Source organism: Fringilla coelebs, assembly GCF_963513975.1.
Source record: "Fringilla coelebs genome assembly, chromosome: 3".
NCBI lineage: Eukaryota > Metazoa > Chordata > Aves > Passeriformes > Fringillidae > Fringilla > Fringilla coelebs.
In genome coordinates this window covers 70,042,011-70,114,099 of record NC_140030.1, presented here as the reverse complement: position 1 = coordinate 70,114,099, position 72,089 = coordinate 70,042,011, and the positions used below count along the sequence as shown (strand labels likewise).

Here is a 72,089-nt window from a genome sequence, read left to right as displayed (position 1 = left end):
GACAAGTGAATTCTCTAAATGAGCATCTGCTGGTTTTAAATAAAAGAAAAATGCTGCCACTCAGTAATAAGGCAGGATGCTTGAGGAGATGACAGGAATAAGCAGACCTGTCTTGCTAAGCACAAGAAGGGCACTGGTACTGGTGCAAGGAGCAAAAACTGGGTGAAGTTAGTTCCAACCAAAAAAAGGACAGCACACAAGAGATGCTAAGAGGATTAAACACTGTGTTTAGAAGTTATCCCTTGTTGAGCTTGACTCCTGCTTCCTATGTCTGGTAGTTTATTTCTGTCTCCAGATTCTATTCAGTGAGGGTTGAAGACTTGGTGTTGCAGGTTTCACAGCTGGTAAACTGCAGCTATAGAAAAGCAGAAGCTGAGGGCTCCAGGAGCTTTTTCCCTGGCAGAGGTCTCTTACCTGTAAAGCCAACCAGTAAAGATTCAAGCATATGCTATTCAACTCTAGTGGGATACAGTGCAGGACACTTTAATTACTGCGTACTTTACAGCCTCTAAAAGGTGACTTTTCAACGCTGGCATCAGGGTTGCTTGTGAATAGCCAAGAATCTACAGTATCACAGGGGAAGTGAAAATTCCCCACAAAGGATGCACTATGCAGCCAAAGCCTGGAGGAGACTGAGTGGAAATCTCATTGTGGTCTTCAACATTCTCATGAGGGAAAGAGGAGGGGCAGGGACCAATCTCTTCACTGGTGATCAGTGACAGCACCCAAGGAAACAGGATGAAGCTGAGTCAGGGAAGGTTAGGTTACATATCAGGAAAAACTTTTTCACCCAAAGGGTGTTTGGGCATTGGAAAAGGCTCCCAAGGGAAGTGGTCACAGCACCAGCCTGACACAGTTCAAGAAGCATTTGAGCAATGCTCTCGGGAACATGATGTGATTATTGGGATTTCCTGTGCAGGGCCAGGAGTTGGACTTTATGATCCTGATAGGTTCCTTTCAACTCAGCATGTTCTATGATTGTATGGTAAAGGATGTAAACCTCTGTTGTGCAGTTCCACAAAGATGCTTCAAAATAGAAACAGGCAAACTGAACTCCCTGCCCATGACAGACTGAGTGCAGTGGCTGTGTCTGCCAGCGTGTCAAGCCTTACACTTTGAAAGTGAGACACATCACAGCCTACCCCCCAGCCTTTGGAGCACTCTCTGCAGGCTCCTTCTCTAAGGAGGCTGTTCCACTCATGCTCCCAACCTCCTTCGGTCAGAGACGGTGCTCACTATCACTCACCATTAACCATTTCACAGATTTTCGGGGCTGTGGCGGGTGGCAGCTCGCATGGGCTGTGCTGGGAGGGAGCCGCAGGACCCCGCGCTGGCACACGGTACTCCAGCACAATGCTGCCCTCGGGTTTGTATTTTTTTTCCAGCGTGCTCGGGTGCAGAACAGTAACAGCAGCACCCTCCGCTGGCTGATCGGAGCTGCTATTAGACCTGTTATGGTAAATCCAGAGAAACACACCTTTTTACTACACTTATTAATAGGTCATGACCTCTGTAAGCGGCCCCCTGCTGCCTCCAGTCACTAGGCACACACATGATGTAAAAGCAAGGTCAGGGACTGTAAACCTTATGCACAGAAAAAGCACTTAACTTTAGTGTTAATTACAAGATTCATAAACAATGTTATAATATATGAAAATATGTATTCCCCAAACAGAATAATCTCCATTAGAACTTTAGTTAAATTACCAATATTATTTTGAAGCTTGTAATTAAAAGTTAATCTCTTTAAATTTTATTTGGTTTTATTTAATTATTAAAATTATTATAAATTATTGCCATTTATTTTCCTCCAAGATTTCTGGACATTGCATATGTGCAAAATTCAATCAAAAAAAAAAATAAAGGCACAACCCAAGCCAGTGCACCTCAGGAAGGCCTGGTGTCTGTGTGCATGGAAGCTTGCAAAAATATCTTTTAGAAGTAGCGCCTGATTAAGCACATACAACATATTATAACTTGCTTTCTTTTTCCTTGAAGATCACCTGTGTTACCACATTAGTGATTTAAAAACTTTTATTCTCTGTAGTTACAGAAACTCTACTTATATCGAGGTGTCCAATAATAAAACCATAAAGGTCCATGTTGAAAATAATGGTCTACCTAAATCAGTTCATAATCTGGTGACAGAATTATTTGAGGGGGTGGGAGGAATGTTTGCTTTCTGTTTAGCATATGTGCATTCATGCAGAGTAGCAGTGGTTCCAAGAGCTGGCTGATATGGATATTTGAATCTGATTACTCTTACACAATTGTGTAACCAAAACCACCTAGACTGAAACTGGGAAAGGTCATTAGTATTTCCTTACTGTAACTACATGGATGTGGATATTTATATGGAATTTAAAAGGATAGAGAACATTTGAAATACCCTCTCCAAGTTCATGTGAGTAGCTAGGTACTGAACACATCTGCAGTGACTGGAGTAATTCTTAGCACAAATTCCTGGACACCCTAACCATGTGTAAGAATTCTCATTGGATTAGATCTTCACCCAGTATATCATAGAAACCGGAGTGAGATGAGTATTTAAAGTGACTTCAACAAAGAAAGGAGTCATATTTTCCAAGACAGAAATATGTCTTTAAGTGGGGGGATAAAATCAACATTAAGTGTCTCTGCCCAAAAACACAAGTGGCACTGTTAGTAAAGTTACTTACTCCAATTCTGGTAATGTTCAAGCTTTTTTTTAACAAATTGTCAGCATGTGGGTTCCTAGGAGTTTAAAAATGTACTGATCTAGTATTAGCAAGGCAAATTTTTAAAAAATGCTCATAAAATTTCCTAAATATAAAAAGTTAAATATTACGTTGATGGTAATAAGAGCAAAGAATATATAATGAAAGCTAACACACTCAGACTGCTAAGTTTATATCAGCGAAATCCCTCAGAAAGAATAGAATTTGTTACTACTGAGTGTTCAGGATTTTCAATTACTTTGCATATATAGCTATCTATCTCAAAATTTCATAGAAACATTTAGATGTCCTTAGTAATCTCAGGTTTTATGGTGAATTTAAAATGGCTGCTATTTTTCCATGGTCTCTTTTTTGCAGGAGAAAGCAGAGAAAGCACAGAAAGCACATTTTGGTTTTTTTCCAAAATATACATCATGCCTTCTACCATTAAAATAATTTTTGATATACTGCTATAAGGCTTTTATGAAGACGATGCAGTGTGCAAATTAGCTTCATGTTTTCATTTTGCTTTAAATAGAAATGACTTTTTAAAATAAAGTTCTGTAAACTTAATAGATAAAAACAATTTAGATTTAGTCTGTCTTCTAAAAATACTTGAAAGACTGAATTTTTCTTGTGCCACTCACTTACAGAGCTCTGTGGGGGAAACTGACCTACTGTCCTCTGACAACCTCCCTACTGTCTTCTGACAACCAAATTACACTCTTTTTAAATGCAAACATTCTCTGACATTACTTTTTTGCTACCCTTGATTAAAAGTTATTGATAAACATAATAAAACAGATAGGTCATTAGAACAGATTTGGTAAGATTGTAACCAAATTATAACCAAAGCTGCCTGCTGAGAGACAGAGGCTTGCATAGCCTACCTTTGAAGATGCAGTCCTGGAAATGAACTAACCCTCCTTTCTTTCTATTCCTGTCTCTTTCTCCCTTTATTTCTCTTTCTCTCTTTCTCTCCTTCATGTCTTTAAAATTTTTTTAGCACAGGACAATAGGACACACAGTGATGTAAAATAAATGGCCAAGTGCCATATACCTTGAAGGACTACAATTTTATACCTGCAGTTCTCAAAACCCCCAATACTTAGCAGGATATATGCTGGGATAAGCAGTCCCAAGAAGAACTGCCAATTACTTAAAATCGCTTTTGATTTTAGCTGTCATCGATGCTGTTGGCTGAGGCCTCTTTAGTAAATCTCTTGCATTTAAGCCTATAAATTAGGTTATGCAAATCTAAAGACCTTTCATACCAGTTAGCAGCTGCTCAGTTTCTTTCATTAAGGTAGATTGAAATTCTGTATATTTTTTCTATTCATTAATCACATGGCTGTACCACCTTCCCTTAGCTGAGATTGAGATAGTTATTACTTCTTAAAAAAATATGGGTCAACAAAATGTGAAAAATAGCCCAAAAGCCAGCAGTTTCTGATGAAACATTCTCTGCAATGACACAGTTAAGATGAAGCAAATACAGCTGCACACAGGAACACACCTCTTCAAACATTTTAACAGGAAACACGATAGAAGTCATTTTACTGCAAAGTTGTCCATTCTATAAAAGGACTGGAAATTTGCCATTGGGCTATTCTGTATTTTACTCAAAAATAAACTACAGTCAGCACAGCTGGAGGTGATAGAAGTATGTCCAGGCCAAATACTTACTCCCTGCTCTCCATCCCAGCTGTTTAATCCTTCTATTCCTTTCCCTTTCACAGCATGTACCACTGGATAGTTTCTAACCTCTCCTCTCTGCAGAATTCCTCAGCTCTCCCTGAAAGAGCTGATATGATTTGATGCAAACCCTCATTTTACCAAACCTCAGCTCACATATATGTTAAACCTTACAACTAACCATATCACATTTTAACAACTCTGGCTCCTCCTAAAACATTTGCTGCATTACTATTTTGTCCTCCTAAGTAAGGACTCTGCAGGAAAAACTTTCACTAAGGTAAAACTACAAAACATTTGCAATGGTGTCCAAAAACTCACAACAACAACAACCTTAATTCCATCATGCCCTAATATTTAAATAGTTAATATCTTGTTACTTAATGCTAAGACATTCTAAATTATTACCCAATTATAATTTAAATATACTTAGCAATATATCAAGGATAATAATAATATAGCTAAATAATGTCTTTTTCTTTTATAGTCATGATTTATTATAAATGTATTGTCAAATATTATTATGAAGAAATTATAATTGTAGTTGTGCTGGTTTTGGCTGGGATGGAGTAAATTTTCTTCTCAGCTGATTGAGTGCTGTGTTTTGGATTTAGTACAATATGCTGATTAGTTGTTTGCTGGGGTTAAGCAACAATAATGGCCAAGATGCTTATTTAATATAATAAACTTACATAGACACGGTTTTACGAAAAGAAATGAAATAGACAGTTTTTGCTATCCACATGATGGTATCATCAAACAACTTGCTTGTGAGAATTTTACAAAAAGCCCCAAAGGTTACAACATGTCACTTACTGTCTCCAAGATTTTCTCTTTAATGTTGTTCCTGTAAAAACATCTGCAACTCTGTTTCTTCAAACGTTCTTCTTTCTCTTTTTTTTTTTTTTTTTACTTTTCATTATTTTCTCTTTTTTACACTTTTACCGCTCTTCTCCACCCACTAAGGCAATTTTTTCAGCTGCGCCATTTGAAGTCTAACGCACCTAATGTTCTGCACGATAAAACAAACACAAATAGCTGGCATGATTATTGCACTCGTGAAAAGATCATCTTTTATTTTACTGTGTTTGAAGCAAATGCAGTTCCGTTTATGGACATACAATACAACCTTGGCACTTTTCCCCCAATAAAACCAACATTTTGTTAAGCCAGCTACTATTATTTTTCATATAAATGTGTTTTAATGATGTTAAAGAGGAGATAAAGCTCAGTCGATTTCTGCCACTGAGGCACAGCTCACAAGCAAGGAAAACCCTGCAGAATAAATCAGGACCATCCTGGTTACTGCTTTGCAACAGGGGTAAATACAGAAAAGCTGCCGGTCGGGACAAGAAACCGCCTGGCTAAAGGCAGCCGGCTGGGGACATGAACCTGTGTAACAACGCTGTTCCTCTTCCAGGGCAGCTTTATGGAGAAAACAGGCGGGCCCTGCGGAAAAGCCCTCAGCACACACTGAGCTGGAGGGGAGAGCAGGCCGCTGCAATCCCTGTGCCATCTCAGGTGGACAGAAGAAAAAGAAGCAGAAGGGAAAACAAAAAGAAATAAACAAACAAACTAAACAAAAACCCGAACCAAAAAGCCCCACCCTAACAAAGCCGGAATTCAAGCCCATCGCCGAGCAGCCGATGAAGCTGTTCCCGTCTCTCCTTACCCGCGAGGGGGCGCGGTGGCGCCGGGCGGGCCCGGGCGGCGATGGCTGCGCCCGCCCCGCCGTGAGGGAAGGGGCCGCAGGAGCCGCCCCGCCGCTGCCCGCATTCCTTGTCCTGCTCCTGGCGCAGGGAATGCCCTCCTGCCGCCACCTCTGTCCCTGTCCCCGCGGCCCCGGGCCACACGGGGCGGCTTCCAGAGTGGGGGGCTCTGAGCCCTCCGTGTCCCTTCCTGTTGGCAGACGGGGACAGCGGGACAGCGGCTTGAGGCGAGAGACTCCTCGCAGTGTCCTCAGCTCCTCTCCGCTGACAGAGATGTCCCTCGGAGCGGGCGGGGACGCAGCACGATCTGGGGGGCAGCAGATGGCAGCCTCTGGCAGATTCGGTGCCAGCTCTGTCTCGTTCCTCTGATCGGAGCTGGAGGTGCTACCGGAGCGCTCTGCCCTCAGGTGTGCGCTGACAGCTTGGACAAGTCCCCTGCCAGCGGGGAAGTCGCAGCACAAACACACGAGGGTGGCACATGGGATACAGCATCCAAGGGGTCCATGTGCAGGGCTAGGAAAGGCACTGTCGGCTCAGTCTGACTTGTCAAACGTTGAATGCAAATTTGCTTGCAAAAGGTTTGTTTACTACTTGGTTTTAGCCCAGGAAATACAAATGTATCTCAGGTCTTTCCAGATATGCTTAAGTACAGATTCACTAGTGATCAAAGAAAGCTCATCTTGTAGGAATGCATCTCTGACCTGTGAGCTGGACACCTATCTCAGGAAATCTGCTCTTCGGCTCATTTACATCACCTTGCAGTGGCAGCAAGATCCTATGCTTCCAGCTACAGTAGCTATCCCTCTCCCCACTGTTTTTATATCCCAGAAAGGCTAGACTGGAGTCCTGCACCAACAAAACTGTCTTCATCAATACTCCAAGGACAGCCCTGTAGCTGACAAGTTTCTGCAGTGGCCACATTCAGAGCACAGCCGTGGCAGCGCAGTTTCAGAAACTGAAGGAGCACCAAGCTGCTCAGGCCTGTCTGTGAGCACACTTCCCAACATAACCCTCATCTTCCTCTGAGACAGCCTGGGTGTCAGCACTAACTGGCATAGATTTAGGAAACTGGAGTTAAAAACCCTCTTGAGGCTTCAAACTGAGAAGGCGTAATCAAGATTCTGGACTTTTGCTTCCACAGCTGAATTCTCAGCTGCTTGAATGAACAGATAATCAGAGCTGAATCAGGTGATTTCTAACATGAAGGGGTTTGTTAGCTGTGAGCCAGAGGCTTCATACTGTTTAAGTATCAGAAGCCAAGGGAAGAAAATTAACTCACTCTCCTGGATGTGGCTAAAATTATCCCTTTTTGAATGGACTTTTGTTATTTACCTGTCAAGATTTTTGTGAAAAGAAGACATGTTCCCTGCTAGGAAATGTCACAGGTAGTATAAAATGCCCAGACACTGGGCCAAGTAACGTTTGGCACTCAAATCCCCCTTCCTCTGTTATCAGTACACAACTAATCCACATCTTTTTTCCAGCCAGCTCATACACAGCTGACGGATCTGTCTAAGGGAATCCCCACTGAAGGGAAATGCCCAAGTGCTTGAGTTCCCTTTTGATGGGTTTTTCCAGTGGAGGCTGGGGATGGGTGCAAAGGAGTAAGTACAGTGTAAACTGTGAGTCAAAGAAAGCAGAGAAGGCTAGCAAAGGAGAGGATATATTCTGCTTAAAGTAGCAAGGATTCAAAGTGTCTTTCTGGGTTATGGAGACTTCCAGGAAACTGAAAGCTGCAAAGAATGATTTAAACAGTGAAAAGCAGCAAATCATTTTTGATTTGTTTTAATCTTAGATCTCAGTTTGCTGAGTCTTGCTTTAAATCCCAAGGAACATGCAACACAGACAGAAATTTCAGGGTGTCCAGGACTTTCTTACCTATCTAGAATCTAAACTACAACTCCAAGCTTCACACTGCTCCTATTGCATAATGGAGAAGTCTGCAGGACAGGCTGAAATCAACATTTAACCAGCCTAAAAGACACGAGGTTGAAAATGAAACAAAGGCACTCGTGTTCAGATGCTTCTGTTTCCAGAATTTGTCTCTTTCAATCTTCTATTCACTGAGTTACATATTTTGGAAAATTTTTTTTTGGTCAAGTATGGGCTGAAATTATGAAACCACGCTTTTCTTGCTTTAAAGGTATTTGCATTACTCTGATTAGTTTGTGTGGTGAGCTCCTGCCCTCAAAGCGTAAGTATTACTTTATGTGAAGCCAATGGAAGCTTTGGCTGCCTTAAGGATTATGGGTTAAGGCCCTGAATTTGTACTGTTTTACGCCACTGTATGACCTAAATGAGATTAGAAAAATAAATCCTGATTTTTTATGAGCATTTTATTTAGACATGTTTTGAGTATGAGGTCTGTGTCAGGATTAATAGTGAAATGTAACATGCCCAGGCACAGAGAAAGCCCAGCAATGAAAGGACATTTTTTTCCCTTGAGAAAACTGGTTCCCAGCCCTCTGTTTGGCTTTTAACAGAGTTGCTAAATGTTGAATGGGAGAGACGCTGGATCCCAAAGACGGTGACGTAGACCATGACTTGGAGATGAGCCCATTCCAAATGAAGGACAGAAGTATCCCATCAGCAGTATTTTGCAAGCCTAACTGCGTATGCTCTGCAATGCAGTAGCATTCAAAAAGCTTCCAACAGGGTTCTCAGAAACCAAAGACAAACGAGAAATTACAGGTTCAGGATTTATTAGCTAATTCATCCATCATGTTGAGCAGGCACTGGTTTAGGTGCTTGCCCTGTAGTTAAATCAGATTGCTGAACCCGTTCAAAGAAAATGTCCATTTTTTTCAGCATCCTGGCCACCATGTCTCATCAAGAAATGGGACATCTTGTCATGTAATGCACCTCATTGCATTGGCCTAAGTGTTAGATGCAGAAGGTGTGTGCTTAACCACATAGTTAAATTTCTCTATTCTCATGGTCACATTGCACAAGGCTTCAGAGGAATTTGTCTGTTCAAAAGATTATTTCAAGTATGAAATGAGTGGAGTGCACGGAATTGAGCTCATACTTTTGTGGGACACAAAATGAAAAAGGAGGAGGTGTAAGTGTTGTGACAAACTTGGGAGAATTAAATAATCATGAATTCCATGGTATCTCTACCCTTTGCCTAATTCAGAGTATTAAAACTCCCACTCCACACCAGATACTTGGCAGTTCTTATTCAGCATCAGATTTCTGTCCCACTTGGGTTTTGTTGTTGGTTTTGGTTTTTTTTTTGGTGTAGAAATAGGAAGAATTATTTACTTCAAAATGTTGTTGTTGAGTTTTGTAATCATAGGCCTCATGGGGTGCAGAGCAAAAGAAAATACCAGAATACCAATTTATTTTTGTTTGATTTGGCAAGAGGCCTCTCTATCTGACAACCTCTGCTGGTATGTCTCAGCTGGGGTGGAACTGAATAAAGTCCTCACAATTTTGCAGATAACTTTGGGAGAAATCAACTTTTGAAGAAGGACAGACTTTAAGGTCCAGCCATGATACTTTCTTTAGTACTTCAGGTTTGAACCATGAGAGCCTGGTAGTTATAAGAAACACAAACCTTCCAAGAAGTCATGAAGCCTCAAAAGAATTTAAAAACTTGCCCATGTAACTAAGGACAAGTTTTCTGGACTACCATAGTATAAAATCAAATATTAAGATGGTTTTGTATCTAAAAATCTTAAATTACTTTATTTTCTTCCCTTCTCAGAAGTGCATTTTTCTGCAAAACCCTTTCTAAAAGATTTTTAGAACTACACACTATGAAAGTCCATAGTTGCAGAGTGCTATCTTAACAGCAAATTCATTAACTGCAAGTGACATCAAAGGTGAGAACTCAGACCTCTTTGCACGGGAGCAGGGGCAGCAGTTCAACTTGCAGAACATGGACAATTTATGTTAATTACTTTTGTTCATTTCAAGTCAAATAGCAGTGGGACGGCCTAGATAAGCAACTTTTTGCACACTGGCGGTTCAGTGAAGTTTCTTTCTTTGACCAATGGCCCTTAGAAAGAAAATAATAACACAAACAGATCATTTGGAATTGCCCAACATCCCTGCTGAAGACCAAGAAGTGGCTGAATTTCCTAAGCACTGAAGAGCTGCATGGGAAGATGAGTCTATTGGGAAGTTTCTTATAGTGCTGCGATGCAGAGTTGCACAACCAGCCTTTGCTCACCTATGTCAAGGACACTTGTCTGGGACACAATCTGTGTGACCACCGTTTTTGCTGTCCCTTGGCAACACCTGACTGAGGCAGCAGCTTTTTCTTTAGCTGTTTGCAACACACAAAGTGTGAGCTGGCAATCACATCCAAAGGGCGCTAAACCAGCAGATTGTTGAGTGGAAATGGATTCCTGCTCCTCTGTACATTTTGTGCATGCATGTGGCATGTGGCAGTGTTAAAATCCTGGTGGCTCTTGCTGAAGGAATGCAATGGAAGCCTTTACCCCATGTAGCAGGTTAAAGTCCTACAGCACAAGCTGTGAAGAGCTGTTATAGGTCACTGATAAAAAGCAGTAGAGTGCTTATGGCCACTGTAGGTAAATGATGGCCACAAGCACAACCAGAAAGTTTGTGTTGAGAGCAGAGAGGTGGTGTATAACCCACTTAATTTGTAATTGCTGTACTCTGGCCTCTTGATAGTGTATGTGAGCACTGGGGTTGTGAGGACTGACAGACATACAAGGCTGGCCTGCTAGTGGAACTGAAGAAGGCTAGGAAGTTGTTTTCCTTGTCTGCTAGGAGGAAGTATGTTTCAATATATGGGAGATATTTTCCTGATCTGGGAGATGGAGTATTCTGTAGTATGTATCGAAATATAATTTATTGTATCTTATTTGTTATAAATATTTTACATATTTTCTAAACTCCTGTTCAGGCCCTTTACCTCTGCCATCTATTCCTAATGAACATTACAGCCTGAGTACAGATGGCTTCTCTGAAAAACTTGCTTCAGCAACTGCTCGGTTTTCTGTGTCCTACCCTGGTATTGAGTAAATTTTACTCTTTTTTTTCTTTCCTTTTGGTTTTTTTTTTTTTTTTTTTCCCCAGGAATTATGCAGGATCTAGGAGCATGTGCTAGTTCAAAACTAAGTCCAAGATAATTTGCACTGAAGCCATTAAATTCTTTTTTTTGCAAGTTCTAACATACCTCTGTACATGCACAAGATTTTTAGTGCCTAGGCATTTCTTAGCCTCTCTCATCTCTGTATGTAGTCAAATCGACCATCACCCAGTGCTGTGTATCACCCTGCTTCTGTAAGCTGTTTATCTGGGATTTTCAAGGCTGCCTGCTCCTGGTAAGAGTCTTAAAATAATATCTAGAAACTTTTATCAATGACCAGATTTACATAAGCATTGAGAACCTACAAACCCTTTTGTAGTCAGTGAGACCTGAGTTTACTCAGCACCTTGAAAATCAAACTGCTGAAGTTTCAGTACCTAATCTTGGATTTTGGAACAGAGCTTTAAGGGTTCAGAGTGGATATTCCTGGGGCAAAATGGGGTTCGCTTTGAGATATTTTTAAATAGATACACAAATTTTTATATCTTTTATTTATATTAATAAGCACAACATTAGAATTGTCTTTTTCAACAAAATAGTAGTTTTGAACTCCTCTTAGTGCAAGGCATTAGTAATGGAAATCACTATTTTTGTTGATAGAGTCAATTTCTGCATATCATGTACCCTGTGTTTCTTTATTACATGGACCCTTCTACTACAGGAATTTTTTTCATTGCTCACCAGACATATGGGGTCTTCCCTGGGGATTGGTCCAGGTAATAAGCACTTCTTGCAATCAGCTTACTATAAGTGATAGAGAAAAACACGGCAGTGCTCCAGCCATGACCAAAGTAGCTTTTAAAATCATGTTGCTGTACGGTACATGGGGCTATACATGACCTAGAGATATATGAAGCATTTTGACCACACTACAAATGTCTAAACCACTCAGTTTCAGTTCTCAGTTCTCACCCCCATGAGTCAAACCCATCAGCCTGCCATAGCACCTATTAATGTATAGATTTCATCCCAAGGGCATATCTGCAGACTTGTGAGAAGGTGTGGCCGATCAGCTGTTTCCAGAGTGATGGCACAAAAGCAACCAAGAAGAAAAGAACCTGTAGCTGCATGTATGCTTTGGTGAATTTAGATCTTTAGGAGGTTTTATTTTGTTCCTATATATGCTAGGTTCGGAAGTCCTGATGTACCTTTTCTCCTACTCTAAAGAAGCATCTTATAAGAAAAAGAAGAAATTGAATATATTAGATTTGCTGTGCCAATTGTGTAACTCTTTATAAACACAAAGCTTTCTGCAATAACAAGCTGAGCTACTGCAGCTTAATACAGCATTTTGAGTTTCAGGAGTACTTGAAGGTGTTTAAAATGAATTCTAACAAAATGCAGCTAAATGAAGTACTTGTTAAGCAGGAAACAAGAAAAAAAAATCCTACGAAGATATTATGTGTCTGCCACTGGGAAAGTGTCAGGTACTTGCTTCTTGTAAAAAATAGAACAGTACTTAACTAATTTAAAATTCAGATAATTTTCCTTAGGAAAAAAATTAGCAGTAAACCGTTCAGGGGCTGGTGGATTTCTTTGTTTCTTAAGGATGGTAAAGATTTGTGCAGAGACATCAGCAAAGAGCAGCTTTCTGAGCTGTTCCCTGCCAATTGCTGACAAAGGCAGTCCTAATGAATCATTCTGAATTGTGATCATGTGCTACCAGCCCACAGTGAGCTGCCAAAGAGGAAGTGCAGCTTGTTTTCTTTCATTTTCTTGATTCCTATGCTGTAGGAAGATGAAAGGAGAAGGAGGAGGAGGCAACAGCGGCAGCCAAACTTAAATAATTCTGACGATTCCCGATATCAAATGGAGGCCCCTGAGTGGGACCCACTGAAAAATGACACCCTTCCGCCGACCCTGACGCCAGCTGTCCCTCCGTATGTGAAGCTGGGCCTGACCATTGTATATACTGTTTTTTATTCACTGCTTTTTGTGTTCATCTACGTCCAGCTCTGGCTGGTCCTTCACTACAGGCACAAGAGGTTCAGTTACCAAACTGTCTTTCTGTTTCTGTGCCTATTTTGGGCCTCTCTTAGGACAGTGCTCTTTTCATTTTACTTCAAAGACTTTGTCACAGCAAATTCTCTCAGCCCCTTCATCTTCTGGCTTCTTTATTGCTTCCCAGTCTGCCTCCAGTTTTTCACCCTGACCCTGATGAATCTTTACTTCACACAGGTAAGCAACAGATATTTAGTTGATTAAATCTAGCTGAATGGTAAAGCCTTATTATGCGAACATCATGAGAAAAATGTAATTTACAAATGTACCTTGGCAATGCACAAAGCAAATTTCAGTTGTTTATTTGGGTACTTTAACTTCTGGTCTATATGCCAGTGATCAGTGTTACAATGAAACCAGAGCCTGAAGTGATCACTGCGAGACTGTCAATTAACATGTCTATAAAAATAATTCAGAGATTGGAGAAAAAATGTATAGGAGAGCTTGGAATTTGGACACCCAAAATGTCATTTTATTATTATGCCCTATTATTGTTATTAGACTTTAAAAACCTCCTGTCTTACCAGACTTGATCTCTCTGTGCAGTCAGAATTGTAATGTCTGATTTTGCCAGCAACAAACCCCCAGTCCCAGTTTTTTTAATAAGTTGGCTGACATTTCTCAGTGAGGTTTCTATTATGTGTATAACAATCGAAACTGTTGAGGGAATCCTACTGTGGGTCCAAATTCCTGTAAGAATCTGTATTACAAACAGCTTTGACTCTGTTCAATAACTGCTAAGTGTTGTGCACAGATACACCCTCTGTGTCAAGGACTCTCTGATGTAAAGGTAAATTCACTGTATATTGGAGTAAAGGAAAAAGTTTCTCCATTTCAGGAAGAGGTCTTTAGAGTGTATCTGTCCATGGACATCTAAGAAGTCAGATGAGTTAAACTGCATAGGGCTCCAGGTTGCTGCAGCTAGAATTGCTTGGAAATATTTATGGTGAGCATGGTGATCTTGCACTTGGCTGAAGGACGGGATATTGGCATGCTGAGACAAAGAAAGGCTGCTGGGCTTGCCTAAGATCTCACAGGAAACTTGCAGGAGGGCAGAGACTGGATTCTTTACCTCCTCAATCCCACTGCAGTGCCTGGAGCAGGATACCAAGCCTGCACTCATACTGCCCTGATCAAAGTCCACTTTCCCAGTGCAGGAGCAGCTGGTCAGGAGAGCATCAGCCAGCCCTGGAGCACACCAGGCAGTGCTCAGGATGCTTTGGGTGTTGCTGTGTGCCCCACTTGGAACCAGCTTGGTGCCTGGGGCTGGTGCTTCTGTAGTCCCCATGGTGTTTAACCATGCTCTGTAGTGATGCCAGGCCTTATCAATTCTGAACAGCCTGACTGGAGACATCGGGCTGCACGCAAGGGCTGCTATCCCAGAGCTGCAAAAGCAGCAATGGTAAGCGTGACAGCTGTAAGAAGATCACTTGAGTTGTAGAGGGTATTAAATACTTAGAACCACATACCCAGTTTTGTGCTTAGGTTTGCTTTCATGGCTTCAGTGTCTGAAATGCCTGCTAACTCACCCTGCTCCACTCCCTGGTACTTGAGATATATTAAGGGATTACAGGAACCTTTCATCTGCATACTACTCAAATCCAGCTCAGGCATATGGTTACCTGTGCTTTATCCCATAGCTATTGTGAGAGTCATTTGATAACTGTGCAGCTTCCCAGGGTCAAATGTCCATCAGCACACAATCCACCCCATCACAGTGCTGGGGCTAAGTCACAGCCTGGGGTCAGACTCTTCCCTCAGACACACGTGTGGGGCTGCTGTGGAAACCTGGAGGCAGAGTGCAGTATCCTGGCTCTTGGCCAAGAGAAGCTGGAGCGAGCACAGGGGGGGCACAGCAGTCTGTGCAGTAGTGTCAGCACTCAGGAGGCTTAACGCTGCAAGTAACATTCCTTTTGTCTGAGGAATATCTGAAAAGACAGCACACAGAATGCACACATATGTCCTTTTCACTTATTTTTAGCATTGTTGTCTGATAGCGTGCAGGAAGTACAAGTCAGTGGTTGGAAACAGAAAAAAAGCTAAGGCTGTTGGTTCTGCCTTTGAGACAGAATTCCTGCTTTGTCATCCTGAGTTCTCCTGATCTTCCTCTGAGCCCCTCTGAGAAAGAATGGAATAGTTACCTGTCTTGAAGAGCTGCTGTGAGGCTTTTGAAACAATATTTGCAAGGGACTTTCAGAGTTTGTGATGTGCGTCATAATCTTTAAATACCTTGGACCGCTGTAGACAGACTTAAGAATAGTATTGTCATTTGCTCTAGAGCTAGTTGCAGTCAGTGAAATTTAATCTCAAATATCTCCCCAGCTGAAGCAAAGTTTAAGAAATACAAGCACAGCCATTCTACAAATGCATGACAGAATAAGTGCATATATTTTTAATTCACTGTTATTAATTCTTTCCTTCTAACCATTAAAAGGTGGTTTGGCTTGAAATTCAGCATCTTGTATATAATGTACATCTAGCTTTCCACAGTAGACAAGCAAGAACTAGTGTGAAAGGGGTGGAGAGAGAAAATTTTGTTTTCAGTAATGGCTTAAAACTTCACAGACCTGTTTAGAAACAGCTTTTATCCTTTTATTCTCTAGAAGACAGGCAAGAAGGGTCTGCAGCTGTGTCTCACTGCATGAAACCCCTGCTATTTCACTGGTGCTTAGCTAGAGGGAAAGAAGTGATCTGTGTCTAGTATAGGTACAGAGCACTGGAAGAGATCCCACGGGTTTCTGGAATTCATAGGTTTTTGTTATTTTATCTGCTGTACAGTACTCACCATTCCTAAATGTGGCACTTCAAGGAAAACCTATAAATGTAGATGTGAGAGGAATAAAAAGGGATTAAAAAATAGTGCAAATCCTCCTGGCCAAACAAAAAACTCATTTGGCAAGTGCTTGAGGGTGTTTTTTGAATAACAAGCACCTTTGAACTTGATGGAAAGTTAGCCACAACCATTCTCTTTTTTAATAGGTATCCCAAAGCCATAGGGAATTTCAGATGTGTTTTATGTGTAGCAGGACAAGTGAGCCCTGATGACATCAGCACAGCAGAGTTTTGTCCCCAGACTTGAGCATCAGCAGCTGCAGCAGAAGAACCTCTAGTGTGTTGGAGCAGGTTGCTAAAGCAGGGGAACTATGAACAAAAGAGAAGTTAGAATCAAAATAGTTTTGACTCAAAATGTGATCTTTGGGTTAAGAGCCAAGTTCAGGGTCCTTTGATGCAGTTGTAAGGCCCTACTTAGGGTATATGGAAAGGGTGCTGCAAATAAGGCTTATAGAATATTGGTCACTCTCAGAGATCCCATACTGGAGAGAATGAATATGATTTTTAATTGAATAAGTAAATGCGTTAGAATTTATTAATCCTGTGCCTGTATTAATTTCCTTCTAAAGAAAAATAGTAGTATGATCTACCCTCTCAGGAGGGGAGGCCCTCTGCCTACTTGGAAATCATTAAATAAATCTCAAATGAAGATGAGATCCAGTAGCACTTTTGTAAAACAGGAGCACAACACCAGCAAGTAACAGCACTGTACCAAGACAGAGCAGCCCCCTGATCCTGATCCCCCACATAGGGAGCCAAGGTGCATTTCCACCTCCAGAGACCAAAAATCTCATTGAGATATTTGCCTCATACATGCAGCTTCCAATGTTTTATTTTCTGATAATAACATATTTTCCACTTTAAAGGGAAAGAAGTGGAGGATCCCACAGTGAGGCATCCCAGGCTAATGAAAAATGTGAGGATTTCAGGACTTGGATACTCCTTTATTTATGTCCTCAAATCTTCCCTGTCCCTGACAAGGGGACACTGAGATGAGTCCTCAGGCTCTACAGTTAGTGCTGTGAGTAAAAGGGTAAAGAGGCTCTGGGAAAAAAAATAAGTTGCCTTTTCTGGTGCATGTGAGGGGTGGGCAGAGAAGGACTTGCTTCACTTTGTCCTGTTTGCTTAGGCTTTGCATTTCCCTGGGGAACAGAAAACAAATGAAGCAGGAGAGAGGCTAGGATGGAGGGTTACAGGCTCAAAGAACAAGGTCAGGGCCAAAGACCATGAGCTATAAATTTCCCTGAAAATCCCAGGCCTCCCTTGTGGCCAGGCACAGAAAACAGTTGGGTGGTCTCTAGGTTTTGTCATCAGGTTGGGAACTTCTCCAGGGTGGAGGGAAAGTAGTGCTGAGCTAAAGAGCTGTGAGACAGTATGGGTGGAGAAGGCTGGTAGGCAGATTTTACCTCTCCTTCCTCCTCCCTAACCATCTTCCCTTTTCTTTGGCATCTGGATTGAGAAACTTACCCTGCCTCCCAGGCAGTACTGATATAATCAGGGACTTTCAAATGAAGAGAAGTTGTACAGAGTAAGACAGTTCTGAGGGGAGCTGGCCATGCCTGGCAGGGTGAGGTAAAAACAGCACAAGGCTTTCAGAAAGTTTCGTGTATTTCAGTGGAACCAGAGTAAATGGTAGCTCCGGGAAGAGAATTAAGAAAATTTATCATTCTCTAATTACTGAGGATAACATTTCAAAAGTTCTCACCAGTGACAGAACAGAGAGGGCTTTTTATTTTGGAGAACTTTTTTAGCAGAAATTAATAAATCATATATTATAAAGCTTATTATTTATTTAAAAGAATATTTGGATGTATATAGAATTACACAGGAGTCTAACTACATATGGTAAAGCATCAGCAAATATGTTTGCTGTAAAATGTTGCCCTTACTATTGTATCTACAGAAGACAAATTGCAGTTGCAGATTGTCTGGCTGTCAGCATCTGACATGAAGGATGAGGTCATTTGACTTAGAAAATAATTTGATAGGAAAGCTACTCTTGAAAGTTTACTGTGGCTGTCAGCCCCCACAATCATCCCTGTCCTTTTAGGACTATTTTTACCAATTTGTGGAAGACTGAGGATGGTCGTGAGTCACATCGCCCATGTCTGTAGGCCTGACAAACTGTGTAGAATTTAGAGAGTAGAGGGAAAACTTGCCGGTTTTGGGAAATATGATCCAAATAAAAGAATGAACATGAAGAAAGAAAGAATGGGGAAGGTGGGCCTGGGACTGAAAGATATGCAGCCAAAGAAAGGTACATGTGCTGCTGATGAGATTGTGGCATTATTTTCAGGTTTCAAAGGGAAGTTTGCATGGAGTGTGACAGAAAGAGAGGGACTGTGATGAAAGGAACTGGGAAGAAAAAATGCATGCTATGGTTCTTATAAGGTTTTTGAAGTGAGAAGTGGTAAATAAAGCTGAACTTCATTCCTGTGCAGAGGGCCAGCTTGAGACATATGCAAGCATTTACCACATATCTGAGGCTTTTTGGTAAGCTGAGCTGTAGCTCCTCTGAAAGTGAATTGATCAGCTAGCACAGGAGGTACAGCAGAGGTTTGTGCCAGTCATCACATCAGTTCAGCTAAATCAGAGCATGGACACAAAAATTGCTCCAGGGAGATTTTATTTTTCTTTTGCTTTGGGAATATCTGTCTTGGCTTTGACAGCTGTTTCACTGATACTTATAGAGCCAAAGTGGCTCCTGATTAGCTGGAACCCCCATCAGCTACAACAGTCTGGCCCTGTCTGTCTGCTCTCCAGAGCTGTCTGCAGCCAAGCTGCTGATGGATCCCATGCCATCCCCACTCCTGGGGCCTGGTAAAATGTCTCTAAGGTCAGCTGTTTACATCAGTTCCTGCAATGGGAATTTTCTCTGGCTGTATGGAGAGATTTTTGGAGTCCTTTTGAACTGCTGCAGTTTTATATGCCAGACATATACCTCAGGGGAGTGGAGGAGGGGGTGTGAGAATCTCATTTGAGGTTTCCAACCCTTTGGCAGAAACAGAGAGTCAAAACAGGATATTTCTCCTTCAAAGAAAAAGCAGAAGGGGAAATACTTTCAAGTCTAAAAAGTAACCCTTTAGACATAAGAAAATTAGCAAGGACTTTCACTGCATTTTCCATGTTCATCTTGGGCCTCTCTGAAAGATCTTTTTAAAACAGCCTACTCTCTGTTTGCTGTTTAGTCTATTCTTAGGAATAGTCTGGTTTGCTCTGGTTTGCTGGAAGACTTACTTAGATGACTCAGATATTGACTGGAAGTTTTCTCAACACTGCTGCGAGGAGGGGCCATTGAGCAACCAGTCTCTTGAGCTAAATGCTAAAAGCAAAAAGCTGCACCCACGCATGTGAGGTATATTGAGATCAGCTCCTGACATCCTTACTCCCACTGAACAACCCTTTATTCTGTGACTATCCCATTGCTTACAGCAGGGCTGCTCATGAACTAAAGCCCCATCAGTTTTTAAGCAAAGGTGGCAGAATCTGGCTGCCTGTGCTCCTGCCTAGCAGTGAATTGGTAAGAATTCTCCATGCCTCAAAGTGTAGCTTCCATTCAATATGGCATCCTTTCAGTTTGGTTTTTTTTTGGAGGTGTTATTGTTTTGTTGTTTTGGTTTGGGTTTTTGTTTGTTTGTTTGTTTTGTCTTGGTTTGGGGTTTTGGGTTTTTTGTTTGTTTGTTTGTTTTTTGTTTTGTTGGAGTTTTTTTCGGTACAGTACTTATTTTCTTTCTTAATGGTCATTTTGCTCTGAAAATTTCAGAACATCACCTGGGACAGGTTCACCAAATGCAGAACCACACTAACAGCTGCCTTGGTGATCTTGAATCTTGAGATCCCGTTGGATCTGTGGCAGGAGCATCACATTTGGTTTTACCTAAGTTATCCATGGAGATTTTGCTGGGCAGTGGTCTTGGATTGGTTTATGTGACAGTACCTTGTGACTTAAGAGGGATGAGTAGATAATTTTTTGGGGAAACACTGGAGATGGTATTTAGGAACTTAATATTTGTTAGGTTTTGTGAAGCCAGAACAACTCATTGCCCACTGGAAGTTGCTTGTCTTGTGAAGTTCTTTGCAGAGGCTCTGAACTCTTCTGTTCAGTGCAACTCCTGAAAAGTGTCAGAATTAATGGCATAATGTGTAGAAGTGATTCTCACAATGGGTGAGGACTGTGGAATGACCCTAGAGATGAGGATTACTTGTTTAATTTCATTGAGGCCAGGAATCTCCTTCCTCCCTCCCTTCCAGAATAAGCAGGGTAGGCAATAAATCTTGTACAAAATGTATCTGAGAAGTATTTTGAACCTTATCCCTTCTCTGAAAGTGACAGCTATTCCTTATGCACAGCAGAAGTGCGAACATTTGCAAGCCCCTTGTACCTTTCCTTTCAAAAGTAAGTAAATGAAACAACCTAAAACTTCTTCCTGAACTCCTGTGAGATTTCATGATCCAGGAATTTGGAGAATGAATCACAAAACTCTTCACTAAGGGATACTATCAGAGATGTTATCTATTTGAAAACAGTATCAATGGTTGCAGAATATTTTTACAGATTTTTTTCCCCCAAGTTTTCAATTTAATTCTCAGTTTGCTGAAAAACTCTGCTGCTTCAGCTAGTGCTAAGCAAGCTGATGCATCACAAAAATAATTTCCATGTCAAGGCAGCTGTTTACGGTGAATAGGAGATAAATGACAAGTTGTTCCAGAAGATCTGGAACAAGTTGAGCCTGATTTTCTCCAGATCTATGTCTCATGATTGACTCTCAGTTGTTCCCCTAACTGGAGAATTTTTTACAATATTTTGCTATGGAGACTCTCTCCTATTGGGTGATGTGTAGAATCATTATGTAGGCTTGTCCTCACAGAGGACATATATTAGATACATTTATAGAGTTTCTTTTTTCCATTAAGTCATTGATTTTTAGAAGGATGATAAAGGACCATGTCTTTGATACTTCAAGCATTTTCCCATCAGTTTTCTGAAATATTTTTTAGTAGAGGCCAGATAAAGAGACTGGCAGGCGGACACGTCTGCAGTCACATTGTGATCATTTAAGTCCTGTTTCCTTGGGAAAGCATAATAATCATAGCAAATATTATGCAAACATAACTAAAGGGCATGCAAAACCAAGGTAAATGGATAAGATAGCATAACATAAAGAGAAAATGATTGGGAAACCCAGAATAAATCATACATCATGAGGTTTTTATAATACTTGTAACCAGTGTGCATTGTTGTTGGTTTAAATGAACATTTGTAAACTAAGTTTTTGTTTGGAAACCATGTTAGCTTATAAAAAAGCTGTAATACTTTCAAGTGATTTTTTAAATAAATAAGGTACAAAACATGGTAATATATTTTTGTATAATTTCTGATGATGGCTAAACGACTATGACTGATGGCACCTAGCTACATTGCAGAAAACTTGTCAGCATTTTATCTTTTCTGGTACAGCAAGCTAACTGCTGGGCCTAAGCTATCCCTCTGTAAAAGCACGTATTGTTGTACAGTGAAGAGACAGTCAGCAGAAGCCAAATAATACCTCAGAGTAAAATAATGAGTTTGGCTCTCAATGGCATCTTTTTGGTAATGCAACATGAATGTGAAAGTATATATCTAATTTCAGGCCGGGGTACTATGATAGGCTCTTCATGGGAGCATTTGGCCTGGTGTGAGCTGGTCTGTGTGAGAACGTGTACTGTCAGGTCATGTAAGAGCCTGCAATAGTTTCCTTCTATGGTTATGCTGGCATTGATCCTTATATTAATACTGGTATGAAGGACCTTATTCCTAAACCAGAGTAAGTGAAAATAATAGTGTAGATAGTTTGTATAGAATGCATCTGATCACCTGCCGAGTGGTTCTAGTACTTTGCTTAGAGCTTGCCTGCCATGGTAAGCAATCCATGCAAATCCGTTATGTAATGAAACCTGTCATGACATATCTTGTGGCCTGTGAGACAGAATTGCTGTGACTCACACTGTCTTCCTTTGCTGACATGTATGCTATGTTTGATGCAATATTTTTTTGTTTTGCAGGTGATTTTCAAAGCTAAGTCAAAATATTCCCCAGAGCTACTGAAATACAGGTAAGAACTTTGCAAACATTCAATGTGGGAGGGAAGAGCAGCCGTGCTGTATTTTCTAATTTGTGATGATCATTTTGTGATGATCATATTTCAGCTTTTCATACTTGTATACCAATGTTTGATGATGATGGTTCTGGTCACCTTCTTCCTATGACCTTTAGGGGACTGTGTCCTTTCTCTACACAGGGATCATTTTTAGACAGTCACGTATTTCAAAAGCAAATATTTCAAATGAGAGCAAAAAACACCCACCCTGGGGATTTGTTTATTGGTTCTTAACATTTGTATTACTAGGTAAATTCACATCCAGTGCTGAAGAAGCAGAGTCATGTTTTGGTTTTCTTGACAGGAATGAGTGGGAGTGGGTATGTTTTAACCTGTGAGGTCAATGTAATAGAAGTCTTAACATTTTTGGGAAAATGACTGGCAAATTATGAAGAGAAAGAACAAGGGAGAATGGATTCAATTTCATGATATGTTTGGGAGCTTATAGATAACCTCCCCTGAATCCTTAGTGCTCAGGTTATGGTAGATTTACATTTAGGTGGAGAGATTCATTTGGCATCTTGTTGTGGAGGAGAAGCTGTCAGGATGTACTTGAAAGAACCCCAAAGGGCAGTAATGTCCAGCAAGCTCAGGAAGAGCTCAATAAATTAATGTTTGTTGTCCCCATGCTTAAAAGCCTCAGTTGGGCAATGCTGTTTAGAAGGAGGAGACAGAGAGAGGTTGTCTCCATTCTAAAGAAAGAATTTACAAAATGAACTCAGGATGGGAAAACAGAATAATTTAAACTGCAATCTGACTTGTTTACTTGCTGACTGTTAGGAGTCTGTATCAACAGGGCAAATATGACTGTCCTTCTCTAGAAATTTGTTATCCTACTGGTTTTTCATACAGCTTGTGAGGCAATCATCTGTACCGAGTGCTTTGGGAACCATGTTTGGTATAAGGGCAGTACAGTGCAAACAGGCTTGAGGTGGGCTGGGGAGGGCATGGGAATTGCAGAATGTGATGGCTGACTCAGGAATGTGGACTCCAGGCTGAATTGCAGCTTTGAACCCACCTTTTGCACTCTGGTTCCTGTGAGAAGAAAATCCAGGAGTATGGGCTGGCGGACAAGCAGAGCACACCCCAGACAGGTCCCCCAGAGCAGATGTGGCTGCCCCTGATGGGGCACACGGGCAAGACAGACACAGAGGTTCACTGTGCACAGAGCCAGCTCAGGGTGGTGGAGGGCTGTCTGTGGACAGACTCCTGCATGGCTTTAGAGGTGAGAGCTAGAAGCTTTGAACCTCATCTGTTACTGATGCTCGTGGCAAGGCTTTATTCCTGAAGACTGCTTGAAAATGTCTTTCTTGAAGCACAGAGAGCTCGTGATATTTAGTCAATGCCTATGAAGTGACTGCATTAGCAACTTGCATGTAGCTTTTGGAGCATTTTGTTCCTAAATATAAATGTACTGTGGCTAGAATTACTCATGCACAGACTACCCTCCTCACGAGAGCTCCATGTTCACCCTGACTCTTCCCCACTGGATTTCTAATACAAATCACTCTTGGATCTGGCCTAGTTTTTTCTTTCTTGTTCAGCCCTGTTGGTAAGGGATTTCAGTTGTATTTTGTTTTAACATCTCAGTCTCAGTATGAGTTAGTGGTTAGTTTGTCTAAAGAGCTATATTAATAAAGCTGACCTCATTTCCTATCTTACACCGGGCAATTGAAGTTATGTAATATGTGCACAACCACAGATGAATTAATTGTAACAAGCTAGTGAAAGAACACAGACTTACACAGTGGCTTGAGTTGGAAAGGTTTAAAGTTCATCTAGTCCAGCCCATGTCCCATGGGCAGGGACATCTTTCATTAGATAAGTCTGCTGAGATCCTGAGGGAGAGATAAATGATGGAAAGATGCAAGGCCTACAGACAGGTCTGGAATCTGCACTTACTGAATCTGATTTTTCTTCATTACTGAATATCCATTTTTTCATTTTTCCCTCCATTTTCTTTAATGAGTGTAAGACCCTATTGCCTGGTATTGCCATTTTTGCAACAGATGATGGCAACATAAATGGGGCAACTGAGAGGTAGGACTTCTGTACTGACACGGGTCTCAGAAATCAGAATCATTTCAGATGCCAAAAAAAAAAAAATCAAACCAAAAACCAAACAAATAAAATCCTATAAATCCTATTGGGGATCCAGAATCTTAAGCAAACTTTATTCAAAACAGCCTTTACAATATTAGTAAAAGAGCTCAAGGTGAAGCCTGTGTCCAAATTAATATTTAAACAGTCCTTCTGCCCGTCTCCCTGGACTTGGGGATTTCTTACTGTCACCAGGTTTTTGGATGAGGTTTACTGTTCACTGTGCTGTGTGTGCATGTCTTGTTACACACAAGCCTCAAACACTGCAAACAAAATACAGTAATTTCAAACAGATTTCTTGTTAAATGAGGCAAATCTCACTGCATTTATCTGAGGTTTTGTTTTCAGCTCAAAGAAAAACTTATGGGTGCATTCAGCCTGACACAGAAGGAACAGAAGAGCCTGGCATGTGTCTTCCCCAGCCAAACCAGATTACACAAGGCTCCTTTAAAGACCAGTCCCAAAGTGGGGATTAGGCACAACAGGCCTTTGAACTTTCACTTGTGCTTTCACTGGTGCAATCTGGAAACACCTCTCCTGCCCTGCCTTTCTGTTTTCTGTAAAGCTCCATATGCTTCTTCATGCCTTGTAGGTGCTCTTGCAGTTGAATTGTAAAGATACTTTCTGCCTTTAGGCAGAAGGTCTCTGCTGAGACCCTAAACCCCTTCCCCTAGAGAGACATATCAGTGCTTCTCCAAAAATTCAGCAACAATGCTTCTATTGCATTGCAAATTAGGCAGCCATTTCCCCAGCCACATCATGTTAATAAGGGGGCTGGAAGATCCTCGTGTGAAGAGCTGCACAACTGGCCACGACAGCTCACCCTACATATGGGAGTGTGTGGGCATGAGAGTGTGAAAGCAACGGGATTTTTTTGTTGTGGTGTTTGTTTTTTTTTTTTGGTTTTGGGGTGGTTTTTTTTTCTGAAGTCTGCAGAGGTGGAGCCTGGCCTGGAAGCCTCTCAGCCCTGCTGGTTGCAAGCCAGCTTGATGCTGCATGCCAACATGCAGGCTGTGCTGCAGCAGAAGGTCCTTCTGGCTAAGGTGAGCCAGAGGAGGGCATGTACTTACAGTCCCATGAGCAAGGCAGATGTAACAGTGTGCCCTTCCTCACAAGCCCCCACAAGGGGACTAGAGATGGGACTTTGGGAGGGGAAGGAAAGGAAGACATGTGACCACCATTTAAAGACTTCTGAGGTACTAATGAAAGCTGTAAACGTGCCACCAGTACAGAGGAAACCGTGTGAGAGAGGAGCTTCAAGAGTGCAGTGCTTCCTGCATTAGGCTATGAGGTTTAAAGGAACTACCTCCAGCTGCTTATCCTAAAAAGAGAGCCCTGCCCTGGGAAGTTAAGAATGAGCACAATCTTCCTGTTGAGAGGGAATTTCCATGCCTGGCAAGGAAAAAACAGCATCCTTGCTCACTGCCAGATATAGCTGGAAAGAAAGGCATCAATTCAGAAGCTTTTGGGCTTTCAGTTCTCCCTGTAACACAGTTAAAATATCTCAAAGGTGTATCTCCTCCTTTCCTGCCCCCTGAAAAGAAGCCAGCTATGCTTCAGCTTTGTAGCTCGTTGATGCTAACCCAAAAGAATATGAATGGGTGAGAGGAAAAGATCCCCACTGGCAAAGTATTGTTAAACAATTGGAACCAGATTCCTCAGGGACAGTCTGCATGTTTGTTGTCAGCCAAAGTCAAAGTTCTCAACAGGCATGAAAAGCTGGCGCCAAAACCTCTTGTTCAGTGACTGCAGATTATGCATCTTATCAGTAATTTCCTTGGTCAGCAATGATAATGAACTAAGCAAATACTTAAAATGAAAGCATGCTCTTTTTTTTTTTTTTCCTAATGGAAAGCCCCACAGGATTGTGTAGGCATAAGGAGGAATTACAAGCAGTAATAAATAAAAAAATTACCTACCATTTAATAACTTGATTATGCTTATATTGTAAGTATCAGTGCTGGGTAGGTTGGAAAAGAACCAGATGGATAAAAACAGTCCAATTCCTGGGCTTCTGTCTGTCACATTTTGGTTCCAGGTCTGCTTCTGTGGTGGTGTAAACACACATTTTTCCTGGCCTAGATGGCAACCCAGAATCAACATGCATAGTTAAATTTCTTGATGTTTCTTTCAAGAGGTTGACCATGACCAAATTGTTTAGGAAAAGAAACAGAGATGGAAGCTAGGGAACCAGTAACTTGCAGATTTTTCCTGCTGTTAGACACTTCCCTAATGTGATATCTGATAACAAACATTAACAGTCAGTGATGCTTTATGTGGCAGTGGTGGTATAGTAAAACCAGGGTCAAAACCAGTCCATTCCAGGCAGAGGTTTTTTCTGGGAGTGATTAGGCAGAGGGTTTGTGCTGTGTATGAAGTGCATGGTCTAAGAAGGTTCATGTATTTTTTAAGTAGTTTTTGAGAATTGTGCTGTTCAATTTCTGCTGCAGTCTTTGTGTTTTGCTGCTTGATATTAGTTACTTTACTTACAGCTTGTTGTGTAACTGTAAAAACAGGTTTGAAATGGGCTAGGTTAATCTCTCCAGCAATCTGGAGCACTTTGATTTTGGCTCAGGCAGCTGGTTACTCTGTCAGCTGTGCAGCAAAGCACAGGCAGATTTAATTTCCCAGAGTGCAACTTCTATCTCATGATTGACACTTGCTGAACAATGTTGCTAAAACTGTTTTCTTCTCACTCTCCCAGGTTGCCCCTCTACCTGGCTTCTCTTTTCATAAGTCTCCTCTTCCTCTTGGTGAATTTAACATGTGCAGTATTGGTGAGGACACAGAATTCAGAGAGAAAAATCATTGTCTCTGTCCGGGTGGCAATTAATGACACATTGTTTGTGCTGTGCGCTGTTTCACTCTCCATCTGCCTGTATAAGATCTCCAAGATGTCTTTAGCCAACATTTACTTGGAGTCCAAGGTAAGGTACATTTTCAGTTCTTTTCAAGTACCTTCTGAGATACAAGGGCAGTACAAGGCAAAGCCACAAAGCCTGAGAGCTGGAAGCCTTAAACTTCATAGCCTGTGCTTGGCTGGCCATCGTGTTCAGTACATGAATTAAATATTAGGTAGTAGCAAGAGAGCTTTAGGTTAAAACCAGTGATGCCAAATATGTGGTTTTGAGGCAGATTTTGCATAACTTTTGGCTGGAGTTTCTCACAGCTTTTTCAAGCAGACACTGCTTTCTCTGGGTCCCTTGTCTGAAGACCACTTCATTTCAGTACTGCAACATAGAAGTGGCCTGTACTTCAAAATCCTTCAGCTTGTCAAATCATTGACTAAGTTAACTGTTTGAGGTAGCAGCATGCTGAAGATAAGCCAGACAGAGAAATATGAATCTATCTCCCTTTATAAACTTGCATATTCTTATATATATTCCTATAGATAAGAGAGAATGTGTTTTAAAAGACTTAATACATTATAACTTAGCCAGCTGGGGAAAAGGGTTAAAAGGTGTCTCCTATTACTTACAGGATGTTCTTTAAAGAAATATTGTTAGGTTTATATCTTTGGACACATTCAGTGGTCAAGGAGTTGGGTGGTATCACATAAGCATGCAGTGTTTATTATAAAATCAGTGAAGATGTTTTGTATCAATAAATAATGAAACAGGGCTTTCAAAAGTCCTTGCACTTGCAGAAGACATTTAATTCTTGAATTATCAGTTTAACCAATAACATATTGCTGTTACCAGCAGCAAATCCTTTAAAAATTTAAGGTTCAACTGCTATTTAGAAAACTATCCTAGAATTCCTCTCTACATTTACCTAATCAGATGAAATAAGTACATTTCCTGTTTAATCAAATCCAGCCATGCTGCACAACAACTAAAAGTTCAGGGCTGAATAGAAGATTTAAAAACACAGGCCAGTTTTGTTTTTTTCAAGCCTGTCATTTGCTGACCAAAGGGCACTGGCAATGGATTATTTTTATTAGTAAGAAAAGTTTTTCTTGTGCTGCAAATCAGAGAGGCATAAATCTCTGTAACAAAGTAGTGTTAACCTAAAGGAGGCTTTGGTTCTGTTTTAGTTTGGTTTTGGTTTTGTTGTGTTTTCTCCTTCTGCAGAAAACCCAACCTTCTTTACTCCAAACTTTTTCACAAAACCCAAAGGATCTCTAATGTTACTGCAGACAGGAAAGGACAGGACACTCAGCTGATGAAACTTTGAATGTGGATTTGGGAGTTAAAGAGCGATTTGCTCCTCCTTTCTGCTGACCTCAGATGGGAGTTCCTCTGGGGGCTTCCAGCAATGTTTGACTGCACATACTTCAGGGATACAGATGACTGAAACTAGCTGTGAATAAAACATCCTGGTTTTATCTGGTACTGTTATGCCAAAAAACTATCTAGAGAAGAAAAATCCATTCTCTTCAGTGATATGACAGAAATACTCTTGGAGATAATGCATGCTATGTGCTGCATGCAGGTAGGCATCAGTACTGGCAGCCTTTTATTTGCATTTCCCATTTGCTGGCATATATCTTCCAACCACATGTGAAAAAACATTCATCTCCATCACCTGGCATGGGGAACCATCGTGGTGCTCTGTGCCAGGGCTGTGCCAGCACCAAGGAGGTGCACAGCCCTGCCCTTAGGTGCTGACTTGAGCTGGTTCTCTGGTGGGACACACTACTAGCTTGGAGCTCCTGTTTTTTTCTGCAGGGGCCTGTGACAGAAAAACGATTTCTCTGGATTTACTTTCACTGCCTCCTTCTCCCTTCAATGACCTACTAAGTGTATTTGAAGAATTTGAAGTGTATGGAAACAAAACCAGGACACTTTCATCTGCTTTTTTTGTATTTGGTGGGATGGAAGTTTATTAAATCTCTACACTTTTAACTATTAACTGTTAAAGAATGACAGCTATGTAGGGAAATCTATACAGGGAATTACCAGCCCCGTTCTGCTCTTTGCTTCTGCTATCTGCAATCTGCAAATGCCACCAGGCTGGGGTATGGTATGTGCCAGTCAGCAGCTTCTCTCTGCTCTCTCTCTCTCGGTTTCCATGACAGCACCACTGACTTGTTAGTATCGAAGGAGAACAGAGAAGTGCCTAGCAAACATTTCCTCTTTAAAGCATTTCCTGCCTGCTGGTATTGCCACGGCTTTCAGCACTTCTTGCTATGGATCTGGCTTCGGTTCCTGACTAGCTGCAGTCTCTTGGCTCACTCCTGACATGGCTGCAGGTTATGGCCTGGTGAATGGCGGTGTTTCCAGGCTGTTATCAGCTGGAATTCAGAGACATTGACTGCATTGGGTATTTTCAGAGCCTGGCTGTTCACTGAACCAATGTTATTTTGCTGGGAAGACAGGCAAACTTGTTTTCCACAGACTTTTTAAAATACTCCCTGAGCTTCTCTTAACTCATGTTCACGGCAGGGGGGCAGACTGAGGAGCTGGGTGAATAAAGCTGCAGGGCTAATAGTCAACAGCATGGGTGAGCAGCACTGGAGCCCTGGTAGTCTCCTGAAGTCCAGGAATTCAGGACATGATGGCTTGATGACTTCCCCTGATACTTCTTTAGCCCTTCTGCGGTGTCTGCTCTGCCAACCACAGTGCTTTGAACCTCTGACCCTCAGCTGCAAACCAGGAAGCAATGTGTGAGCAGAGGGAATAAGATGCAGACTTTCCAGTCTCCTGCACTGGTTTAAAAGGTCCTGTGGCAGGGAAAAGCAGCTTCTCTCTTGGCCTGTCTCTCTCACATAGATGAAAGGAACCCATCCTCCTGCTGTGGGTCTCTGCCAGGAGAGGGAGAGGGCAGGGCTAGAGAAGCAAATGACTGCAAGGCAACTTACCTCTAAATGCACACAGCACATTTACCCATCTTTCCTCCTTTAGCTGTGCAAAGCACTATTCCAGAGCCAACTACAAAGAATTTACTTGGAGCTTCTTTCAAAGCCAGTCTCATTTTTGTACATCTGCCTGCCTCTCTGATCAGACTCACACAGATCCCTGCCGCCATGGCTCCTGGATTCCTTCCTTCCTTGCTTCCTTCCTGCTGATGTCTCAGCCCCTGACAGTGACCCTGTCCACCTGACATAGTGTCAAGTCAGGCACTTGCTCCTCTCACTGGATCAAGGTCTCTCCCCTGCTTTGTCCAGTTTTCTCTCTAGGGCTTAGGAACTGTTCCAGTTTCAGGCTTGCAGTCTCATTCCTCCCCTTGTGCTCAAGCTGCCACTCTGACTGCCCTGCCATGGTCACTCTGCTCATAGGCTGTGCTTCCACTTTGTCTCCTCTGTGTTGACATTAGCTGAGGCAGGATGTTCTGTTCCTGTCTGTGCTGTGTTTAAGTGCTGACTGTTATGACCTGCTCTGTACTTGTGAAATTGGTGCAAAGCAAGCAGTTGTAAAAAGATGCAAGGTTGCATCATGCTAGCCGGCATCTGATACAGGATGCTCTGTAGCTAGTGCAGAGCTGAAGGCTCAATTCTGTCGCTCCACCTTATGCCAAGCGTGGGTCTTCTGTGTTTTCACTGCTCTGAAAATAGCACTTGTTCAATAAAATGCAAAAATTAGTCACAGCCCATCTTGGTAAGGGCTGGAACTGGAAACCATTGCCTGGAAACCACTGTGCTGATAAAATACAGGAATGTACATAAAATAGAATATATTAGCCAAAGAAGGAAAGACAAAAAGTCAATTGCATGAGACAGACTAGCATGACAACTCTCGAAGTCCATGAAAAGCAAAATTGTTCTCAGCTTCCCTTATGAATAATAACTTGTGCTTAAATCTCTTCCAGGGCTCATCTGTCTGTCAGGTGACAAGCATAGGAGTGACTGTTATACTACTTTATACCTCACGAGCCTGCTACAACTTGTTCATCTTATCGTTTTCCCAAACCAAGAAAGTCAACTCTTTTGATTATGATTGGTACAACGTGTCAGATCAGGCAAGTATGAAAATATTTGCTAATGAGAAAACCTAATTCTCTAGCTGATGATTGACTTCCTAAATGCTATCACAAGAGGAATAAATATATTCAAACCCTATTTTATTTCTTTTATCCAGGGCACTAAGATTGTTTTGCTCCAGGAATACAAATATCTGATAATTTTGGCATAAAGATAAAAACTCCAGTTCTGTGCTAAAAGAAAAAAGTAACCACAAGACAAATAATTTTTAAAAATCAATCTTTTATTTACCTTGATTTTGTTGTCAAAAGAAAGAGCACCTTTTCTTAAAACATGTATTTTGTCCACTGTAAAGACTGTATTGTACTTAGAGAAGCAGAAAAACAGTACTTGATTCCCCTGAAATGCTCGGTTCTAAGACATCATAACATCTCCCACTACCATCCAGACCTGTGGAGTTATTTACTTTAATTCTGAAATTAGCATGATAACTTCTGTTGTTTGAGGATAAGGCTGTGACTCTTCCCAACCTTTAATTGCAAGTGACAATTTACACTGAAAACTAACAGTAATAAAAACTCTAAAGGAAATAGCAGGGGATTCTTTGTTGAATTCTAATAAATTTCAGCATCTAGCTCCTTTCTTTGCTTTGAAGAATGTATTTAGGTCCCAGTATTTTTCCAGCTCTGGGCCAGGGTCTGGATCATGAGTATCTTTTGTTTGGCCTCAAAATCCCATGTGTCCCCTGCAATCAGCAAGCACCTGCAGACCCAAAGCAGTGTTCCCAGCCATGCAAGGACCTTGTATTGCCCAGGTGGCCAAGCAAACCTGCAGCCATTAACAAATTTCTGTTGAACAATAGGTAAAACTCTAATTAAGAAGTAGGTAAAGAGTAGGATAGGATTGCCCTGAGGACCTTGGTATGAGTAAGTTGAGTAGGGTCTGTCAAGGGACCTTTAATCAACCCTGCTGCAGTGCAGAGAAGAGGACTGCAGGTGTAGCCAATGGAACTAGAGCGCAGAGGTTTAGGCAGAAAGGCATTAGGCTCTGACTTTCTCCTGAATCAAGCAATTTCCCTCTTGTTAAGCCCTGAGGAGTTGCTGCTGCTCCTGCTGACCCTTTGCAGGGGACAGCTTGTTCTCTGACTCCTACAGTCTGGAGTAACAGGGGCTGGTATGGCCAGACTTACTTGGTCCTGTTTGCCCTCTGGAGGCAGAGGTATTTCGCTGGGAGCTCACTGGAATGCTTTTTAGCCCTTGAGTTACTCCTACATTTTTTGAGCATCTGTTCTGGCTTGTGATATTAGGGTTGCATGGATTTTGGGGTAAGTTATTTGAAGTATACAAAAAGGGCCTGGAATAAAGGAGTGGGTACTCAATTTGGTACCACACTCAAAAGACACTTTTAAAATTACAGCCCAATAAATGTACTGTAGTATTGCCTCAGGTCACCGGTTAGAAACACCCTTTTCTCTTCTGTACAAAACGCATGAAAGGACAGGATTTGCCCTCTTTAGCTATGGGCAATGGTGGAGATCTAGAGAGAAGATCACAGCTAGTGCTGCAGCGCCAGCAGGGTTATTCAGCCTTAGAATGTGCACCAATTTGAACAGACCCAAGCCTTTCATTTTTAAAAGCAATGCCCTTGACCGTTGATTGTTCCTTTACAATTATCTCCAGCAGGAAAGGCACTGGCAAACTAGTTTCTCATTACCTGAATTTGATCACTTCATTAAGTGATTGCTTGCCAGGCTTTTAAGCTGGGAAGACCCCTGCATTAAACTGATATTTCTGAAGGAAAGATAGCAGGAGGAGGAAAGGGAAATCATAGCATAAGATAGCATATTGATTTTTTTTTTAGTATGCCTTTAATCATTAGCCAGGTTGATCTGGCTCTGCAGAATGGAATTTCTGGCATTGCCCCCTGCACCTTCACATGAGCTGCCATATTTATTTTTAAAGACTTTACTCTTTTACTTTTCAACAGGCAGATCTGAAATGTCAGCTGGGAGATGCAGGTTACATAGTGTTTGGAGTGATCCTTTTCATCTGGGAGCTCCTGCCTACTTCCTTGGTTGTGTATTTCTTCCGTGTCCGAAACCCTACAAAAGATCTAGTAAGTGGAATTTGTTAGTGTATTTGCTACTGTAATGTCCAGGCAGGTCTGAGGGGCTCAGCTGCTGAGGGATCTTTTGCTTCTTTACATTCTGACTTCTCTTTCTCAATGTATCCTTGGCAGAATAAGAGCAACCAAAACTTCCTGCTTCTTTATGCCAACTCCTCTTGAAAGAAACTCATCAGGTTATTCTGAAAGAAAGGCCAGGTGTTTATCTAAAAAGTTTATCTAAAAAATCAGGAACTTTCTTAAGGGTGGGGACAACTTCCCTTTGAGATAATGCAGCACTTTATTGGAATCGGTGGAAAAGAAGTTTGTTATCCAAACTTGGCATCTTTCATCCCATAGCAGTGAAAATGGTTGCGTGCTAACAGTTCAACAGGGTAATGAAATAATAGATTGAATTTTTTCCAAGTCAAAGACCAGTGGCCATAATAAGCACTTGCTGACCTGTTGGTTATTTCAGAAGACCAGAAATTAAGGTGTGAGTTGTAAGGATAATTCCCAGTAAATGTCCTTAATATCTAGGTAGTTAATAGATGGACAAGCATTTTTTTTTTTTTGTAGCTGTCGGCAATGTCTCCAGGTTAGCTGGTTGACAGGCACACAGGCAATACCAGCCCTCACTAGGATAACTGAGGTAATGTCTCTGTTTCTGTAGGCCAAATGAAACCAAAGCTAATATAACTCAAAAGGGTTGTGAATGGTAAATACACAAGTAAGAGAAACAAACAACAGAATAACTTTCTAGACAAGGTGTGATGGGTTTTATTCTCATATGCACATTTCAGAGACAATGATAAAGCCAAGATGAACAAGGAAGTAATACCTGACATTGCACTAAGAAACCCCATGGACCCCAGGGTCTGTGACTAAAAACATCTCAGTCTCACTCCTTCTTAGGAGTTAACCAGGACAACTGCAAAGAGAAGAAATGTTTTTAAGTAGAGGCCAGAGGTCCTTCTCTTTTAAAAAGTGACCACAGAGAGATCTCATTTCATTTAAAGTGGGCTTAATAAGGCTAGACCTGATGGCCAGATTTGGATAGTGTGGGGGAGATTCATAGGGAGTGAAATAATGGAAGTGATCTAATCACTCATTTTGAAAAGCTGATCCCATGAGGGCTTGGAATCCTAATCAAACAAGAGCTCAAATGGAGTCAGGCAGTATTCTCCCACACGAGTGTGGCAGTAACACGTATAACATATTTTTGCATTGTTATTTGCAGAAAGCCTTAAATCTCCATAAAGACACAGTTCAGAAGAGGCAGTCAGTGAGATTGCCTCAGTATCTGCAATTGTATACTGCAATCAGTATCACTTCTTTTATGGATAACTTTTTTAGGGTAAACATTATTTGTCACATGGGTTAGGTCATATATAGATTATTTTTTTTCACATAGGACAAATATTTAGTGGAAAACCAGAAATATGTGAACAAAAAATGAAGAGATTGTAGCAAGAGAAAACTGAACTTCAGTGTGAGGTTGCCACAAGAGGGAGACCAAGGGCTGTAGGATTTTAGGCTAATGCATTCAGTAGGCTGTTTCTTGGCCAGAAAGCATGGGGATAGAATTTAAGCTTACCCTCCTTTAGTTAAAAAAAATCATAACAACAAGTCTGATTAGGTAAAAATCAGAAATATTCTTTATTTTTAATAAACAATCCTGAGAAATAGTTATTTGGTTTCATGGTTCATTTGGCACTTCAGAAACAAAAGGTTTGAGTAGAAGCATCCTGCATTCAGCATTACTCAAATATGAAATAATTCAGTGAATATGAAATAATTCACTGAAATAATCAGCCTGGAACTTATAGCCTGGAATGAGCTGTCTGTTGGCTCTGGTGCTGACACAGGGTTACAGCAGCATGTGGCCCTATGCCTTGCCATTCCTTTAACCAGAAAAATGTTGAAAATTGGGGCATGACAGAGATGCACTTAATCCTCTTTCCATCTTTGTCAAAGTCATTTAACACATAAAATAAAGGGGGCGATCAAAGTGCTCTCCTTCTTAAGGCCATGGAGAAGATATCATGCTGGCTTATTCACAGGCACAGCAAACCCCTCTTCCCTGGGGATGGAAGCAGTGGGTCAGTGGTTGAGGCTCAGCGGGTTCTTAGATGTCCCTCTGCGCTGTTTCTGAAATCAAACTGATTTCTTGCATCTTGTATGTTTTCTGTTCTGATTCACGGGGAAATAACGTGAAAATGCTTTGTAAATGAAAGACTTATGTGTACACTCCTTTCCCTGTTTTGTCAAAGGACCTGACCTCAGGATTTGACCCTCACAGCACATTTGACCCTCACTGTAGATTAGATACTGAAATTGGTTGGTGAGGGCCTAAGGGACTTTTCACATGTGTGTTCACTAAGCAGGATGCCAAGCTTCAACATGATCAGTTCCTGTGGTAAGGGATGTAAGGCACCAGGAGGGAGTGTTAGCAATGTGGGAGGTAAAAATCAAATCTCTTCAGATGTTTCATACCTTTCCTTCAGCTCCTCAGCTGCTTCCTACTGCTCACTTCAAATCAGCTGCCTAAAAGCATGAAATGTCCTGGATGGACAGGAATTCAGCAGAAAGGCTGAATGCAGACTGGTGGCTTCAGAAGGTCAGGTGTTAGCTAAGAAATAAGGATAAATAAAAGCTGTTGAGGTCAATATCACTACGCTGGTAGAGATGAACAGTAAATGCAAAATTATTTCTGTTGTCTTCAGCGAATGCAAAACTGCATGTTTTATTTTGGAAACCGTGAGGTAAGGTGGCAGCAATTTCTTCTGGAAGTGAGGCACCAGGCAATTGATAAACAGCTATTTGATACATGTTGCAAATACTGACTGAGGTTTCCCTTCCCTCAGGCCAATGCAGGAATGGTCCCAAGCCACGGCTTCAGTCCCAGGTCTTACTTCTTTGACAATCCCCGCAGATACGACAGTGACGATGATCTGGCCTGGAATATTGCACCACAGGGGGCACAGGGCAGGTGAGATACAAGAGTGAACCGCTTGCTGCCCAAACCAGAAACTGGGGCAGGAGGAACTCTGACACGCCACAGAAGATGGATGTGAATTGTCTAGCTGCAATTGCTGTGTAAATCCCAGAAGGGTGAGGGGAAGCAAAAGGGGAAGCTGAAATGGACAGGCAGCACTGAGTGACTGTGGGGCCTCGTAGATACCATAAAGACACGAGAATGAAAATCGTTATGTAATTCAAGAATTGTACCAATGTACTGCTCATTGAAAAACTCAGGTCAGAACTTTGCTTCATCCTCTGTTTCTTCCAAGAGTGGCTTCAGAAATTCCATTTACTCATTCAAGTGTGAGACCAAGACTGACTAGAAAAACAGCTGTCTCCCTGCTCAGGCAGAGCAAGGAAAAGCTGGACAGCACAGGCAGCAGCTTGTGATAGTTGAAGCAAGAGGCCTTTCACCTTAGGTTGCCCTGTAACATGGCTAAATATTTCGAGGGTGACCTGAAATGAAGGGAGCATCAGCTTTCCCACATGTTGAAAGCTTAGAAAAATCCACCAAACTGCTGAAATCCCACACAACCCAGAACTGGCACAAAAATTCTGTCTTCTCTGCACAGGTGTGAGGTTTGGAAATGGATTCCAGTGCAGGAAGGAGCAGTTCACATGAAAAATGGTAGCAGCCAATTCAAAGAAGGAAAGGCACTGACAGGACTCTATCCTGCCCTGAAAGGAGTCTCAGTCATGTTATCCCTTTGCTGTTGCTGTAGCTACACTGTGATATGAATAGATTATTGTAACCTAGATCTAGTTCTTGTCACTCATTCAGGTGAGACAGTGCAGTCACTGTTGGTGAGCCAGACTATGGCTCAGTAAACTTGCACAGTCACTATTTACAGTTATCAGTCATCCTATTCCGGCATTAATTAGTTTTTCACATAGTAACTAAGCCCATGGAGGATGCTAGAGGTGGTTTTGAGCCAGCCTGGTATCCCATCCTAGAGCCAGAGGCACCCTATCTTCCATACTGAGCCATCAGGGAGCCAGCCACACTGGTAACACATGCACAGCTCCCAGTGGGAGCTAAACCAGCCACATGCACTGTGTCATGATGCTCAAGGGAGAAAAGTCAGCATGGCAGAGCTGCAAACCATGTCCTGGGCTCTGGGACACAGACATGGGAGGTTTAGATCTCTGACAGGCCCTTGCAGTGGCAGGACTGGGCAGGGATGAGTAGCACCATTTCTGGGATTTTCCAACACCTTCTGGAACAGCAAATCAGAAGGAAGGGGGAAGGGGGGGGGTTGTCTTTAGTGAACTGAGATAATCAGGAAATAGATAATGAACACTTGTGCCAAAATAATTGACAGATCAGAAAAATAAATAGCTGCCTATACCCCTGGTTGGGAGTTTATTTTATTTTTGCACTTCAGCATGAGAACTATCTCTATATAATTCCATTTTCCCCATGTTCTCTGACTAGGTGCTTAAAGAACCAATCTGCAAGTCGCTAATTCTTCTATTTTCTTTCTAAGTTTCTCTCCAGACTACTATGACTGGAGCCATCAGAACAACAGCTTCATGGCTTACATAGGATCCCTCCAACAAGATCCAGCACTGGACGCAGACCGGCCAAGCCCTATTTAACTTCAATCAACTACAGCATTCTAGGACATTCCAATATTAAAACCAATGTTCTGAAAAACAAAGCTTAGCAACTTTTCTTCACCTTTTGGTTTTTAGAAATTTTCCTATGCACACATAAATGAAGAACCTTGCCATGAGCTTTTCATAGTTCAAGGAGAAGTATAAGCTAATGATTTAAACTTTGAAGACTGTTCCAATTAATACCTTGTTCTAAGCCATAGTATTTTGGCTTTGAATAGAGTTGTTAGAAGGTATAATTTAATCATTTTTATGCTCATTTTAAAAGAGCAAATTTCATGAAGTGAAATGGCATAATTATTTTCTAAGTATTTTTATTTTTACACTGTGTATAGTTAGAAATACATGATTATGATCAATATACTGTAAACACATGAATAGATTTTTCAAATGCATGACAGTTGCAATTTTTATGTGCACATAAAAGCCTGTAAGAAAACAATATCAACCCAATTAAATACTGTCTTTTCAAGTTATTGCTATGTTCTCAGAGTACAATTTACTCTTTGGATGTCACTGCTTACTCAGTGTGGTATGATAGTTGGAGGCTAGAACTTATCTGTACCCTGTATTCTTCTAAGAAAGTAAGAGAATTGTGTCTTCTCAGCAGCTTTAGGGACAGTCTCATAAGAGTGGAGATGGGCATCTGCTCCAACTGGAGCATTGTGAACTGCAAAACAAGCTGAAAATTTGAATGCTTGAAAAAGTAAAGCTATGCAATCATGTCCATCAATTAGATCTATATATATATTACATGGAAGAGTAAGTAAAGTACCTCACCAGGGAAAGGGATACACAGAACAGTATAAATAAACAGACTTGTTTATTTATTAAGAAGCTGGGAAGTGTAGTGTGGGAATAGAACAAAAGCTGGGATTACATATAGCAGTAGAACCTTAAAAGTGCCTTTCTGCATAACAAGCAAAAGCACAGCTTTTCTGGCTTATCTTCAGGGATAAATGTAGTGAGCTCTGAGGGGGTAATGGTGGATTAATACTGTTCCAGGATGTGACATTGTAGAGAGTAAGTCTAAAAGTAATTATTACTAATCTAAGGCAAACAGGAACCCTGACTCTACTTCAGGTCTTTTTATTATGCCCAGTTCTCAGCAGTGAATAACTCTGCATCCCCAGCATCTCTTTGTCCTTGTCTATGTGGAACAAATACTGTAACTCAATCCACATTTTTCCAGGAGAAAAATATACCAATTCCAGAAATCTTTACCTCTATAAAAGTATTCCATTTTGAGGTGTACTACAGCATCCACAAATGGTGGACCGGCCTCATGTTTTCCAAATTTGTGCACAATTCTTGTGCACATTTCACAGAGAATATACAGGGTAAAAAAAGAAGGGATGGGGAGTAGATCTGATCAGATCTGCTTGAAAGCCAAAGGCAGAGCAGTGCCATACTCCCACATCAAGACTTCCACAGCTTCTTTGGGTTTTGGAGTCCTTGTAGGAAAGCCAAAGCAGGAGCTTTGCCTCCAGCAGAAGTAAACTATTTGCCCTTCCAAAGCTTACATTGCATTCTTCACATATATTCAGTGAAGAAAAAAGCCAATTAAACTATAAGTCAGCTTAAAAGAAGTAAGCCAGGGTTGGGAGAACAACTGAAATTTTATTAAACCCTTTGGAGTTCTACAATCATGTTTGTACAAAACTGCCTGAAGACCCAGTGCAAGAGAAGTCTGCAGGAATTACATTTTTGCTGTGCATCTGTAACTGCTGTGAACAAAATGAAAGAGAATTCTGCACTTAGAACAAACTTCAGCCCTGTGCCCAGTATGTACACAAAAAAAGTGGAATGGCAAGTGACTGTAACCAACCATAGTAATGAACTAAATACTCTAAAACACAGATTTGAACAACAATGTGAGAGGTAAGATCTTAAATTTAATTTATCATCACCTGTGTAACAGGCACTTACTCACCTAAGGTGGGGATGAAATATGTCTATCAAATTTTCAGTATAATAATTTGTTAAAAATGCATACATGGAAGGAAAAAGAATTATTTTCCTTTCAGGGAAATAATTTCAACGTGAACACCCCCATTGGACGGACAAACAAAAAAAAATTCACAAAATTTATTTTATAAGCTCTTCTGAGAAAGGGACAGAACAGACTTAATTTCTAAATAAGCCTTTTTGAATCTTAAAACAACTGGATTTAAGCAGGGGCTATAATTGGCAATATCCATACAGAAACATATTTCTGCATAATTCTGCAAGGGATTCCTGATGTGCAGACACATCACAGTGCAATGTCAACAGCAAGAAATATAAAGGTTACCTTCATCTTTTGAATGAAATTTAAGTGAGAGTGAAAATCTGCTCATAATTTTAATCTTACATGACTGTTACAAAAGGAATTTATGTAATAGCTACCAAGTGTCATTGAAAGGTAAATGAAAAGCAAAAAATATATTTTCAAATGAAACACCAAAAAATTACATCCACAAAAAGAAGGTGTAGCAGAAAATACTTTAATTTGCATTTTGTAGATTCAAACATAGCAAAGATTCAGAAGTGTTTAGATCTCAATAAGCAGTTCCAACATTGATTCTGATTTTAATAAATATTACATTTTAATAGGATAGCTATATGGAGAAATTGTAAAGTGATGAATTGCTGATTGCTACTTTATAAACATGAGCATCAAGATTATTTACAACATATTACAGGTCATTTCCCAGAAAAGCACAAAGCAAGGTCAGATAAAGGCAACCCAACCATCAAACACAACTCAAGAAAATGTGGCACAGTGTATTTCATGCACATACAATGACAACACAGATCATCAGCTGAAAACTAGGAAAACACTTATTATTCCAGCTTACACAAGTCTCTATATTTCATTGTTTTAAATTTATATTCTGACCTACCTTCTCAGGCACTGAATAACAAGTTATTCAGCAACAGTGCCCTACTTTTTACCTATGTAGTTTGCACCAAGTCTTTTTTCACCATTTCACACAAGTCTTCATGACTTGGGAACAATTAAACATTTTTGTCTTTGTCTTGTCACTACCTCTGGGATTACAATCATTGTGTCATTTGTACAAGAAAATGTACTGCTACTCTGAAATGAATGGCAGACAGCGTTGACAAGCTGATCTCCAACAGGGAGCTGGAATTTAAAATAGTTTACAGGTCATGGACAGTGTAACTAACCTTATTCTTTAGTATAAAAAAAGAGCTGTAAATTTTTAAAATTTAATTTAACATATAAAGAACTAAGTCATCCAACTCACACAGCAAAACTTCATAGGCAGCATAGTCACAGAATGTACATCAAATACAGTAAAAAAGATGGTGACAGGAAAATTGTTTCAACTAGATTTGTTACAGGAAAAATCTTATGTCCTATCTCTACAATGACAGTGAAGTGAAATGCTTTCCATATTTGATCATCAAGAGATATGTACCTTCAGGTGCAACAGAACTTACACGGTTTGCTGTTCAGTTGCATTCCTGTGTTCCCATGACACAAAGGAAAAGAAGAAAAGCTTCACATCTCTTTATGTCCTTACCCAACAGTATTTACCTTGTGCCAACAAGGGCTGCAAGGACCAGGTGTCCAGGATCTGCATGCCTGAATCACTCACCTGTCCCATGAGCAAGTGCATGATTCTGCTTCAGTGTCTGTTGATTTTAGCCAGGCACAGGTGGAAAAAGAAAAAAAATAGCAAGTTGCATCCCCAGGAGGAGGCTGGAAGCAATTCACTTTCCCCACACAGCGAGGGGAAAAAAGGAAGAAACGTTTCTGAGACTCAGGTCCTTCCTGGGGCAATGCAGTCATAGTTTTTTTATTTTAGAAAATCCTGCCTAAAGCTTTAGGCACTATAATATGTAACAATGCAGATAAATACCAGTTATAGGACACTCCTCACACAAGTGAGCCTACAGTTCTAGCCCTTGCAGGTCTGTCCAAAAGGCAAAGAATTAACAGCCAATTAAAAATTACACTCTTTCAATATATACAATTACTCAGAAGATTTGGATACTCTAACTCATCTACCAAACAGAGCTGTTCACATCTGAACTACTTAGCTAGATTCCCACTTCAATTTAATAGAGAAAAATAAACTCTGAGGGTGCAAATACAGAGCTTGGAAAAGGCCAGATGAATCCACCTAGAAACCTCCTGCTCTTCTGCCTAACTAGAAAACAAAAGCCTGCGATGACTTGCTCAGACACCTATGCTCACAGGCCAGAGAGGCTACTAGGAAAAAACACAACATCCCCAAACTGGCATCAGCTTCTCCTAACACCATGTCCAATTACCTATAAGGTTAAACAGAAACTGGGAAACCACTGCCAATTTGTGCAACTACCACCAAAACTTCTTAAGGGTGGTTTGGATTTTTTTCTTTGTTTTTTAATTTCCCTTTCTATTTTTTTAAATTTCATTTAGCATATCCCTGATTGACACAAAGGGGTTAACTTTCTTAAGCAACAGCATTTTTTATAAAAGCCAAGTGGCAGCAGAATAGTCTACTTTATTTCCAGTCAGGTAGAAATTTGAGGCTAGTCTGGAAACAAAGGACAGAGTGTATTCCAGCCTTCAGAAAATTTCAGCTGTAAAGGAACACAGTATGGAAGCCAATAAAATTACAATCACAATCAATTATATAAATAGGTCACTCAGTATCTAATAGGGTGAAAAATGTTTAAGAGCACTTAATTTTGTGAAGACTTGTTTTTAAAAACAAGAGATGTATCTACACTGCACCAGCACTTCCTACATTCATAACACCTAACTTCATTTTTAAACATGCTGGTTTAAAAGAAATTATTACTTCATTTTAAATTTAAACCAATATTTGGTTGCTACTAATGGTAATGCTGTTTCTGAATTCTGTTTTGACACTGGTAAGTTATCACTGACATTTGTGGACAATGATACATGAGTAATTTTTTATTTTATGAAAGTAATGTTATTGACATACCCGTTTTTTTATGCTGAATATCCTTTTAAAGAAGATACAGTATGGGTTTGCATAGATAAGAGTATGTGGCATTAAATGTCAGTACGATTATGAAGTTTAAAAAGCATCTTTTTTAAAAGTGACTACAAAAGCAAGTTATTTTTACACTGACTTTTTAACATAGCACTCAAACATAACTCATAAAGAGCAAATTTATTTCCATGGCTCAAAGACCAAGTGTGCTATTTTAACATTTAAGACACTAAAAAGACAACTTTTGGAAACTGAACTTGTGATTACAATCTAGAAAAATAATATGGAGTAAACAGAAATTTGATTGACTGAGGTTTTTCAGCTAGCAGCACTCCACTAACCATCTCCCCCTGTCCTCACCTCTACCTCCAAGTAAATGCAGGTAAGGGGCTGCAGCAAGGGGCTACAGAAAAGTCACTTTCAACTCTGCTGCAGAGACAAGGTAGTAATTTAAAAAAAAAAAGTGCTGAAAAGCACAAGACAAGGGTAAAAAAATTGGTATCATCATGATGCAAAGAAGCCTAGCATGAAAAAAATTTCTGCTCAGTAAATTTTCTATTTTTAAATAGGTTTCATTGTTACAGTAAGAAGCTAAAACTCAGCAAGAGTCATATCTCCTTTTTGTGGTTATTTTTTTGTTATTTTTTTCTTTGTTTGTTTGGAGGTTCCCCCCCTTCCTTTTGACAGTCAGAACTAACATACCAAATCATCAGAATACATTGAAGTTCAGTAAATGGGGAGACACAAGAAGTAATCCCCCCTTTTCCAGACAGGCCAAGTCAGGGTGGAGGTACATATGTTTTCATATAAAACAGCTGTCTCAGAAAGACAAGGAAATAGGAAAATTTATGAAGTTTCAGTACAACAGAACTGTGAGCAGAAAACTTACAAAATAAACAGATCAGCATAATTTACACATTTAAAAACTATATATTTCATTCATAAATATATTTTCTAATTAATAACCATTCCTAGTTTAAACATAAATATTCAAGTTGGGATTTGATTTTACTTTTTATCAGTTCATGTGAGTCCTGTAAGGATCAGTTCCTTCTGCTCAATGCAGTGATGTAAATGATCTTCACTATTGGGCTGTGCAAAGACCTTCATTACCTAGTTTGTTGTAGTAAAACTTTAAAATTCTGCAACTCTTTTATACTTGTGGAAAGCCTGTAAAATAAAACCCATCAATGTTACCAATTCAGCAAAACAGAAATACAAATTATTACATTCATTTTCCTTAAGATTTTTCCTCAGACAATTCTATTCTCAAAAGGTCTATTGACTCTCCATTTTACATTAACATATTATATGACAGGGATTAAAGTTTATATATAATGTTTAATCATCCCAGCTTCATTAAACTTCTAAAAACACCTAACCACAGGTAGTAAAGTTTATTACATTCTTTTATCAGATTGTTTAAATAGATTGTTTAAACAGGAACAGATTGTTATATTCAAGATCTGAAGAACTAACATAATGAGCAAAGCATGCTCTATGTAAACTTCTTTTAAAGCTGTTAAAATGTTTCATCATTTGAAGGAGATAAATTTGATTAATTTTTTTTAAATGTAAGAGACTGAAGTTTCGTCTTGCAGAAGGCAGATTTATGAGACTTCAGACAGAGAGGATTAATTAGATCCAAACACAGAATGAAGACTAAGACTAATACTGTTAGAAGGCATTAAGTTTATCAATATTACTGGTAGTAATTCAGCCTTTCAAAACCCACAGCTACGTGTACAATACCTTCTTTCCACAAAAACTGAGTATTGACACTAAAGTTTTATATTTTTCTACTATTAAATTTATAACATTTTACCTTCCAAAGGCATTTACAAGAGCAACTATTTCTTGCCGTGTGAGCTGAAAACCTTTTGATGGGCTGTTCTCAGGAAGGCTCTGTATTTCTTTCTCAGAAAACAAGATCTTCAGAGCAGTTCCTAAGCCTTGAGTCTATAAGAAAAGTTCAATGTTTTAACATCAGTAAAATCATTCCTTCAATTACTCATAAAACCATAAAAAAAGGATAAAAATGCACTAATCCAGGTAAACTTTAGTACCAATTCTTATACACTGACCCTCAACCCAAATAACTGTACAAAAACCAGGGCACTAATGCAAATGCATGACAGCAATTGTGTACCAGGTTCAGTCACTTATTTAGGAGCATTTGTTTCCTCAAGTATACTTGCTCTTCATCCTTGTCTTTTTAATCTCTTCTCTTCCCATCTCTTTTCTTCTTGGTTATGCATATGAAAATATGTCCATTACAACACTTCTAGCTCCCTCCTGCCCCTCACTTACAGATGCCCCAACTCCTGCAGGAGCACATCTCCCCTTTCCCTTTAAATCAAGCTAAGTTTTTTATGAGGTATCACAACACATGCACTTTTTCCACCTTCAATTCTAGTGGCAACCAATGCAGTTTCAATTTCAACCCCTATTTTCTATGCAGGAGTAGAACAGAAGTAGCTTTTCTTATCTTCACTTTTAGTTGGGCTACATAAGCAACCACTGGATTTTGATAAGAAGTGGTTGAAGCTGGCTGCAAGAGAATTTTATAGGTCAGGAAAGCTGGCTTTTAGTTCTTAGTGAGGAGGGACAACAACAATAGATCAGAAGCATCAACTACGACAGGATAAGCAGAACTCCAGAAATTCAGCAGAGACCAAGAAATTTTTGATGCTACAAACTCTTTGAAAATTGCACACTGATAAGTTTAATGTAATACAGTGGTATGGTACAACAGGCACTCCAAAATAGCTTTTCTCAGTCTGGACTTAACATTAGTCTTGAGGTTTAAAATACTGCTGTCAGTAAAATAAAAATACTAGGAGCCAAGAAAATGAAACTGGCTTTCAACTTTCAGCTTTACTGTGCAACGTTGTATTCATCTGCTTCCTTCTGCATAAACTGTGAAAATCTGAATTACTTTTTCTTACACCTCAATTTGTGGAGTTAAATATCACACTGGATTCCCTAACAAGTAAGTGCCGTGTTTTAAGGAAGGTTTTCCATAAGTGATTCTACAAGGCTCCTCTGATCACTGAATACAGGTAAGATATTGGCTTTTAGTAATATCTCACCATGAAGCATCTGCTTTAAAAGTAACTCTTTTAGAACACAAACTCTACCTTTTAGTAAACTACATAGCTGTTGACTAAACAAAAGAAACAATTTGCAAAAAAATTAAAATGTTTAACAGTAAACTAAACATGTATCTATTTTTAATATATAGGTAAGGATACCAAGGACCAATCATGTGCAGAAAGCCTGCATGCTAAAGTCAGAGTTGTCCTGACAAAATGAAATAGATGCTTATCTTGGGACCTGCCCCTGCCAGAACACACAGACCTACACAAAAGAAACTGTACCTGCAGCTTGCCCCACAGCCTGCATTTGTCACATCCAACACAGTCCATTATGCGGGAGATATTCTTGAAATGCAATCTGAATTCTTCCTATCAGTTAAAAACAAAACAAAAAAGCTTAAGCTAATGTACATCTTAGCTTTGCAAAACCAGGACATTAATGAATGTAGTACCATTAGAAAATCAATTCTTTAACAAAAACTGAACAAAGATCCATGTAAACCCAGAATCTGGTTTCCAAGCCACTTCTAACAGTTAATTCTTAAAGAATCCCCCAAAAATACAGAATATGCAGGGTAATGCCTGGATTCTGTACACTGATTTCCTTCCAACTCTCTCCAAATTTTCTGAGGCATAAGTCCTGTATCTGTGTCCCTGACCATTTTTTCTTCCATTATTCAAATCCCTTTTGAACAAACCACCTTTTTGACAAACAAGTTCCAATTCACAAAAGATATTTCCTGTTCAAAACTATGGGTAGATTGTTGTTGTGCAACTTCAGACAGAGCAGGAGCAAGCACGGTGCAGAACTAAATGAGCTGATCTCAATTTTTTAAGGTCCAAAAACCACTGGCTGGGCTGATAAAACACTGCCACTTTTCTAATAGCATTTTTTGTCATGCTGATGACATTCCAAACCACTACTGAAAGAAGTGTTGTAAGTGTTAATAAATATTAAAACAGAACTTCATTACCAACTATGGAATTGCAATTTACACCAGTGGCATGTTAATACCGGAAGCTGATGGGTAGGTACAGCATTGCCATTAGGTTCCCAAGTCTAGGAACTATGTTTTCTAATGTTAAGTATCATATTTATGAGACTATACTGTATATTGTGTTCTATTATATAAGTCATCATTTTGTAAAGCAAGCGTGACTGGGTGGGTTCTTTTTATCCAGATAATTATGAAACAGTTACTCTACTTAAAAATAAGCACCACTGCATTTACTGGCAATACTCATTTGCCCCACCACAGTCCCAATGCCAGACTCAAGGCACAAAGCCAGAGATTTCGGTCTTCTTGGATCCATAAAGTTGATTAAAAGGCCTCATATACAGATCTAGAAAAGGCAGAGATAAAACCTTACACTCAGCAGTGTGTTTGTGGTAGGCAGAAGGGCTTTCCAAAGTAACACAGCCTAACTCCAAAATTAGTATTTTGGATGTCATTCAGAAAACTAGGTTTACCTTTAGTGACTTGGCTCCTTTTTTATCTCCAGCAAACATGGACTTTTCATCAAAGTGCATATGGAAGGACCTAATAAAGACAAAATACAATCAGAACAAATGCTGGCATAAACTACAGTGTTCAATTAAGCTTGGTAAGCAGCTGATGCCATCAGTGTAAGATTTCTCCTAGTCCTGCAGATTAAGCCTTAAAAAAATACTCAGTGGTATTGGTTTTACTGTGCAACCCCTGTAACTTGAAATCTGTTATTCAGAGTTTTGTTCAAATTAATACTGAAACTGGCTTAATGTTTGCCTTACAACTGATCATTGCCTGGCTACAGCTCAATTACCTAGCAAGACCATGATAAGGGACAGCAATGAAACCACACAACACGTTACCAATCACAAAAACTAGCAAAAAGGAGAGCAAAGAAACTGAACTTAAGAACATTAGGAATAAATACAAGGAAGAGGGGATGGCCAAAGTACCAGAGGTTAAGTCTGTGATAAAAGCTGAATTACTCAGTGGACCGTTAAGAAACTGTATGTACTACTTTCCTTTTCAAAATAAATCATGTGCATCTTATACTGAAGAATCAGAAAAAGCAACACACAAGGAAGTAGCCCAGGATGTTGAGTTGTTTGGGGTTTTTTGAGTGCTTTTTAGTTTGTTTTTAAAAATTGGTATATTCAAACCTCAAAACTATTAATCTGTCCTATCAAATGTACAAATTCCCCTTGATCTCTCCCATTACTTAAATTTTATTTCTTCATTCCACTCTCCTTCCTGTCCTATCCTATCAAGGAGTCACCTATTCTCACTTCCAAATATAACTGAAAATTTCAAACTACTGATAAAAAACCCTCATGCCTTACTTGGTATCCCTGAAGATATCTAGCAGGAGAGCTTTAGATTCAGCATCCTCGTGGCCATTGCCGGTGTAAAGGTCGACAACGGCACGCTCAAAGTACGGAGCAACCTTTGACAAGGCACGCAGCTCTATCAGATACAAGAAATACAAGTTCTTGAGCCTCCTTGGTCCTTCCCCTTTCGTTTCAGCAGGGTCAAAGCGGCGAGTGAACTCTTTCACATTTGGTCCCCAACGGGGCTTCCCCCACGTTTCTACACAGAGAAAGAAAAAGGGAGGGCAGAAGTAGTAAAAGAGACACATTTAGAACATAAAATCAACTAAGCATGCCCCAACAATTTCCAGAAAAAACAAAATACATACTACAGATATTGTAGGATTCCATTCAGCAATTTAACCTAGACATACCTTCAAGAAGATAATTTGCACACAGATGCAAGTTGATGCTAGCGTGGAGTCCAGAAATGAGTTTATAAAACACTCTTTTTTCAAGGCACAGACCTGTCCAGGAAAAATGACAAACAGATACCAAACTAAATAGTGGAAATAATTCATTAAAATGAATATACCCTGACATTTTAATGATGCAAGTCTGCATTGTTGCCTTTCAAGAATTACAATTACAGCATTTGAGTATTGTTAATAAGCCCTTATAGCCACCATAGGAAAAGCTTACCTCCTATTTTTTATATAAGTAATACTATTAATGACATTTGACATTTCTTGCTTGCTATTTTAGTGTTCTAGTAAACACAGTCAAATAAGGATCTGTTCAATTGGCACAGATAAATTGCTACACAGAAATAAGATGCCTACATTGTTTGAGCAGTAAATTTGAATTGCTGTTAAATTTTGACAGTCTGGAAATCAGAAATATACTGTGACCCATCTTAATTACGATTAGAGCAACCACTGAATTAGAGGAGCAGCCCGAAAGAAAAACACCAAAAGGCCCAGAAAAACTTACAGCACTGGAAAACAGCAAAAATACCTCTTTATAGCTGTACTGCAAAGTCACAGAAGACTTAAATGCGCAGGACAAAACCTTGGAAAATATGACTTGACGAATACCGACTTCCACAGCATAAATGGAAATACAGTGGCACTGACATCAGAATATCATTTATATGCAGAAATTACTTCCAATTCCAATTAGAACCAAAGTTAGAGACTACACTTGAAATTTAAGAGGTTGTTCCTCTCAAAAATATGTTTGGGCAACTTTCCTGCCACTCCAGCCTCCACAAATGGAAGCAGGAAGAGCTGATGGTGAAGGCCACCTGTGAGGCTGACATGTGTCCTCACTTAGACATTACATTTTAAAGGCATTTAAATTCATATGCTTTCCTACAATACCACCAGGCAAGTAAAGGCTTAGGAAAGGCAGAACAAACTAATTTTAAAAGTAAGTACATTTGACTCACTTAATTTTCTGCACACCTTCAAAATGGGATTTTGATTGCTACTACTGCAATAATTTCCATTTCAACATGAATAAAAAGAAAACTGCTTTGCCTTAAATTATAAACTGGGAACAGAGCCACCAAAATCTTTAATGTTCTTTAAAGCTATTTCCAAATAATGATGCTTACCAATATTACTACTAATAATGCCTCTGCTTAAATGCTTAAAATAACCAGAAAATTCAAAGTAACTGGCATTGAAGTGAATTCCTTCTTTATGAAAGATAAAACACTTAAATGTTTAAGGAGTATGCTGTCTAAGTAAATGAGAAGATTTTTATAGACCCTCAAGGTAAGAGGTATTTGAACAACACTTGAAAGCTCTGCACAATTTACGAAAAAGCCTACACTATGAAAAATATTTGAGGAGATGAAAAACGTGCTACAGTGTTCCTTTTCTAGTGAATATAACACTACATTAACTCATCCAAGAGCCTTTACCTTCTAGCCATGTGTAGAAAGATTCTCCTGTAAATACAAAGTACATAGTTAAATGAAGAATATTCATTTTCAACATTACAGCATCTTTATATTATTACGCATACAACATCAGCTGCCATCTAATTTACCATGAAGTTAAATAATTTAGCTATTAAAATGAGAATAGGCACTGAAGCAGCTAACTTAAGAGATTGGTTTGAATCTGTTGGGGACAGAATAGGAGAAATACAAGAATGAGCATGCCTAAGCTACTGGTCAGGGCATTCAGCAGTGTATGGAAGCACAAGTTCGATTATTTGCACTGCTGGTGAAAGACATGATGGCAGAGTGCAATTCTGACAGCCTTCACCTTGATCTGCCTAAAGGTTTCCTTCAGACTTAGATCTTTTGCCCAAGAGCTTTCCGTTGGCTGAAAAATCTTTACATCTGCCTCACTGTAGGCAGATCAAATACTTTCTCCCCACTCTCTCCCAATCTTCCCAAAATAAAGGGCATTGAAGAAAATACACAAGAAATTGTCCTCCTTCTTTAAGGGGTCTGACATCAGTATGAAGGGGGCTCTGGAAGAACTAATAACATTATTACAACACATATTTTGTTACAAGGATAAGAACCAAGAAGAGAATTGTGTTTTGTTCTTATCCACTCCTTCCCTTACTCCAAAAGAAAGTATGAGTCCATTAAAAGCATTTTCTGATCAATAACCCGCAAAAAAACGTAACTTTCCTGCTCTCTTATTCAATAACAGAAACATAACTTTCCTGCTTTCTAATTCAATAAAAGTAAAGTGAATAAATCCAAAATCTAAAACTCTCTAATGCTTACTTCATTTCTGCAGGTCAAGGAAAATAAGATGACTTACCATCATCTCCTCCTTAGAGGGGAAAAAAAAAAAGAGATGCATAAGCATTAAAAAGATAATTTCCACAGTAAAGCAGTAATGAAACAGACTTTAATACAAACACTCAAAAAGTGCAAGAAATCTTATTGAATTTATCAAAAATAGGCTACTTTCCTTTCTTCATTCCATTCGTGCTCCTCAAGACCACACAAGACTTGACACATTGTAATAATGAAAGTCACTAAGAAATTCAAATCTTAGTAACAGCTGATTCACATATTTTTGAAAGCTGTACTTTAGCTTCAGAAAAGCGGTTAAGAAGCCATAGCCTTTAGTTTGCATTGTTCAACAATCAGTCCAGTGCTCCTTCCTGAAATTCTGGTCTCTGCATTAAACAATTCTCACAATTCTTTTCATTTGTGTGTATGAGCTTTTAGTAATTATAAATATTGAGATATCTTGATTTTCTAGTGAGTGAATGGTGATTTTTTAACTGAATCTATCATCTAATAGTTAATTTTTAAGGGAAATGAGACACACTGACAGAGGAAAGCTGATTCGTTTGAAACACCAGGTTAGAGCTTTCAACTTAAATTTGAAAATAAATCCCAAGTCATTAGAATACCTTTTTTAACCAATTTTGCACATAACTGATTCTTCATAAGTGCCCAGTCCTTCAAATTATTTGTACACTTGCGATACATTGAGCACTATGGATGAAAAATGTACAACTACATTACACCAGAGTAAGTATGAACTGAAGTGACTAAATTAAATGCTTTTTGAAAAAAGAAACAAGAATACAAAATCGCATTCAAATTGGAAAACTAGTGTGACACTTTTTAAACAGTTTGAGACTTACAATTTAGTTTTCATATCAGCTTACTTGACATTAATGAGTCCATTAATAGGGCTAGGATTAGGCATGTATATAATAAAGTATCACAAGCTTTAGTCTAAATATTATAAATGTACAGCTATCTCTACAGAGGAAATTCAAAAAGCAGAAAGCACACCTACAGATGAAGATTGCTATCTGTATTCCTTGTACTGCAACAGTCACTATGATAAAATAAGTGGATTGGAAAATAAAACAGGCAAGACCCACCCCTACTAGGCGCCAGTGGATTTAAAGGACGATAGACAGATCGAGGCCTAAAAAATAAGTTAGAAAACACAAAGATCAGTTTTTAGCTAAACTGAGGTACAAGTAAAAGAAATAGGCTTCCTTTCCCTCCCAATTACTTGAAGCAGTTTTCTTCATAAATGCTGTTCCATACTCTCCAAGCAGAAGGCCCCTTGTATCCAGTGTAACGTTCTGGGTTCAGCAGCAAATCCACATACTGTGCATCTGGAGATCTCTCATCTAAATAGGAAAAATTTTGTTACATATGCTAAGTGATCAACTGTAAAAGATTTAACCAGTCTCACAGAACTAAACATAAACAAGAGGCCTCATGTAATGCTATTCTGTCTTCCAGTTGGATTTAAAGTGCCATGTTTGTAAAAATGCAGCAATATACACACTAAATACAAAGCTCAAAAGCACATAATCTAGTCCAAAGCCTCCTCTATGTCCCTAATTTCTATTATGACTGATGATCATCTATGTGGCTTCTTTAAATCTACCATAAACACTTGACATGCACTGTATTCCCTGACCCTAGGCTAAGACATAAACAGTGTTTTGTTTTAAATGGCCTCCAAATTTAGGGTTTGTCTGGCAGTATTTGGTTGAGGGGGTTGCTTTTATGAAATGGGTATACTGCATACAGTAGGTTCTCAATAAAGACAATATCAAAGTAGTACATGTTGTAGCTGGTACATACTGTAAATTTATTAGCTAAATCCATTTTTCCTCCAGATACTCTCGTATACTGGCAGAAAAGTCTGAATCACATTGCTTAACTGTACAAAGCTTTCAGACTATTGCAGAACATTTCTCTTGGTTATAAGAAGAATGTTACTTAAGCAGTCTTTCAACAAGCTATACCCTCATCTCAGAAGTTCACTACAAATTTCAGGTAATTTATCCAAAGAAAATTGTGAAACCAGACTCCCTCTGCTTAAAAATACTGCAGAAACAGAAATCATTTCAAGCCACAACCAGTAAAAAGCAGGAGGAATTCACCACTCTTTGAAATTCTAGGTCAAGACCAACTCATGCTTAAACAAGCCCCACATACAATACAACCTGAAAGTCCAGAGACTTATTCATAGGAATAGGCCAAGAAGTGCCACGTAGTACTTCTTCAGATATCAAAAAACCCCACAGAAACAGAGAGTGAAACTGTTCTAAAAAAAGAGGCGATTCTGCATGACCAGTTAAGCATTGCTTCAGCAGTAGCAGCAAAAACAAAGAAAGGACACTGATACAAGACACACAACAATGAGTGCCAAGAGAGACAAAGTCAAATTACAGCTTTACTTATCTATTTGACAGTGTGGCTAACCTAAGCAGTTCCTACACTCCCTGGTCACTTCAGGGTCCATTTTTCTTCTTGCTATCCACATACAACTGAGTTTATGTTCTCTGCTGAGCCATGCAACAGAAAGATGGAAAGGTGACCCGGGTAACTAAATTTTTTCAGCTAGCTCAATTCCCTTATCTAGTTTATGATTAAGCCCAACAGGAAGAGAGGAGAAGAGAGCAAGGGTTTCTGCTTCCTCCCCATGGCTCCCAGTAGTTATGCTCTCTCACTCTCCCTGCTCCAGATGACAAACTCACCCGACAAGCCGGTTCATCACAACAGCGTGGGAGGTGGCAGGGAGATGGCAACTTACTTTCCCGCTATTTAGGTAAGCCTAATCAGCTTACCATGCAGAAAGATGCACACCAGAGCCAGTGCAAAAAAAAACCACACTGGAAGAACACAGCTGGGGACAGCCTCCTTCAGCAGGGCATGATATATGGAGAGATGGAGGTAGAATCAGGAACTACTTAAGTTAGTATTATTTCTAAAAGAAATGCTCCTCAACTATACCTTTCACAGCTCAGTATTACTAAAACATGTATGTAGACAACTTGAAGAGAGTAGAGACAACAGCAGATAATTCCACATAATAGTTCAGATCTATAGTAATGCTCATCAGCTGTTACAAAAACAGCTCATATAGAAAGCATTCAGATCAGACACAGGAGAAGTGTTGAAAGAGAAGTCCACTGCAGCTGCTACTTTCTCAGGTGACACCAAACACAAGCCTAAAAGTAGATGAAAACATCTAGCATAGGAAGCTTTCTGAGGTATTCATTAAAAAGGGCTTCAGTAGTCAATCCTACAGTTGGCAATTCTCACACTTATCTGAAAGACACTCCTTTGAACTTTGAATGTTACAAGCAAATAAAAAGACACACACGTGAAGGAGAGGAAAGACACAATCTAGTATCCTAATATTTTAACAATAAGAAAGTCCTTTCAAATAAGGATGCAGAAATCATTTGGAAATACCAAGGCTGGAAGAGGAACAAATTCAGTCCAAGCATAGTAAAATAGCAACAAAACAATATAGTAGTAAGAAACAACCAGCTGCAAGCCATTTGTCTTATATTTGTGCTAGATGCATTTTTTTTGTAAGAAGCTTTTTTAAAAAAGTGTTAGCCCCCTCCCATTTACCATCTTTTTATTTACATAAATATCTCCTGTTCAATATACTAAATGGAGGTAACAGTAAATGTGCACTGTGTAGGCTACCAAACATTCCTTGTAAAATTTTGCACTTTGTGTGTATAATATGAACTAACACATTTCTGTCACTTGGAACAAAATTAAAACTTCTTAAAAATGGGTATTCGTACAGAAAACATGATCTTTTGCATTTTTTATGAGACAGCAAATAAAACAAACACTCTGAAAAAGCTTAAACATTTTACCATCAAGTTCACAAAAATGATCCTGTGAATCATCGTATCTTGCCCAGTCAATGAAAGCCTCCTTACTTTGGTTACTGAGGGGGAAAAAAAAAATTGATTTTAAATTTTTAAATAAACAATGTCAAAAAGAGCTTCTCAAAGAAATATAGCTTGGAAGTGGATTCTGAGTCAGTATATCTGAAATTTGAGACTATATGGAGATACTCATTGTTAACTGCTATGAGATTCAAGCAGGCATCAACTGCAATACTTTCAAAAGTCAACTTGATGTTGAGACAAAGATTTCACCAGTATTTAAACAAACTGCAGTGGCTTCTCTTCTTCAGTAAGAGCTTGGTAAAATATGTTCATAGGACATTTTTAACACATTTCAAAGTACTACTTTAGCAGCTGTCACTTTGAGGGTGGGGGAGGAAGGAATCACCCTATTTTCATGACTTGTACTTTCAATGAAAGCTACAATTTAGTGCCTTACTTTTTACTGGGAGGATTGATGTCTAAATCCCTCTTCTAAGCTAAAGTGCTCTGTGAATATGATTTGTCCTAAGCCATTTTAATAATCATGGCAGTCCACTCTAGCATTTTCAAAGGTGCACTGTACTAGAGAGACAAGTAGTTTGAAGCTCCCACACTATGAAACACAAACAGTGCCAAAACCTTCCTCCTGTGACTGTGTGCAGCACAGAACTACTGATGCCACACTACTGACAGCAAAATGTAACCAAGTTAAGATTGGGAACTCTGCTTCAGGGCACAGGGAAGTGCCTTGAAATAATAAAAACAACCTATTCTGTTTGATCAAATTAGCACCAGCTAAATTCTACAAACAGAGGCAATTCTACAAGATAAACTTTTAACCTTTTGCCAAATCACAATAGGAGACATTACACTTGGTGAGGAAACTCTTTGGTAATTACCAACAGACAAGATTTGATAACCACAAGAAATACAACTTGTAAGGAAACTCAAAACCAAGAGGATAATGCACTGCTGGATAGAGAACATGGAGGTTTTCCTGTAAAGCACAAACTTGCCCTCCACTTGCAGGATCCATTACCTGCCCTCTTCCAACTTTAATTATCTATCCTACTCTCATAAAGGCATTTTCTCTAGGTCTCCATTTACAGTGTCACATTCTTTTGCCTTACAGAAACAGAACAGAATTAATAATTTACAACTTCCCCTAAAACACCACGCAGAAACGGTCATTTTTTCATGGCACAAGAAAGAGTTTCAAAATCTTTACCAGTAGAACTGCTGAAATTTGTTGGCAAAGACACCATATCCCTCCATTAACAGTGAAAAATTGATTTTATTTCTGTTTTTCAAAAGTGAGGAATCCAGTAGAGTGCTATGTTTTCTAGATGCTGTCCACATACTTTTGTACCTAGGGGCGGCACCATCCTGAAGAATTCCTCCCACCCAACCTTGACAGTGCCATGCAAAAAGCAAGATCACAGCATTGATCCAAGTTAAAAATAACTTTACCAACAACAAAAGTAACTCAACTTCCTGATTTGGTTCACTGAATGATCACAAATAGGCACATCAGTGCAACAGTGGGACAAAGCAGGACCAAACCCCTTAATCCAGCAAACTGTTGAGAACAAAGAATAGAGAAAAGGTGGTTTTATTTGCAAGTTTCTTCTGACTGTTGATGCTGTAAGATACCTCTTTTAAGTAGTATCAAAGCATACTTTAAACAACAAAAAAAGTCTTACTTATCATTTAATACCTTTACCTTCAGATGTTCTTGCACCATTTCCCATTTACTTTCTAATGGGAAGAATGAAGAACAAAAACCACCACATCAGACAGAGAAAAAAAAAAGTTCCTTTCTTACTATTTTTGTTGATGTAAATCACAGCCTACCTTAAGGTACTGTTAACTGCTCCCAGCTTATTAGCTTGCTCACAGTCTTCCAATTCTTTGGAATTATTTGCTGCTTTTGAATACTGTAAAAAAAAGTCATATTTAATATGCAAATGAATTACTGAAATCCTCAAGAACAGGTCTTGTGAAAGGTCTTTCTAAGTTTAGCAGTGAGTTCCCTAGTATTAGGGAAAATCCTCTAATTCTAGAAGCAGTATATGGTTCTGGAACATTTCTTACTTTGACTTTTTTTTTTTACTTAAGTTCATCAGTATTTTTTCACTTAAATTCATCAGTATTTATTACTTTTGGCCATTTTCCCCTCATGCTTCCTTTAATCCAATTCATCAGCCTGCTTCAGATGTGCATGGGTCTGGAAGACAAGCCTTTTCAGCTGAACTCAAATTTTGCTTATTTTAAAGAGAAAATGGAAATATAAAAGCTGAACTTTGATTCTGAGGTATTTTTTAAAAAGTAATCCACTAAAATACTTACTTCTGGAACACATCTAAGGAAAACATTTGAAAAAATTAAAGATTATATTCCACTATTCTATAATAATATGGTTACGTAAGCAGGGAATTTAAGTCTGTCAGCTTAAAGCTCAGAAAGTTCTTCTACATTTAGGAACATAAAAGGTAGTAACAACATTGTCTTAAAAGAGAAACTCAATTTCCTCCTTTTGGGGATTTTTGGATTGGTGGGGAGGTATGTGTGTCTTTTCCAGATTAAACCTTAGGTCAATTAATAAAACAAGTAAATAATAAATTCTAAAAGAAAAAGCAATTTATTTCTGTGGACAGCTTTGTGGTCAAGATGTCAGAGGCTAAGTACCACCACAATATATATCACTAAAAAAAGAAATTTAATTAAAACTGTTCAGATGAGTAAGCAAAATTATTTGCTTTTTAAAAATGCATTTGCCTGGACCAACATGAGGAAAACCAGCAGAAGACCTAAGACACAAAGGAGATTAGAAAAAAACAAATAATTTAAATCTTGTTAGGGGCCTTGTCCATAAATATTTACGCTAGAAAGAATTTCTCACTCAAGTTTCTTGGATTTGGCAGGGATGGAACCTCATTCTTTAGCATTGTATGGATGTTAAAAGGAAAAATGGGAACAAGGAATGGCCTTAACCTAGACTGAAACAGATACTGCTGATGAAATAACATACGGAGATGATGAAGCAGACGTTCTGCATGTCTAGAGTTGCAAACCAATCCCTACCCTGAAGTGAAAAAAGGTTACTGCCAAGATTAGAGTCCTAAATTAAAAGTTTCTAACAAAATGAACATTCAGGTCTCAAAATGTTTCCAGCCTTTCCTATTCTCCAGTATTTAATAGCAACAGTTGTTGGATCAGTGCTCTGTGACCCCTGACAAGATCAGGACAAAATAGCTGTTCTTGCCAACCAGGATCTCCTAAGGCCAGTTACTGAAAACAAAAACAAAAAACAAAACAAAACAAAAAAACCACAAAACAAAACAAAAAAAACCCATCCCCCCCCCCCAAAAAAAACCAAACCAAACCAAACCCCCCCCCAAAAAACCAAACAAACAAACAAACAAAAAAAACCACCAAAAAAAAAAAAAAGGGCAGGAAGTAAATTATGAAGTTGAATATTGTAACCTGGAGTTACTGTATCCTGTCCCTTGCTTTAAAGATTAATACAGCTTTAATGTCTAGCCACAAAATATGCATTCACCACGCAAATGCAACAGAACTATAGAAAAGGAAATTACTGTGTGCCTCTACAGCACTATTTCAAAAGGCTTATGGTGGTGTCAAGAATTAAAAAGACATCCTCTATTGCTAAATGCACTCCTATGGGGAAGCTGTACAAGTGTAACCTTGGTCTTTGCAGCTAGATGAGCATTCAAAAGAACTGTTTTCTTCATTGTTCAGCCAACAAAAAAATCCCCCACAAAAACCTGAATAGAACTAGAAGTTTACAAGGTCCTCTACATTAGGAGAGAAAGGCAATGGAAAACTGGACAGAAGCCACAGAAAACCTCTCCACAGGATTCTACTGTGAGTGTATCTATTCAAGAGATTGTAACTGTCATTATTAAAAAGATGCCTTTCGTTATTTTCAGCTTTCCAAGACCGACACTATCAGGATGAAAGAGAGAAACCTGTCATGCATGTGTTCTCAGGGGAAAAAACACCCTTTTTTTAAATCCAGTACTTTACAGATAAGCCATAAGGTGTAAGACTTCCCCAAATGGGAAATTAGCACAGGCTAATAGCACAGTACTTGCACAGTCCTTGAAACAAAACATTCATACTAAAATGAATTTGATATTTCCTTAAAAGGAATATTAAATGAGACTGTCAATTTTTAATTGGCTCTACAAAAGATCATTTAACTGAACCATAAGAAGAAAATGGCATAGGTAAGATTCATTTCCATTCTGATGACAAATTTCACCCAGAAAAGCGACACATATTAGTGTCTTCTGCTATAGATTAAAGGTACAGAATTGCCTAACTTTCAGTACTATAGCTGGTTTCAACAACCTGCAAGGCAACCCAAAGGAAACCACTGTAGCGAACATACAGCAAATGACAGCTTCCCAAAGAATCTATCCAGCTTTCTTTATTGTGGTGAAAGCAAAAGGCATCTACTTTTTCACTTCCTAAATCCAATTTGATATGCTCATGTAAAGTATCCAAAGAACAGCATACTCTTTGGTTATTATTTAACAACTTATTTATGGCTCTCAAGATTAATCAATCAGGAAGCTCAAATTCAGAAAGAACCCTTTCTGAAACAGTTCTTGAAGTCTTACAGTCCCTCTCTTTAGGAGGCATTATGGCATTCCAGGAGTCATTTTCTCTACAATCAAGCTTGGAAGATAAAAGAGTCAATAAAAAAGAGAACTGGCAACACATTATTTAGCTAAAACACAAGCTCTGCTGCCCAGAGATAGTGGAAGCTTTTCAGAAAAACTACGAAACAAGACTTCTTCTTCTAAAGCATGGACAGATTTGCCTGTTCCTTTCAAGACAGCAGCACACAAGTCATCAATTCACAATGAAGTATTCATCTCAGCTATCTCTGATAATGTTTCTTGGCATGAGATCTAAACCTAATGCCAACAGTCCTGCTCATAAGTCCTTTATGATATGGTGAACTACACCCAGTCTGCCCAGTGAGGTAGAAAGCACTGGGGAGGATGGAGATACGATAGTTAATTAAGAGGTAAGTGTCTACAACACAGCCAAGGCACTCAATGGGAAGATCTCTCATTTGGGCACCATTAACCCATCAACTGCTAAAACCCTCATTCTTGGGCACTGCGTTTCGGATGTGTGGGATTTGTGGGTAGTCCTTGTGCTCTGACCTCTTTTCCTAGGCATATATAGCCTCTTGACTTTTAGCTTCGCTAAGATCTCTTAGTGATCTAGAAAGGATGGCTTGGAGAGATGCAAGCAAAAGCCAACAGCACAGACTGACTACTTAAGTTTGCACTGGCCACTTTGGCCTAAACTGTCTTAAGACTAATGACCAAATAATGTCTGGACTAATGATCTCTTGAAATTAAAGCATAGCAGAACTCCCAGCAATCATTTGGTGTTATGATGTTATGATTACTTACGATTGTTAAAAAAAATTGCGCTGCTACTGCTTCTGTGCATTTTAGCCTACAGCTCTTTAAAAGGAGGCCTGTACTCAGAAATGAAGCAACAATTCTGCATCAGGCATTCTGTGGCCATGCACTGCTGTCCCTTGTCATTCATTGATTCAGTCTGCAGCAGCTCTCCAGCAATGACAGACTCAAAATGATGCAACAGTACCAGCTATGTCAGAAACACTACTGTGCATAAAGGCAAAAAGGTAAAGCCAGATACAGGAATTGATCTGTTAACTACTTCACCAGTATGAAAACACTGAAGGTTTATACTAAAAAGTCACATAGCTGTTATAAATTAAAGATTTTAAAAAAAAAAAATCAGGAAGAACTTCAAAAATGAAGGAGTACTTACTTTATTAGAGCTCCCAGCCTTAATTCCAACAGGTATTTTGCTCTAAAAACAAAAAATAAATCACAGCTTTTACACTACTCATACATATGCTTGATTAAAATCTACAATATAGGTATCATTCCTATAGAGGTCAAAGCAAAGTTGTTTTTTGAAAAATTACTTGCTCCTTTACCTTATCAACATGTAATATGGAAAACAGTGCTAGAGCTTAGAAGAGATTTGCTCTTGAAGCTATCTGCTTTCTCCATAAAATGACTAAGACCTTAAAATATTTTCACTGTATTTCTACCTTTGGAATAGTAAAGAAATTTGTCACTTGCAATTAAATTTAAGTTCTCACTAGAAAGTATTGCTAGTAGTGCTTGTATCATTAGCTAGTACCATAGTACTAGCCACTGCAAATTAGGAATTTTTTTGCCAAAACCCCTTTTTCCATTATATATTATTCAATCCATACCTCAGGACAAGGCTCTACATGACAATCTTTGATAGAACAATGGCCATCATCAGCCCAAAATGGGCATGGTCTCTTCAGGTTGACCTAAACATACAAAACCAGAAGTTTACAATCCACACTGACATAAGGCAACTGTAGAAAAAAACCTCTCAGTATCAGGAAATCCTTTAAATTCTTTTAATTAGTCTCTGTAACTACATAAGATGAAGCTTTGTGCAGTAAAACTGTTAATGATAATGGTCTCCAGTGAATGAACACAAACACATAATGTATTAAAGCAGAAATTAAATCTCTCACTATTAAATTGAAATTTACTAATTTAAATAAGTGCTTGGATGATTTTGGATTTCAAAATCAAACTAAAAACAGATTATTATTTTAAAATGTTAAAGATATTCCTCAGTCAAAAAACCCCCGACAAGACATTTAGCAGATGGTACGACTTCTTAGAAGTGATGACAAATCTTCACATTACAGCTCAAACCTTGCTAGCACAGATACAAAGGCAGAGATTTTAGGTTACCTCCCCCCATTTCCTCTACTCAATGCACAAACACCATTCCTAGACAAAATAATGAAAAATTATTTTTTGTACTTGTTCACTCATATCTTTTCAAATACAGCACAAAATAGTTTTACATCCTACATCACCTTCACAGTAAGGCCTATCATATAAAACTTTTGGCTCCCACCAATTTCCATCAAAAAAGATCAGCTAAAATAGTTAAATTACAACCTTCCTCAAAGCAAACTCTCACAATAAAAAATGCTTACACACTGAGGAAGATATAAGTAACTAGGCAGCCACTGTTTTTGCACAGAGGAATGCTGTAAATAAAATTTAAAAATAATCTGCTGCCTAAACAGCAGATTAATTCAGAAAGAACACATGGGAATCAAGATGTACTAGTCCAAGAATGACTGAAGAGCACTGAAAACCAGTACACACACAAACTGAAGTTGCATAGCACTTGTACTTTTATTAAACCAATCATGTACCGTCTACATAGAACATCCGATCACCTTCAGGGTATGAGGTACTGGATTTCATTATTATCATTCAGAGTATTATTCAGTCCTTTCACAAATTAAAAGACATTCTTGATTGTGAGGTTTCCACAGCTTGTGTGTTTTAATGTATAAAACTAGAGACAAAAATGTTTATTTCTTTCATCGGGAATTGTTCTACTATTTAGAAAACACCTAGCACAATTTCTGCAAGTCTTCATGAAGTTTTCTCTGGCCTTTAAATAAAGACTACCTCATCCATTCAGTATTAAGGTTTGAGTTATTCTATACCACCATACATCATTGTCAGGGGCAGGGAAAACTACTTTCTTCCAGGGAGAAGGGGTTCTTCCCAGTGGAGAAAATGTGGCAGGAGTCGTCTGATATTGTCTATTATTGTTTTCACCTCTGTGTGAACCACTTCTTTTCTTATGCCCTCTGTCATTAGTACTGTTGCTATTACTATTCATTTTCTTATCTCACTGCTGTTTTCAGAAAACTGTTCTTATCTCAACCCATGATCTTTACCTTTTGTGCCTCCAATTCTCACCTCCATCATGGCCTAGCATGGAGAGGGAGAGGAAAACAGGGGAACGAGAGTGAGTGGTTTGGTGGGGAATACCACTCCTAAACCACAACACCTACCGTCACAATTTCCACATCCATTTATGTGCTTAAAAGCACTTCCATCATTCTGCACAGGGATATCAAATGAGCCATTGCTTATTGAAACAGGAAAGGGTGAAGAATGTTCTGACTGACTTACTCAGTTTGCTTGTTCAACACAAATGCTTCCCTGCCACCACTGGAAGTACTAAGTGAAGTGTGGTGCTGGGTGGACTGCACAGAGGCCATGCTATCTATTAGGAAGATCAGTATAAAAGATGAGGCAGGATTGCAACACACCTTTAGAGTATGATCTGCAGAACTGCTGTTGAAATGAACATTAGCTCTAAATTTGCAAGATGAAGTTACTGTTGCATGAAGTCTCATATACCTGTTGTTCCTCATCTTCATGTACTTTGTTTTCTATCTTTCTGTTGCCTCTGGAGAATCTCATTACTACTACGTGATTTATTAGTATGAAGTTGCACATATCCTGTTTCTCCTGAAAAGTGAATTTAGAACTATACCATGTAGCAGGAGATTCAAGGTGCAGTTGAATGTACATTACACTCCTTGCTCAAGGTAGAAAGGTTAGAGTCTAGTGCTTTCTTCTCCTGCTTACTCATAACCCCATCTTGCCTGAGTTTAATATTTGTCCGATTCCAGATCAGCTAGATGACTTCTTACATCCTGAGGAGAAAAAACCCCAAAACCAAGGAAAAAAAAACCCCAACAAAATCAACCAAACCTTACCAACAACCCCTACCAAATGACAAATGGAAATATCCAAACAAAATATGTACCAGGTTAAAGAGATGCATTGGTCTAACTGAGAGGTAAAAGTAGCAAAGGGGCAGGATGCTGCCCTAGAGGACTGTGAGCTCCTTTTTCCAGGCAGCCATCTGTTTAGCTCAGTCAAAATGCAACCTCACTTTCAGTTTAAGTATATCTGAAAACAGAAGTATCAGGCCTCAAATCTTCATTTGCACATTAGATAGCAATACAGACAAAAAAATGCTTCAAGTAATAAAAAGTGATATTACATACTACTTGAAAAAGGAACAGATTTACCTATTTTTCAAAAGAATAACAAACACTAAAATCAGAAATAAGACAGTAACTTATTAGAAAAGTAAAGCACGCCAATATTTCAATTTCAAATTACACACATTTCTTAGAAGATAAGCACTTCATGCTGTCATAAAATTGCTAAAATATGATCCTTTTCCAGTGCCTTTTGCAAAGACACTATCTTTAAAATTGCCACTTATCAATTGAATGAAAGCAGTCATGATTTACTGTCACTGACTCCAGGATCAACATAGCAAACAAGACTTATTACTAACATAACTGTCAGGGACTAAAAACCTGCTTCACCCAAATTAAAGAGCTCTGGGCTTCTAATAGGCAGCTTAACACTGACAAGTTGACTTGATATGCAATCCTTCCTATATTTTCTGCATTTTATTTAAATTATTCAGGAAAATACTATTCTAAGTGTACCTTGTAATATCTGAAGTAATCACGTTCTTGCAGTTTCTGTATTTTGGGGAAGATCTTGAAAGTATTGAAGTCATCGATGCTTTCAATGTCACATAAACAATCATCTAGGACTCCTGTGAGCTATTGAAAAAATACATAAACATTTATTTTCATATAGAAATAGAATATCAAGTGCAGAAAAATCTTTTAAAGAGAAAAATATGGTAATTGAAAGAAATACTAGTGAAATGGAGTTCCACAGCAAATATTTCTCATCAAAATACTCTGTAACACACCCTATAAAGTAAAACTGTAGCACTTTGAGCTTAAACCCACCTTCAAATGCATTGCTAAATCAATGTTAGCAAGATTAACAATTTCATCCCAGAAATTTATTGACACTTTCAGCATATAGAACTTTTTGAAGAATGAGCAAAACAAGATTTTCCAAATTACAAATACATGGTATATTAGCAAAGTTGCATATCAACTGTTCTGCCAAATGCTCACAAGTCAAATTGCCTAAAAAAACCCTACAATCACACACTGTCATCTTATTTTCATATTCCTTCTCAAAGTGTGAAAACACTCCATCTAGTTTCCTTAGAGGCATGGGGAAAAGGACTGTAGGTTCTTCTGCATTCAAGAAGTTTGCAATTTCACAAATAAATTCAACAAATAAATACAAGGAAAACCAGGCACAGGGATCTATATTTCAATGCTGTGAATCTATCATGAAACTGAGCATGACTTTTCCAGGCCTCATCCCTCTTCTTGTGCCAGGACAGCAAGCTGTACTGTTACTGCACTAGGTTAGGACCACCTCTATGAAAAGCAGCACACACTACAAGTGCAGAAGTTCTACTGCCAACACAGAAAGGGAAGGCAGGACTGCGCATGTAGCAGACAGGGCAGCTCCAACTAATGTCGCAGACTAGGCTGTGGAAACACTCTTGCTGAGACTCTGGCAATGTCTTATTGAAAGGTAGAAATACTGAAAGTGTGATTCTATAAACAGTTACATAAAAAATTTAAATACATCTAAATTAACTCTCTTAGGCATAGGTTCTTAAACTACTACAAACGTGTCTGAAGGCTTCAGACCTGTTTAGAAGGGAATGGAACCAAACACTGGTGGTTACTGCTTCTCTTCTTCATTGACATCCATAATGGCCTAGAAATTATTTAAAATAGAATTGGCCACACATCTTAGATCTTGCATGGGATTAGAACTTCTAACTATTGAAATGTTATGTGGAAAAGGAGACAAAAAATATTTTATGCTTTTTTTTTCTTCCACAGATTTCACGCAGATGAGATTATGAAATCATCTAATCTGTTTTATGCATGATAAATCACTCCTGTACTTTACAGAACAGATACCCTTATATAACCAAGCTTGATATAAAAGAGCTACTACAAAACAAATTGTAGGCTTATGCTCCTTTATAAAGCATAAAGGAGGCCTGGAAAGTGGATTTTCTCCAACTCTCTGTGAGAATAAAGAGGTGAGGATATGGCAATAAAGCACTTAAGTGGAAAATTCACCTTATGTAGATCCTACTTTTCCTGAGGCACTAAATAGGCTGTCACAATTCTGCAGAGCAGATATGCCAATGAAGTAAAGCTAATTTAAGGAAAGATACTTTAAACAATTTTTTTTCCTGCTGTTATGCTTGCCTTGTTAATCAAACCTGGGCAAACAACTGTCAAAGAGCCAACGTGTAATTACAGGTTTTTCACACTTCACATGACTGCCAACTTCAAAGTCAGAAAAAAAAGCTTGTTATTAATGATGCTTACAGAAAGAAAACCCCCATACACTTTATTTTATAATAATTTCATTTAAAACTTGAAATTTTCTTATTGATCACGCACAGGCAGAAATCTGTAAAGGCGCAGCCCTTACAGGTAACACTGTACCACAAAGTAAACAGCATAACATTTTATTATAAAATAAAAAAGACAAAGAGATATCTGAACATTTTGCTCAAATATTACTGAACTGTATAAATAGGATAATACACGGAAGTTTTTTTGGACTGAGAAGATAAAGAGTAGGAAACTATTTTGATGACCAGCTTGTAAGGCTATCCACTGCTTACAAAAATAATTTTACCATCTATGCAAAATGGAAAATGCTTTTTCAGAGGAATAATGTCCCAGGTAAATGCCATAGTTACACTCAGTGTCTAATCCTCATGGAAAAATAAAAAGCTGCAGTCATTTTATTTAACTAAGACCTCAATTCTAAGAACAACTTTGAAAATGCAGTACAGTTTACCTAGATCAATGAAGTTTCAGAAATGGATCCTCAAAAACTAGAACTGATCTAGTACTAGAGCAAGCAAACTAACTTTTCCATTTTTTTTCCTCACAACTTTTTCAGAACTGGAACAGTTAGTTCCCTGTATACATAAAATACCAAATCAATCTCTCCTTGGAAAGTGTGCTCTAAAATTAAACTAAGCTGTATCTGTACCAAACCACAAATTATAATACTCTAACAGCATGCATGAAACACTAATACTGCACAGCAGTGGACTCAGTTCGCAGCACAGTGATGCAACAGCAACACTGGCTTCAAATACCCCAGTCAGAGGTTTTTTTAAATTAGTCTAAGTGCAGGCTTCAGAGCTCACTCACAGCGAAACACTCCAAGAATATGCAGAAAATAGTTTCATTTTTCTCAGCATCTGGACCTTCCAATTAAATTGGAGACATCAAAATAAAGAACAGTGTACTACACAGTAAAAACTATGTATTGCAGGACCTATTTTGTTATTCACACAGTCGGTACTTTGCCTTTTTTTAATTGAACTACACTAGTTAACTTAGTCTACAAATATAAAGTCAAACTCTACTGTAAGTTATCACACTTTTATTACAATGGACAAGTATCAAGGTTTCTTTTCATCTGTTAATTACTTTGAGCTCTAAATAAACTCTAAAAGCATTAGCCTACTATCATTTGTGTTCAAGAAGTCATATGACATGGTGCAGCTGCTATTTTTTCTACCTTTCCAATATGCTTATCAAAGTACTTCCAGGTGTTGTCAAACCTAGTTTTGTTCTTGAACAGGTATCAGAGCTATACTGGAGAAGTGAAACTTTTAACTTATCTTCTCCAAGATAAATCAACCTTTCAGAAGAAAAGGTCAATGTCCAACCTGTATCAATTTCTCCTTATAAAATCTAGAAAGAAAAACACAGTCAGCACTTAATAGTAAGGAAAAAAAAGCTGAATAAATGCATATAATAACAAGCAATCTATTCATATAAACAACCTTATTAGAGTTATCAGGCTGTTGTACTTTAATTGCTCCAACATTTAGAAGACCACTTGGGACACCTTGTTTTGTTCCTCAGACATTTCACTTTGCCATGGCTGCAGAATGAGAGAACAGCCTTAGGTAACACGACTCCAAGAGCTATTGGTTAGCTTATCGTTCCCTACACAAGCCAAACTCTGAACTCAAAATGCTAACAATTTTATGAAACAGCAACAACCAGCCTCTCTGCCAAGCATCACAAAAAACCCCATGCCACTTTATTAAGTGCATCTTTAAGAACTCCATTTCAATTAGCATTTAGTTATGCTAAAATAGTTACTAAAATAATGTCAATCAGAGACAACCTCAACTTAAAACAAAAAAAGCTGCAATAAAAGCTATCTATGATACTGTCATCACCACCTTGCGTGGCCACTTACAGTACAGCATATTATGCAATATAGAAATTTAGAAAATATAAGAGAAATAATAATCCAGAGGACAAGCTTTGCTCCACGTGGACGGTGTATTCCTCAATAAACTCTCTCCAACATTTTTGGCCCAGCTGGAAGCCTCTCCTACTTGACACCAGCTATCATTTCAGTCACGGTCACACGGTGAATGAACAGCGAGCTCCTAACTACAGACACATGTCCTCCTAAAGCTGTGAAGGCAGCTTACGGAAGGAAGGACTGTTCTCATCCTTGCCGCTAACGTGGGCAAACAGACACGACCTAAGGACAAGCCAAGCCCGGGCATTGGCATCACCATTGGAACATATGGCTTTCTCACAGACTTCATCAGGGCACCGAACTTTCTGCCTTAAGCCACGGGCATGATCCTATCCGGAGCTTCCCAACATACCCCACTGACTGATGCTACCTGTGGTTCTCAGGCCAACCTCCCCGCAGACCGCCGGCACCGGCTCCGGGCTGGATCCCGACAAGTGCCAGCCGCAGGGTGTGGAAGGGGAAGGACGTGGGCTACAGACTCCAATAAGAGATTCCCGACTTCTCCGCGGGGAGCCGACCCATGACACGGCCCAGGGCTGCCCTCTCCCCTACGACCTCCCGAAGTGACCTCACCTGCCGCCTCTACCCTGCTGCCCCTCCGGGAGGGCTCCGCAGCCCTACCTACCCACAGCCGGCGGGCATCCCTGCCCGGCCACGCTCCCCGCCGCACCGTCCCGCCAGCCGCCGGTTCCTACCTGGGCCTCCGCTGTCAGCACGCAGCCGAGCACCGCCAGCAGCCGCGCTGCCAGCCGTGCCCTCACCGCCGCGTTCCGGCCGCCACTGCCGCCGCTCATGCTGCCGCCGCCGCCGCCGCGACTGACGGAGGAGGGGGCAGCCCTCGCCCCGCCGCCGCCGGCACAGGAAGGAGAGGGACGCGCCGCGGGTCGGCGGCGGCAGCGTCTCCTCCCGGCGCGGCCGCTCCTGCGGGCGGCGGGACCCGTCGGGCGGGGGCGCCGCGCTCACCGCGACCTGTCCGCGGCACCGCCGCGCGCGCCCGGGATCCTCTTGCGAAGCCGCGGCACCGCCGCCGCCACCCCGCTCCAGCGCCCGCCGCTCCCGGGCCACCGCGCGCGGCACGCCGGGAGATGTAGTTCCCCTCGCGGTCCCGGGGCCGGGCAGGGGCGGGGCGGGGCGGCGGCGCCCAATCGGAGAGGACCACGCGCGCCTCCAAAACAAGTGGCGGCGGCGCGCGAGCGGCTGGCTAGGCGCGTGCGCGCGGCGCCGGGAGGGCCGCGCGAGGGGCGGCGGCGAACCGGGGCTGTGGGACCGGGGCGGCCCGGCCGGACGCGCGAGAGCCAGTCGGGCCCAGCAGGTCCCAGTATTTCCCTGTTCATCCCAGCCTAAACTGAGTCCAGGCCAGTATATCGCTGTCCATCCCAGTATAACCCAGTCCAAGCCAGTATCAACCAGTTTAGCCCAGTATCACAGAATACCCTGAGCTGGAAGGGATCCACAAGGATCGTCAATTCCAGCTCCCAGCTCTGCACAGCCCCATTCCCAAGAGTAGCACCACGTGCCCAAGAGTGTTGCCCAAACACTTCTGGAACTCAGTCAGGCTTGGTGCTGTGACCACTTCCCTGGGGAGCCTGTCCCAGTACCCAAGCACCCTCTGGGTGAAGAATCTTGTCCTGATATCCCACCTAAATCTCCCCTGACTCAGCTTCAGGCTATTTCCTTGAGTCCTTTCACTGGTCGTGAGAGTGAAGAGATGGATATCTGCCCCTCTGCTTCCCTTTGAGAGGATGTTGAAAACCACAATGAGGTGTCCCCTCAGTCTCCTCTTCTCTAGACTGAACAAACCAAGTATGTTCCAGCATATCTCCCTATAAGCCTAGTCTAAGCCTAGTCCAATCTGTACAGCCCAGTCCAGAGCTGTACGAACCAGTTTGGCCCACTATATCCCAGTGCACTCCAGTATAACCCAGCAAGCTGGGGCCAGCGCTACATGGATGAGTTGGGCAGGGCCACAGGACCCCCTGCCCCACTGTTGGGGCAGATCAGAATCAAACTTTTGCTCCCAACAGTTAAATGTTTATCTGTAATTCATTTCCAGAATTGCAAAAAGTCATATTTCTGTGAAAAACTTGAGTGTTGCACTGGTTTAATGCGCAGGGTTGCTGAAGTTAGGATTTTATTTTCAATTCAGATGCTAACCCAGGTTCTTACACCCTTTCATTTGGAGAATACCCCTTTACTGGAGTGTGGAGACAAGCCTTAAGTCTAGGGTAACTATGTCAGAGGGCTTAAAAGTTTCTAGATTGACCTTTGTTATTTACTTACAAATTAATTCAAATAATTCAAATTTTCCATTACATTTGTCCTTAAAGGGACAGTGTGTTACAGACTTTTGCATTGCTGAAAATGTCTCAAAGGGATGCTGTCTAGGAATTACAGAGACCATAAGATGAAGTAGGCAGTAGTTAGTCTGGTTCCAGAGAGATGATGTAAGTGCTCCTTTCTTTCCTCCCTGGAGTACAGGCAGTACAACTATAATTTGGGAACAGACGACTCAGTGAGAACCTATTCCTACTTTCAGCATCAGTGGAGCAATACATTAGCTAGATACTTGAGAAGAAATTAGCAGAACAGCTAATGTTAATGTTTACATTGCCATAGTTTGCTCTCAGTATCAGTACTCCATACTTTATCACAAGCAGTTTGTACTTCTCACAAAGAAACTGTTTCTGTTCAGCAGATTAAGGTGAATTCATTGTATCTGTTTACATTTTGTACCTTTGATTCTGGAAAAAAGTTTCCATCACGAGTATTTAGAAAAACCCTAAAACCCTGGAAGAATCAAGCACTGTCACACACTTGGGCTACATAAAGGACTCTAAAATTTGGAAGCAAACAATCATATTTTTAAGTCATAGTGTTCAGTGAGTTTTCAGTTCAGAACACTTTATGTTAATTACATGGGGTACTTTATTTCTTCACCACTGAAATGCTTGTACCAGAGGGCAGTCATGGTTTAGCTTTTTACTGCCATATTAGAAGGATAAGGAATTGGCTGTAAAAATATATAATGGATCATTTTAAGAGGCATTAAAAAAAATGTTCCTTTTATATGTAAGTATTATCTGAAACAGCAGAGCTGAATGTGGCTTAACACAGTTTTCTAAATTCTAGGGTATTTTCAATCTTATTTTATGTTTTAGTGTAGATTTAAATCTATGAATGCTACTTTGCTAGTGGTATAAAAATGTCTAAAAACCCCCAAATATAAAAATCCTAATATAGGATTTCTGTGTGAAATCAATTTCAGGAAAGATCTGCAGAAGAAGCAGTGTAACAATTGCAACCAAAACCCAACATCATATTACTAAACTGTGAGTGTCTAGTAAGCCTCTTTCTTTTAAAGAAATTTGCCAGAATGTTATAACATTTTAGCAAGGGCTGAGGACAAGCTCTTACTGGGGAAAGGGATAATCACAGTTTACAGGTTGCTGGGGTCATGAAGAGTCTGGCCTATATATTTATTTAATTTTTCAGTGTGGTTGTCATAGGAACAAACATCTGTGATTTCATAATATGCACTGCTGTTACACATGTTGGAAGTTTCATTTAGAAGCACTAATGTTTTCTTTGTATGTGCAAGCAAAGAAAGCCTTGAACACAGGAACTAACAACATTACTCTTTAATCTTAAATAAGAATTAAGTAAAGAACATCAGAGTCACATCTTCTTCATGTCTCTGTGATGTTCTCTAGCATAGGCACAGATATGGGTGCACGAGAGAGAGACAGTCTTTTAGTGGATGCAGCAAATCTGCAATTACCAAACTTGCCTCTGGCCTGAAAGTGATCAAGTCCTGCAAGTTTTATTGTATTGCCTCCAGTGGTGCTTTTTAGCCAGCTTTTATTTGCCAAAATTGAGCTTATGGACTCTGGTTGTAGACAGAAATAATGATCTATGGGCATCTGCTGTGGAATCCAAAAATGGGTCTTAGAGATTATTATGGACTGATTTAAGTGAATATACATGGTAAAAAAGGGTGGCTTCACATTTCCCGTTAGGAGAAACTTGATAAATCCCAGCTGCTTTTT

At 39.7% G+C, this 72,089-nt stretch overlaps 2 protein-coding genes across 2 annotated transcripts; one reads left to right on the top strand and one right to left on the bottom strand.

Annotated features, from left to right (window-relative positions):
* Positions 1–12,888: 12,888 nt before the first annotated feature.
* GPR137B (G protein-coupled receptor 137B) lies at positions 12,889–38,209 on the top strand. The gene is made up of 7 exons (XM_084202967.1): positions 12,889–13,343; positions 22,041–22,090; positions 26,940–27,162; positions 30,986–31,139; positions 33,088–33,212; positions 36,068–36,192; positions 37,712–38,209. Exons 1-7 carry the CDS (start codon positions 12,975–12,977, stop codon positions 37,821–37,823), a joined length of 1,158 nt encoding a protein of 385 aa, XP_084059093.1. The 5' UTR covers positions 12,889–12,974; the 3' UTR covers positions 37,824–38,209.
* Positions 38,210–40,322: 2,113 nt separating this feature from the next.
* Positions 40,323–69,070, bottom strand: ERO1B (endoplasmic reticulum oxidoreductase 1 beta). The gene is made up of 15 exons (XM_084203465.1): positions 68,739–69,070; positions 64,281–64,400; positions 61,164–61,247; positions 60,707–60,748; positions 56,714–56,796; positions 54,842–54,915; positions 52,216–52,336; positions 52,079–52,125; positions 50,130–50,156; positions 48,634–48,726; positions 48,233–48,479; positions 47,375–47,444; positions 46,186–46,272; positions 44,631–44,764; positions 40,323–43,975 (listed from the first exon to the last, which is right to left on the bottom strand). Exons 1-15 carry the CDS (start codon positions 68,835–68,837, stop codon positions 43,915–43,917), a joined length of 1,389 nt encoding a protein of 462 aa, XP_084059591.1. The 5' UTR covers positions 68,838–69,070; the 3' UTR covers positions 40,323–43,914.
* Positions 69,071–72,089: the final 3,019 nt, after the last annotated feature.

Excerpts from the sequence above, each read along its gene's own strand:
- GPR137B (XM_084202967.1), top strand. The coding sequence starts at position 12,975 with ATGGAGGCCCCTGAGTGGGACCCACTGAAAAATGACACCCTTCCGCCG. Across the intron at positions 27,163-30,985 it reads ACATTTACTTGGAGTCCAAG|GGCTCATCTGTCTGTCAGGT; the intron begins GTAAGGTACATT and ends AATCTCTTCCAG. Across the intron at positions 33,213-36,067 it reads GAAACCCTACAAAAGATCTA|GCCAATGCAGGAATGGTCCC; the intron begins GTAAGTGGAATT and ends CCCTTCCCTCAG.
- ERO1B (XM_084203465.1), bottom strand. The coding sequence starts at position 68,837 with ATGAGCGGCGGCAGTGGCGGCCGGAACGCGGCGGTGAGGGCACGGCTG. Across the intron at positions 64,401-68,738 it reads TGCTGACAGCGGAGGCCCAG|CTCACAGGAGTCCTAGATGA; the intron begins GTAGGAACCGGC and ends TTTTTTCAATAG. Across the intron at positions 52,337-54,841 it reads TCATTTTTGTGAACTTGATG|ATGAGAGATCTCCAGATGCA; the intron begins GTAAAATGTTTA and ends TTTCCTATTTAG.